The 72,089-nt window shown below is 38.9% G+C and overlaps 1 protein-coding gene and 1 pseudogene across 2 annotated transcripts; one reads left to right on the forward strand and one right to left on the reverse strand.

Moving 5' to 3' along the window:
• Positions 1-21,591: 21,591 nt before the first annotated feature.
• Positions 21,592-59,331, reverse strand: LOC114299247 (uncharacterized). The gene is made up of 3 exons (XM_028243944.2): positions 58,111-59,331; positions 22,677-22,849; positions 21,592-22,577 (listed from the first exon to the last, which is right to left on the reverse strand). The coding sequence occupies exons 1-3, from the start codon at positions 59,255-59,257 to the stop codon at positions 21,822-21,824; spliced, it is 2,076 nt and encodes a 691-aa protein (XP_028099745.2). The 5' UTR covers positions 59,258-59,331; the 3' UTR covers positions 21,592-21,821.
• Positions 41,537-43,786, forward strand: LOC145820727 (protein STAY-GREEN homolog, chloroplastic pseudogene; annotated as a pseudogene). Its single transcript, XR_014362815.1, has 2 exons — positions 41,537-41,544; positions 42,913-43,786. The product of XR_014362815.1 is annotated as a protein STAY-GREEN homolog, chloroplastic pseudogene (transcript).
• Positions 59,332-72,089: the final 12,758 nt, after the last annotated feature.

Genomic DNA, 72,089 nt, shown 5'->3' on the forward strand with positions numbered 1-72,089 from the left:
ATCCTTGGTTATGACAAGCAGTGGCCTTGGCACGAGTCACGGGTTTTCTAATTTTTTCAAAATATTAGGTAGCAACTCTGAGATCTAATGACACAGTCCATTTCTAACAAAGATTTTTGCAATAAAATGAATTTTCTATAAAAGTTGCCAAAACTGGGCTCTTATCTACGTTTCATATTGCACTCATGAGACTAGATCGAAGAAATCGAGGGTCCAAACTGTTCAACGCACGTGGATACCCCATGGGCTATGCGACAGTGCTTTGGCTTTTGGATGCATGCTTACACACTCCAATTCATTTGAATTACATGATTGGTTGCTTTAGCTCTTGACTTTCTTCTGTACTTGTAAATATCAATAACTAAGTGCGTTAAGTTGCCTCTATTTGTGTTTAGGTTTGGCCCATGGAGTTAGTTTTACTTTAGGTACATTTCAACAAGTTGAACAAGTTATCATGCTTCATTGCATAATGATGCACCACTCTCCATACTATTCATTTCATGAGGCATATGATGTACCACTCTTCATACTATTCATCTCATAAGTTGTATCCCATATCCCTCCACATACTGCATATCTCACATCATTCATCATACACTATTTTCCATGCCATTGTCTTAAGAAATGCATCATGCACCCTTTTGCCTTATAGTGTTGTTCAAATAAAGTGCGTCCCCTTACACCACCTTTTGCATTTAAATAAGCACCTTTTTGAATTCAAATAAGATATGTCCCCTCCTACTACTCTTTATGTATTCAAATAAGGCGTCCCTTCGTACCACCTTTGTTTTTCCTCATAAGGTACCTCCCATAAGTACCTCTTCCCAAGATGTTTTTTCATAAAACATCACTTCCTGGAATAGGATGGCCTCATACACCGAATTTCAAATACTTTGAGGTACTTTCCCATAAGCACCGCTTCCCAAGATATTTTTCATAAAACATTGCTTTTCGAAATGAGGCAACCCTATACATCGAATTCCAAACAAACATTGAAGTGTTTCCCTCATAAGCACTACTTCTCGAGATGTCTTTTTTATAAAACCTTCGGAACAAAATGGCTCCATACATTAAGTTCCAAAACTTTTTTAGGATTTGATGTTCCGAAGAACATCACCCATTTCACAAAATAAGAACATCACCCATTTCACAGAATAAGACAGCACTGCTTGCCATTTCCAAATTTTGAGATTCTTTCCAAAGTATCGCTTCTTGAGATATTTGAAGAATGTCACCTCCCGAAGACATAACTTGTACGCCTATCTTTAAAACATGTGAGATGCTTTTCGAAGTAACGCTTCCTAAGATGTTTAAAGAGCATTGCTTCAATAAGGATGAGACGGCCCCATACGTCAATATTCCAAACTCTCAAAGAGCTATCCATAGCACTTCATCCCAAGATACTTGAAAAGCGTTAGCGGTCCCACACGCTGAATTCCAAACTTGTGAGGTGTATCTATTGCACTGCTTGTTGCATCTATCGCATTGCATGCTACACTTTCTCTTGTTGCATTCACCCTCTTCGCGTGAAATGCATTTAGGTTTGTTGTCACTTAGTTACAACTTCACCATTTTGCATGAAATGCATTTTGGCTTTCATTCACCCTTCAACCGTTAAATGCGTTTAGGCTTGTTATCACTTGGCTTGCATTCACCTTTTTCACATGAAATGTATTTAGGCTTGCATTCACCCTTTTTTGAATGAAATGCGTTTAGGCTTGTTGGTAACAACATCTTCCTTCATTCGCATGAAACGTGTTTGGATTGCACCATAGGGGTCGCCTTTGTTTACTGGTAGGTCAGAATTGGAGTTCTCTATTGTTGTGACTGCCAGTGGCATGTAAGTTTCCGATTATGTACTTCCCCTCCCTTATATCACTCGTGTGGTAGCACGTTTGAACAACTTCTTCGCCATGCACATGAAATGTGTTTGGCCTGTACCCTTGGGTTTGACTTTGTTGACTAGTAGGTCAAGTATAGAGTTCCCTATTACTGTGATTGCATCGCATGCCAGTTTTTGGAGGTTTTTCCACCAATCATCTTGAGATGTAAAAAGCACTAATATATCCCTATTTCTTTTTCATTTGTGTGAAACATGTTCGTATTTGATGCACCTTTCTTTTTCATTCATGTGAAACACGTTTGTATGCAATGCACATTCTTGATCATTTTGTTTGGTATTTGTTTACCCCCTTGATGTGTGGAAACATGGAAAGGTTGTATTCTCCATGCCCGTATCCTTTAGCATGGTTCATATCATTTGAACGAGGCTTACCTCGCATATTGTCATCTTCACATCATCATTCCATTGCATTGCATTGCATAAATATCAATTTTCAAACTGTTTTCAAAACCTTTTAGGCAGTGTGGTACACAGAAGCCCAACTTTCAAATAATAGGCTTTGTGAAGGTGTCAGTCTATTTTCAACTGTGTTTTGATCATATCATTTGCATCATGCCCCTGAACTACGCTAATTTGATTCATTGCAAAGAGATACATAAACAACCCTCAGGCCTACCAACTGTATTTGCATCATGTTTGTTTGCCCAGGTCTTATGTTCATGTCAAAAGGGTTGTCTTCAGGCTTTGACATTCACTCACGTCATGAAATGATGAACCGATCTTTGTCAAAGAGAGGCAACTGTGGACACCTCTTTTTGACCGGCCCTAAGACTTGGGCACCCTTTTCCAAACACTTAATAATGAAAATCTGGAACGTGTGCTACCTTTGAACTCAAGTCTGAAAGCGGATTTTAACCTTTCGCCCATTTTGGCCAAATGTTTTTAGATCTTTAAAAAAACCCTTTTTTAAAATAATTTTTGTCGTGCATAAATCCGATCATTTCCACGATGTTCAAGCTCATCTTTTCAATCAAAATGTTGTGATTTTCACTAAACTAAGCAAAGGCAAAGTGGAAATGCATGGAAATGAGGAGAATCCTCTTGAAAAGCCTTGTTCTCCCTATAATTTATCTCAGCCATATAAAATATAGTCCAATCGTACAACTTTTATGCTTGGCTGGCCATATTCTAGCTAGTCAGCCATAAAAGAGATGGCCGGACATATTTTGGTTGTCGTACAAATTTGTTGAGAAACAAAGCAGTTTTGGGGAGATAGTCCCCCCATGCATGAGAGGTTACCACCTCCGTAAATTTTTGCATGAATTACAGACCAAGCAACCTCCAGCCTATAAATTCACCTCTCTTTCACCTGTTGAAAGGGGAGGGAGGTTTACCAAGGCATAGAGACATTCCTCTTTGATCTCAAAGCCCTTTGGGACCTTCAAAATTTTCTCTCTATACTTACACCTATAGATGCACCATTGGAGCTTGAAGCTTTAAGCTATCTTCTGCTGAGAATTCAAGTCTGATCCTAGAAGCTTGAGCCTGCTTGGAGGAGGGTTTGCTAACCAAGAAGTCTCTCTTTTCTTTTTTTTTATCACTTGAAGTAAGTTCTTCAATTTCCTTTGCACTTTTTCTTCCATTCTCTATTCTTTTCTCTCTTGCCAAAAACTCTGAAATTTTGAATTTAATTGTTATGTGATTATGCCTTGTGGATATTCGAAGGGATTAGCCACCCTTCCAAACATTCCATATTCCATATTATGATTTTCTCATCTCCCAAACATTCCATATTCTGATTTTCTTTAGTAATTTAGATTAGATTTGGACTTGTACAAAGGGTTCTAGTCCTACCCTATGTTTTGTTTTCATAATTCTCTTATTTTCTTTCTTTTTCTTTCATTTTCATCACTTTCTCATCAATTTTCTCATCATCCAAACAAGTTTAATTCTCATGATTCAATCCATGTTCACATTTTAATAAGCATTCAGTTTCTTTCACTTTCTCTTACTTTGTCTCATGTTCTCTCTACTTTCTTGGAAACCAAACATGGCTTCCACTTAGAAATAATTTGTAATCTACTCTCTACATCTACTTTTACCATAAATTTGGGTATCTATTTACTCTTTTCCATGAGAGATGATGTAGATTCATATTCACTTCTTTTATTTGATTCTTATTTAGTTTCTATTTCACGTTTGTTTCTTCTATGATCGTCATTGATTTTCTATATCTTTGATGATCAAAAAAGTCTATCACCTCATCCCTTCTTCTATAAAGAGTATGGTAGTTCTCATTTGGGTTCCTCTCATTGCTTTGCTTCCATGATCATCATGTGATTTTTCCATATCATTGATCATTAAGGAAGACCATCATTTCATCTCTTCCATGATGAGAATGACAGATTTAGTTTATTTTCATTATTTATTTGATTAGGATCATCATTTAGTATCTTGTGTTACTTGATAACTTCTCTTGTGTTTTCATTTGACAGCTTTGTTAGTATAGTTTGATTAGCTTTTATTTTGGTTAGTAGTTACTTTTAGTATTTTTGGTTGAGTAGTTTCTTTTGTTTATAGCTTAGATGTATATCTGTCTTATCTTTTCTTATCTATTCCTTTTATTTAGAGTTTTCCCTATATTGGCATCGTGTGTTTTTTTTTTAAAAAAAATTTCATTATTCTTCCATGTTTTGCATCCATTTTTTATGCATAAGGCTTGACTCATTTTATCTCTCATTTGTTTATTTCTTATGTGATTATGTGCGCTTCCCCATGTCTTGAGATGGTTCGTATATCATATGATTAGTAGCCAAGTATTTAGTTGCATTTTTTGTGTGTGTTGCATTAGTTTCTTTACATCTAGAATCATACATATTTTTCTAACCCTTTTTGCTTGGCTTGGTGCGGACAAGTATTAGGTGAACTTCTTTCATCTTTAGATTCCGATTGTGTATGTTTTTCTTACTATGTCTAACATTCTTATTATGCGGCTACTTGCTTACTTGATATATCTCTTCCGATACCAGCAAATGGAGGTTAGTTTGCTTAAGTTGGGATGATATTAATTTCCATGCATATAGACTCATCTTTTCTTTAAGTTGTACCTTTTCAAATTCTTTTTCAAAACGCATGAAATCAAACATTCCAAAATAAATGATTTAGTCTATACTTGTTTGCTTTACATAGTAATTTTAGCATTAATAATCAGAACATGAGCATATATTGGTAATGAATCTCATATCTAGATTTAGTATAGGCCGATCTTTGATCAAGTGAGTAGGGTACTCAATTCATGACTTTCCTCCCTCATACCTAAATTCCTGAGCCGAGACATTTTGGTTACGATGGATAGTGGGCCGTTGGCATGAGTCATGGATTTTTTAATTTTCCCAGAAGATACTCTAAGTCTAGTGATGTAGTCCATTTTTAGCATTTCTTGTGATTAGTGGATTTTTTATGAATTTATCAAATTTAGACTCTCATTCTATTTCACATTGCACTAGTGGAATCAGACTAAAGATTCTAACTGTCGGGCCAATTCAGACCTCATCCAAGTGTTAGCAATGGTTCGAAAATCTGGGTAAAACTAGAATCTTTTGCTAAGTTTGGTCTAATTTTTAGGTGGGACCCAAGCGTCGATTTTCGCGGGTCAAAGTGGTAACGCGTTCTATGCCGCGTTGTGATTCACATGGTATATTTGGTTGCTCAAAACCATTATCAAGTGAATGGAAATTTGAAGCCAAAGTGTGCTCCATGGAAATGGAGTTTGGTGAAAAATACTTAAAGGTTGAAAAGTGGCTTGTCCCACATTCATTTGGTGGGAAGTTTTGGATGGGTTTATAAAGCTTAGGATTGGTACTTGGGGTGTGCCCCAAGAGGTACCCAAGTTTGTAGAAGGGAGAGGTTATAGGCAAAATGGGCTAGACTCATTGGACCCAAAAATCACCACACGCGCGCCGTCGTCCGTCCGGTCGGTCGGGCGGGCTGGGCTTCGGCGCGGGTGTGAGGTTGGGTTGGGCTTGTCCAGCCCAATACCTATCTTTTTGGGCCAAAATATTTGAATTTAATTTTATTTTTTGGTAAAACAAAATCCAGAATTCAAATTAATCCGAAAATAAACTAGTCCGGTTTTACTATACACCCAAACAGGTCCCTTTCATTTTTATCTATTTGAATTTTGAACCCAACAGATTTAATCTGTTTAATTCAAAACCAAACAGGTTTCATACCTGTTTAATTCAAAACTAACAGCCACAATTTTGTCTATAAATAGACTAGCCCCTCATTTGGATTCTGTCATGACCCGAACCCGCCCCCGTGGGTTAAGGACATAACCGGCCAGTAATCATGAGATTACCTACGGCCTCGAACCAAGACAAATGTATTTTAACAAAGTTAATGGGGGCCAAACGGAAGCAGTTCAGAAACTTTGTCCATAGAGCTGTGCTTACATGGCACATCAATACAACCAAACACATATACATTCATAACTCACAACAGAAATGCAGTAGCATAAGTTCTGTATAAACAGGATCATCCAAAAACTAAGTCAACCCATGAAAACTATATACAACATATACAAAGACTTCGCCAATATAACAACATAAAACAAAATGACAAAAGGCGAAAGCGAGTCTCATGCGTGAGACACATAGGCTGACTTTCCAAAACTCGGTTGTTCCGCACAGACTTCACTGGGGTTGGGTCTGGACCTCTCTTGGCTCACCTACAAACACATGAATGAGCATAAGCGATAGCCCAATGAATAATATCAAATAAGAAGACACAAACGATATATAGAACAACTTACTCCGAACGGCCTTAGGCCCAATTCACATTTTTATTTAACATTTATTCTTCATTCCTATCAAAACGGCCTCTGGCCCACTCATTTATGTCAAAACGGCCTCTGGCCCATCCATCCATGTCAAAATGGCCTTTGGCCCATTCATTCATGTCAAAAAGGCCTTTGGCCCATTCATTCATGTCAAAACGGCCTTCGGCCCAATCATTCATGTCAAAACGGCCCTCGGCCCAATCATTTATGTCAAAACGGCCTTCGGCTCAATCATTTATGTCAAAACGGCCTTCGGCCCATTCATTCATTCATATCAAACATTTGTCCATAATTCAAACTGGCAAACTCACAAGGCTTATAAGGAAATAAGCAATTGGACAACTGATAAGTTTCAAATATCGATATTACTCACAGTGATCGGTTGGTTGGTTTGCGCTGGAGCTCGACCCTACACAGTCCATGAACACAAAAGGGTCAACAACCATTCAATCCGTTCCCAAATTCACATTTTCCTCTTTAGGCTTTATTCTTATCTCTTTAACTCAATTACAATGCTCAATGCATGCCTAAGAGTACTAAGAAGTGAAAGAGAACAGAAAACAAAACACAGAATGCATTTTCAAAATTTCAGAAAACAGGGTCTCCGCTCGAGCGTGGACTTCCCCGCTCGAGCGGACCCTTGAGGCTTGCAAAAGTACTGGATAGGTGAAAATTACGCTCGAGCGTTCATTCTGGCGCTCGAGTGGAAGGCCTCTCTACATGGCTTCCTGCTCGAGCGTGAACTTCCCCACTCGAGCGGACACTATGTCTGCAAAAAGTACTGGATGTATCATTTTTACGCTCGAGCGTGAACTTGGACGCTCAAGCGGAAGTTCATTCCACCTAGCTCCCCGCTCGAGCGGACATCATGGTCTACAAAAAATACTAGGAGCACGAAATTCACGCTCGAGCGGCGGTTTCCCCGCTCGAGCGGACATCAAATTTTTGGGTTTTCCCAAATTGTGTTATTGAGCTCAAATTCGACATTTCAACCACATTTCTTGCATATTATGGCTCCAATTTCACATATACTTGTACTAACATGATATAAACACCAAAACACATCATCATGGAGCTCAATTTCTTGCATTACCTACATGCATGTCTCAAATTAATCCAAATTCATCACCAATACATCAAATTCAAACATGTAATGCTTACACTTCCATGATCTATTCTTGCATGTGAGAAATACACATTATTCACAACTTATTTGGTGAAGAAATGGTCATACACATGGATTTCAATCAAACTTCAACATAGATTACTCAAATTAAGCTCAAACATGGAAATCCGTGACAACTCTCTACATGCATGTGTTTTATGACTTCAAATTCAATAAAATCAACTCAATTTCCTTATAATCAAACTAATTCATGTTCTTGGCCATTAATCAAACTTGAATTTACAAATTCCAAACAAAACCCATGAGATACTCACCTAGGAGCCTTAATCTTCACAATCTATGGCAAATTCTTGAGTTATCTTCAAGACTTTCAAAGTTCAAGAGCAAAACTTGCACAATTCTTCTCTCTCTCTCTCTCTATAGCCGGCCTTCACACCCTCTCCATGCCTATCTCAGATTTTTGAGTTCAAAAAGGAGCAAAGAGAGTGTATATGGCCATATAAAAAGTCTCACTAGTGCTTATTTAATAATATTAAATAGTTTGGCACTAATTCACCAATTTAATCAATTTAATTTGATCCAGATCAATTTTTCAATTAAACTTCACCGTAGGCTCTAAAAATTATGTCAATCACAATGGCGTAATCAATTTTGGTTTCGGTGGCCGTTAAGGCCTTCAATTTAATTTCCGAAGCGGAAAAAAAAAATCAAACAGATATTCCTACAGTGAACAGATAGAAATTCAAAACCACATATTTTCGCATAATGGCACACAAAATCATATTAAACACATAATCATACTTGGATTAAGGACCGATTAACATATTACGGAACAGGTGTATCACAAATTTATTCATTAATTTTCGTCCATAAAATTCTGTATTCATACTCTTCATTTTGCTGCATTATTTTCTTGTGAGAGAGAGTATAAAAACACTTAGTGTGTTCGTTGTACAAATATATTGTAGTGCTGCATATATTTGTTGTTGATCATTTCATCCTGGGAGATAGACGTCCATATTCTGAAAGTATCGAGGAGAGGACGAATTTGTTTTAAGGACACAGTATCAAACACTAGACTTGATCAGAATAATTTTCAAGATATTAATCAAGTAAGTTATTTATTTATTTTCTGTTTTATTATTATTTATTTAAATCAGATTTTAATTTAGTTTTGGTAACAAAATAAAATCTGTTTTTATTTATTTAATTCTGTTTCTAGTTTGATTTTTGTAATCAAACATTTTTCTCTCCTTTCCTTTATTTCTTTTGTATTCTGTTTGTTGTTAAGTACACAAACAGAATTAATTAATTTAATTACAGTGAAGATTGTCCAACACCAAGTGATCCCATATTGGGCCTTTTTCATTTTTCTAATAAATTAAATTATTTTTTTTTTTAAATAAAAAAATTAAAAACAAATTGAAACCAAACGAAATGGAATTGTTTCTCAAGACTCCATCTCCCCAACTTACAGATGTACATTATGGAATAGGCTTAAATTTGGTGCTCTAACAAGGGCTCTAATGAGATGGTAAGGTAAAAAAAAAAGCACCAAAATACCAAATTAATGGGTTGGTCCTACCCATTAGAGTCCTTAATTTAAAGCTCTCAAATATTTCTATACCGTAATAAAGTGAAATATTAAAAAAATAATTATTTGTTAAACTCATTATAGAATAACCATTCACGTATAATGATAAACATGACAATGAACCAAATGCAATAGCACCTATTATAAATATATATATATATTAAAAAAAAATGATCTCTCTTTCCACTTTCATTTCAACAGTCCAGGCCCTAAATAGCACATCACCACATAACAAAAAGTGGACACTGTAAAGTTTTAAAAAAAAATTAAAGGATCGTTTTGATACAAATATACGTGATGTTTCGCTAGATTTTTATAAATTTAAACGGTTAAACTTGTCAAACTTGTACTATTTTTTAAGAGTGTTGTTATTAGTATTTTATCAATTATTTTAGACTTATTATTTTTTTGGATTCTCATTTATAAATTTTTAAACTCTTAAAAAAAATTCTCTCTCAAATAATATCAAAATTATCCTTATAAAAATATTTTACCCATTCAATTGAATACACACTCTGCATCCCAAAAAACCTCTCTTTCAAAAACTCTAACAAAACCCATGAAGGTGATTACTATTTCATTTCCACATACATAGTCATGACTTGAGAAAATAAATATAAGATTTTTTTGTTGTTGATTCAAAATTCTTCTTTTGTGGGTTATGCGATCTCCACAAGTTTGAATTTATGATCTCTTAAGTGAGTTTCTTTGAATTCTTTGATAGTTTCAATTCTTATTCCTTATCTTACCTGGGTTTTATAATTTTAAAATTTGAAAAAAATTCATTAATAACGCTTTGCTATATGTTTTCGAATAAATAAAAAATATTCGATTACCTATTCCAAAATAAAAAAAATAATGTTCAGACCTGTATTCTCGAATTTTTGTCATATGTTCAGGAGTTCAGTTCCAAAAAAATGACGAACAATTTTTATTTTTTTAAATTTTTTTCAATAAATTTACCCTTACAATGTCAATTTTCTCTGAGTTAAGAACACCGTCAAAGTTATGAACCTCCTTTGAACTTTTATTGTTGTACTTCTCTCATCTCATAGAGTTGTAGTTGTCGAAAAAATTCCACTCATTGTCATTGCCGAAAAAAGTATAGATAATCAAATAGTTGCCACCGTCACTGCCGGAATATTACTGCCAAAGGATTTTCAAGGTTTTGAAGGTGGGTAGGTTTTGAATGTGAGATTTGGAGAAGATAGATGGGTGGTGATGGAGATGTCTCATAAATCCTAACTCATTATGTAATGAGTGTGTAGGCTTAATTGTGAGATGGAGTGTCTCAAAATTATTGATATCATTTTTGTTAATTTCATTTGATGTTATTATTGTAATAAAAAAAATTAAAAATAGAGAGTCTAAAATAATTGATGAGGTACTAATAGCAATATCCCCTTTTAAAGATAACTAGACAAATATAATAACATTAATGATGTAAATTATTATTTCAATGATCTAAATAAGTATACTTTTTTATTTGTTATGAAAAATATGTAAAAAAATAAAAAAAAATGATATGACCCAAAAAATAAAATAAAATATGTGTAATTATTAGGTTACCTCATGTTGGAACAATCTTCTGTGTAAATTAATAAAATTAAATAAATTCAAACAAAATAAATAATTAACATACCGGATTTATTTATCGAACCGAATTAAAATTAAGACCAAGTCGAGTGTGTGACACTCTATCCTTAAGACAGATTCACCCCGCTACGGTGCTTACGGTTGAATGGCGTCTATCTCCCAGGATACAATGATCTTCACAAATTTACAGAAGCACTTCAAATAAATTTGTTCGGCGAACCAAACCTGTGATCTATACTCTCTTTAATTTATTCTAAAACTAAATATGAAGAATAAATGCACTTTGAGAAAAATTGGACAGCAATGAGACCACTTCACTGAATTTTTCGGATTTGAAAATTCGATCCCAAACCTGCTAGAATTGATGGTATTTATAGGCAGCAAACAGTTCCGAACAGGTATCAATTTTAAGAAGTGAAAAGGTGCATTATTTCAATTCAAATAAAGTTGACCGTTTGATCTCAAATTCAAACATTTGAAAAAGTGTTCCGTTAGAGAATGTTCCAAAACTGTAGGTAATTTATTATTTAAACTATTTCAAATATATATATATATATATTAAACTTAATTAAATATATATATATATATATATATATATATAAATATAAAACTATTGAAATAGTTAAATAAATAAATAAATGAAGAGGTACAAACTTTAGGAAACTTAATATTTGAATTTAGAATTAAATTAAATTCTCACAATTACAAATTTTAGGAAACCACTTAGGAACCCAAAATTTGAATTTAGAATTAAATTAAATTCCTACAATGATTTTTATTGAAAAAATTCAAATGAATTTTTTATCTAAAAAATTAATGTTAGACCCGAAAACGACGTCAACTTCCCATTCACTCATAAATGGTTTTTGACGTTCCGTCTTCACCGTGTGACTTGCCACGCGGCAAGGAACACGTCACCTCTCCGGACCCACGTGTGACTTGCCACGCGGCAAGGAACACATCACCTCTTCGGACCCATCCCAAATAACGTTTGGGGCCCACTCAATTTTGAGCTAAAAAATATGCCTATATTGAACCATTTTTCCAACAATCCCCCACATGAAAGGAATTTGACGGAGAGAAAATGCAACAACATGATCTAATTACAGAGAGTACAGAAATTGGAAATATTCTGCAAATGATAGGTAGTTTTTGGCTTTGAACCTTCCCTTGTGAGACACTATCGGATTTACTAGCTAACCAGTGAACATGATGTCTTGAACTGTTCAGCCGTTTGTGTAAACCAAGACAATAGAACTCACACAGTATATTCCCAGACACAATTTAGTTCTCACTATTGTGTTCATTTTGCCCTAAACAACCTGGTCTTCCATGAGTGCTCTAAGGACTTGTAGTCCTTCACAAATCTTATAGAACCGGCCCAGTTCACACTCACATAGGTGATTCTCATGAAGAGTATCCTGCCATACTCCACTAGGTTTACCTAGATATAAAAATCATTAAAATTTTACTTAACCTCAAACGCTCCAGACATCACTATTTCATCAAAGAAATGGGTAGGAGTTAGACTCCCCAGTGATCCTTCTGAGTCAATCACAACTCGGTTGTCCCTTTGAACCTAGATCTTAGGATCTCCAGTCAACTAGGTTGGGTTGCCATTGTGGTAACTCTTATTTAATAGGCTTAAGTCCCATTCCCCTCGATGAATTCTCAACTAACTCTCTTGCTAACCCTTTGGTTAGTGGATCCGCTATGTTATCTTTAGACTTAACATATTCTATGGAAATAATTCCATTAGAGAGTAGTTGTCTCACGATGTTATGACGACGACGAATATGTCGTGACTTACCGTTATACATATGACTCTGTGCTCTACCTATAGCTGATTGACTATCGCAATGTATGCATATAGCAGGCACCGGTTTTGGCCATATTGGAATATCTTCAAGGAAGTGGTGAAGTCATTCTGCCTCTTCCCCTGCTTTGTCTAAAGCTATGAATTCAGATTCCATAGTAGACCTAGCAATACAAGTCTATTTGGAAGATTTCCAAGATACAGCCGCCCCACCAAGAGTAAAGACATACCCACTAGTGGACTTCGAGTCTCTAGTATCCGATATCCAATTTGCATCACAGTATCCTTCAAGTACTGCTGGATATCTAGTATAATGAAATCCAATGTTACGAGTAAATTGGAGATATCTTAGAACCCTTATAATTGATTTCCAGTGTTCTACTCCCGGATTACTCGTATATCTACTTAATTTACTTATTGCATAAGCTATATCTGGGCGAGTGCAGTTCATCAAGTACATTAAGCTTCCAATAATTTGGGCATACTCTAATTGAGAAATACTTTCCTGTACATTCTTAGAAAGATACAAATTAACATCTACAGAAGTTCTAGCAAGATGATCATCATCTTTGCTGAATTTGTCAAGTATTTTCTCAATGTAATGAGATTGTGACAAAGCATATCCTTCTGATGTTTTGGTAATTTTCATACCAAGTATTACATCAGCAATGCCCATGTCCTTCATGTCAAAATGTTTATTCAACATTTTCTTGGTAGTTTTAATCATGTCATTATTACTACCAATGATGAGCATATCATTTACATAAAGACATACAATCACATAACCTTTATCTGTGTTTTTCATATAAACACATTTGTCACACTCATTAATTTTAAATCCATTTGACATCATTGCCTTGTCAAATTTCTCATGCTATTGCTTTGGCGCTTGTTTTAAACCATATAATGATTTAACCAATTTACACACTTTCTTTTCTTTCCCTGGAACAGAAAACCCTTCTGGTTGTTCCATGTAAATCTCTTCATTTAACTCACCATTTAAGAAAGCGGTTTTAACATCCATTTGATGAATTTCTAGATTATATAGAGATGCAATGGCAATTAGCATTCTAACGGATGTTATTCTAGTAACCGATGAGTATGTGTCAAAGTAATCTAGACCTTCTTTTTGTCTAAAACCTTTGACTACAAGTCTTGCCTTGTATTTGTCTATTGATCCATCCGCTTTCAATTTTCTTTTGAAAATCCACTTGTACCCAAGAGGTTTACAACCTGGTGGCAAGTCCACTAATTCTCAAGTGTGATTTTGCAAGATGGATTCAACTTCACTGTTGACAGCTTCTTTCCATAAATGAGCTTCAGGACAGGACATAGCATCTTTAAAAGTTAAAGGCTCATTTTCTAACAAATATGTTAGAAAATCTGGACCAAAAGATTTTGAGGTTCTAGCACGTTTACTACGCCTAAGTTCCTCTTCCTCATTTTGATCTAACTCTTGTTCTTGATCATGTTCTTGATCCTGACTAGTAATAGCATCAAAAGATCTTTTATTAGTAGTAGTCTCTTGTCCAGTCTTCTTTGGAAATACATGTTCAAAGAATGACGTATTCTGAGACTCAATAATAGTATTTACATGCATTTCGGTATGTTCTGATTTATGAATCAAAAACCGATATGCACTACTATTCTTGGCATAACCAATGAAAAGGCAATCAATTGTCTTAGGACTTATCTTAGTCTTTTTAGGACTAGGAATAGCCACTTTAGCCAAACACCCCCACACTTTTAAGTATTTGTAGGATGATACTCTTTCATGCCACAATTCATAAGGTGTTTGATTCACTTTCTTTCGGGGTACTTTATTAAGTATATAATTAGCAAAAAGTATCGCTTCCCCCCACAAGTTTTGAGGTAATCCAGAACTTATTAACATGGCATTCATCATTTCTTTTAAAGTCCTATTTTTCCTTTCAGCAATTCCATTTTGCTGAGGTGAGTAAGGAGCAGTGGTTTGATGAATTATTCCATGTTCTTTACAAAATTCACCAAAAGGTGATTCATATTCACCACCTCTATCACTTATAAGTTTCTTGATTTTCTTACCAAGTTGATTCTCAACTTCATTCTTATATTGAATGAAAGTTTCCAAAGCTTCATCCTTGGTTCGAATTAAATAAACATAACTATATCTAGTATAGTCATCTATAAAAGTGATAAAATACTTTTTCCCACCTCTAGTTTGAATTGATTTAAAATCACAAATGTCACTATGAATTAATTCAAGTGGTTCCGTACTTCTTTCAATTGAATGAAAAGGAGTTTTAGATAATTTTGCCTCAACGCAAATTTCACATTTATGATTTGAATCAATGTTAAATTTAGGTAAACATTCCATATTAATTAATCTACGCAAAGATCCATAATTAACATATCCTAGTCTACCATGCCATAAATTTGAAGACTCAAGCAAGTAATAAGAAGATGTATTTTTATTAATGACTAAGGGTACAACGGTCATTACATTTATCTTGAAAAGGCCATCAGACATGTAACATTTTCCTACATACATCCCGTTTTTAGTAAGTACAAACTTGTCACTTCCAAAAACTAGCCTAAACCCATTTATACTCAACAATGATCCGAAAACTAAATTCTTGCGAATTTCCGGTACATGCAGCACATTGTTGAGAGTGAGTTTCTTTCCTGATGTCATTTTCAGAATAATCTTTCCTTATCCTTCAACTTTAGAAGTTGAGGAGTTGCCCATAAAAAGTTGTTCACCATTGTCCACTGTAGAATAAGATGTGAACATCTTTTTGTCGGCACAAATATGGCGAGTAGCACCAGTGTCCACCCACCATTCTTTAGGATTTTCGACAAGATTAGCCTCGGAAACAATTGCAGAAAGATTGATGTCATCGACACCATTGGAAATATTGTCCATTTCAATCATATGGGCTTGAGCAAGCTTCTTGCTTGTTCTTCTTTTGCTTTTGCCTTTGTTACGGCAATTTTTGGCCCGATATCCCTCTTTGTCACAGATGTAACATTTGCCATTAAACTTGTACTTTTTATTATCCCCCCCTTTAGAGCCTTGTGATGAACTTTTTCCAGAAGACTTTCGTTTCTTAGTTTTTGAAGCATGTTCCACCACATTTGCCTTAGACTCCATAGGATGCTTACCAGCCCGCTTTTCAGAATTGCGGTTGTTCTCCTCAATCCTTAAACGCGCAATTAATTCGTCCATAGAAATTTCTTTGCGCTTGTGTTTGAGATAGTTCTTGAATTCCTCCAGTCTTTTGGTAATTTTTCAATTAAGGCTGCAACTTGGAAGGATTCACTGAGAGACATGCCTTCTGCGTAAATGTCATGCAGAATGAGTTGAAAATCTTGAGCTTGGCTGATCACAGTTTTTGAATCAACCATTACAAAATCCAAGAATCTGCCAACCACAAATTTCTTTGAGCCGGCATCTTCCGTTTTGTACTTTTTCTCCAACTATTCCCAAAGTTCCTTTGCTGTCTTGATTGGACTGTAGACGTTGTATAATGTGTTGTTAAGTCCGTTCAAGACGTAATTCCGGCAAAGGAAATCGGCATGTTTCCAAGCATCAACCGCAGCAACCACTTGCCGGTCAGTTTCATCCTCTTTCAGGATAGGAAAATCTTCACGGAAGAAATGAGCGAAGTTCAGAGTTGTAAGATAGAACAACATTTTCTGTTGCCATCTTTTAAAGTCAGTTCCTAAGAACTTCTCTGGCTTTTCTCCATGATTTATTGGCACTGTCGCCACAGGAGAGGGGGTTGGTGTCATTGCAGCCACCACAGTAGTACTTGTTTGGGCATGAGTTTCAATAGCCATCAATTCTAATATATAAAACAAAATTATAATTAGAATTTACACTACACAGAAAATTAAACCAAATTCACAGAATTAAATTCTGTAAAAATAAAAGAAACAAGAATGTAACTTTTATTTTCCAATTAATTTGAAAATAAAATAAAATTTTATTTAAACAAATTAATTCTACACAAAAAATTAAATTCTGTAAAATAAAAGAAATAAAACTATAACTTTTATTTTTCAATTAATTTGGAAATAAAATAAAATTTTATTTAACCAAAATAATTCCACACAAGAAATTAAATTCTGTAAAATAAAAGAAATAAGAAAATAACTTTTATTTTTCAATTAATTTGAAAATAAAATAAAATTTTATTTAACCAATTTAATTCCACACAGAAAATTAATTTCAGCAACACTTCAATAATTAAAATACTGAAAATAGAATTTTAATTAATGAAAACTCAGAAAATAATTTCTAAAACCCAAAATTAATTTCTGAAAAAAATTCCACAAAAATATATTCTGAAATTGTTAATGACACCAGTATCGTACTACTAGTTGTTGTCAAAGAAAAGAGACAATATATTACTACTATCTGTCAAATAGCATATAATCACTATTTGTTTTTCCAACCAGAATATTATTTTGTAAATTCACAGAAAATAATTTTCTTCTGAAATTATTTACAAAGAATGAAAAAGGGAAACAAACCAAAAATTCTATAAACAGAATAATTCGAACTCTGTCTTAAGGTTGTTGGAACAATCTTCTGTGTAAATTAATAAAATTAAATAAATTCAAACAAAATAAATAAATAACATACCGGATTTATTTATCGAACCGAATTAAAATTAAGACCAAGTCGAGTGTGTGACACTCTGTCCTTAAGACAGATTCGCCCCGCTACGGTGCTTACGGTTGAATGCGTCTATCTCCCAGGATACAATGATCTTCACAAATTTATAGAAGCACTTCAAATAAATTTGTTCGGCGAACCAAACATGTGATCTATACTCTCTTTAATTTATTCTAAAACTAAATATGAAGAATAAATGCACTTTGAGAAAAATTGGACAGCAATGAGACCACTTCACTGAATTTTTCGGATTTGAAAATTCGATCCCAAACCTGCTAGAATTGATGGTATTTATAGGCAGCAAACAGTTCCGAACAGGTATCAATTTAAAGAAGTGAAAAGGTACATTATTTCAATTCAAATAAAGTTGACCGTTTGATCTCAAATTCAAACATTTGAAAAAGTGTTCCGTTAGAGAATGTTCCAAAACTGTAGGTAATTTATTATTTAAACTATTTCAAATATATATATATATATATATATTAAACTTAATTAAATATATATATATATATAAAAATATAAAACAATTGAAATAATTAAATAAATAAATATATGAAGAGGTACAAATTTTAGGAAACTTAATATTTGAATTTAGAATTAAATTAAATTCTCACAATTACAAATTTTAGGAAATTACTGAGGAACCCAAAATTTGAATTTAGAATTAAATTAAATTCCTACAATAATTTTTATTGAAAAAATTCAAATGAATTTTTTATCTAAAAAATTAATGTTAGACTTGAAAACGACGTCAACTTCCCATTCACTCATAAATGGTTTTTGACGTTCCGTCTTCACCGTGTGACTTGCCACGCGGCAAGAAACACGTCACCTCTCCAGACCCACGTATGACTTGCCACGCGGTAAGGAACACATCACCTCTTCGGACCCATCCCAAATAACATTTGGGACCCACTCAATTTTAAGCTAAAAAATATACTTATATTAAATCATTTTTCCAACACCTCAAACAACATAATTTCTCAGAAAACTTTCCACTTAAAATCATTACATTAGAGAACAGAATAGAGAACAACCTAGAGTACAGAAGACAGACCACATGATCCATCCAACAAATAATTGCTGATCCAACGCAGAGTACGGAAGACAGACCAATCCATCCAACAATTAATTGCTGATCCACAGCTCAACAGTGGTGGCCGTAAGAAATGAGTGAGGATCCTCTCCTTGCAGTTTCGGTGCTTGCGTCCGTCTTTGCAGGCTTTTGGGTCTACTTTTAGGCCTAATTTTGATAATCCGAACCGTTCATATTTTATAATTTATTCAGTATATCATACCTGTAAAAAATCAAGTTGATCGGATATCAGAAAGCATATGTTCGGAAAACTGTTTATTAAATTCTTTAAAAAATAGTGTTTAGTTCAATTTTTCAAACACATACTTTCTGATATCCGATCAACTTGATTTTTTACAGGTATGATATACTGAATAAATCATAAAATATAAACGGTTCGGATTATCAAAATTGAGCCTAAAAATAGACCCGAAGGCCTGCAAGGACGGACGCAAACACAAGTTTGCAAGGAGAGACTCCTGACTCGTAAGAAATTGGCATACAATTATAACAACAATGGTCATTCTTTGTCCAAATAATCTTGAAAAATATTGAAACATTGTAGTGTGGATGATTCAGGTGCACCAAAGCTTCGAGGAAGGTGGATTGAATTGAAAACAAAGGCGAACCACCACGGGGTTAACTTAGTTCCCAAAACCTTTTTTAAGGTTTGTACTGGTGTGCTTGCTTAAACAAATATAAGGTATACAAAAACATTAAGGCTCCATTTATTTTGACCTAAAATATTTTATATAAAAATTAATTTTTTTATAAATTAATTTTATGTAGAAAAAATATTTTTATTTTTGTTTTTTGGTATTTAGTTGACACCTGAAACAAAAATATTTTATTACTTAAAAGAGAAATTTTGATTTAATAAAGTGTTATTTATGACTTTTTAGTGAGTTAAAACATTTATTTAAAAAGTTTAAATGTATTGGAAAAGTAGTGAGTTTACGAAATTTTTAAAAGTAAGTCATTTTTTGAAAAATGATGTAATAATATTATCCTTAAAAAATATTTTACTTACTTTTTGTTCAACAAAACAATAATAAATGAATAAACTATTTTTAACAAAAATATTTTACATCAAAACAAACAGAGTTTAAAAAAATAAATAAATAAAAAATAAAAAACACAATTTAAGCAAACAATCCAAGCCATCTATTAGCCATATGTCACAAGAAAGGGGAAGAGAAAACAACATATATACCTGTGGACTAGATTTAGCATTTAACGACTTAAAATTTGAGTCTAATGTATTTTTATAATAATTTTGATCGAATATTATGTTTGGATAGTAAGAATGAACGAGAATCTTATTAGCAGAAATCAAAATGTTAACAATGGGATTCCTGTTTCAATATGATCCAAGCATTTGAATTATTAAATTAGGCTTTGTTTGGCATGTGCTAAAATAATGTGTTATTTTAGCAAATTATTTTATTTGGATTACATCACCTCTTATGTAGGTCGTACCATCTCTTTACCACATAACTTCAACCACAATACACATTTTACATTTTTTTTATAAGAAGTCAAAATATATTAATCTAGCAATTCCCAAACAACCCGGTAATGTTTTATGGATAAATATTGTGAGACCATCATTTACCATGATTTTTTCAGTCAAATAGTTAAACATTCCTCCAAAAATTTGAAATTCTCATTAAGGGTGTGGAAATTAGTTTCCGACTTAGATGTGATAATCTGAATTAAACTTGGGAAGAATTATCAGAACTAATAGGCTCGGCAATGGATTCAATCCCCATTAGGAATGAGCAAGTCCAGAATTTAAGGAGGATTAGTAGCCCAACCCAGTCTAGCCCAGCCCATTAGGGCACAGCCATGGATTCAACCCCATTACAAATGAACAAGTCCATAATTTCATGAGGCTTGCAGCCCAGCCCATTAAGGTGGTGAATTTCCGGAGGTTAAGGATTCAAAAGCTTTAAGACCATATTTATCTAGACTGACTGGATAAAGAGATATTATATTCTAAACTATTAATTGTGTAATATATAATCCTAAATTATTTCTATTAATTTTGTAATATATAATCCTAAATTATTTAATTAAAAATGACGTGTATTCTATATTTATTTTATCATGAAATTAAATGTTTAGAAATAATTATTGTATTGAATATAATATATGGTTGAAATATTATGAAAAAAAATAAATGCTTAATATACTATTTTACTATTTTCAATTGTTTACTAAGTAATAACAATACTAAATTTGTCTTTAATATTTTAATTGTTTTTAGGTAGATTAAATAAAAAATTATTTTATTTTATTTTTTAAAAATTAAATAAATTTATTTTTTTAATTAACTAAATTAAATAAATAAAACATCAATAAAAAAATTGTTATTTTTAAAATAAAAATTAAATAAGTTATTTTCAAAAATATTAAATATCAAGTAATGAAATTAAATAAAAAAATCAATAAAAATTAAATAATGAAAAGAAAAGAAAATATCAACAAAAACTTGAAATAAAACATCAATAAAAAAAATCAATAATAATTTATTTTAAAAATTAAGTAAATAAACATCAATAAAAATTAAAAAAATTATTTTATTTTATTTTTTAGTTGAGATTTTTATATTTTATTTTATTTTACTAAATACAATATATAATGAAATCAAATACTATGTATCGTTTATGTATCATTTTACAACGTAATCTCATGAGATTCAAATCCCTCCATTTCTATCTCACGTCCCCTTCAGGACACAATAGTCTCCAAAATATATGAGATTCATAATCCGATGGGACTCCTAATCCGGCCTACAAATTCTCAACCAAACAATATACTCTATAGTAGATTGGACATGAAGTCTAATCTCCCTCCAATCCTTCCAAACAAACACTCCTATAGTTAGTTTAACTGGGATTGGTCTAGTGAGAGCAATTTGGAACCTAAGAGGGTGTGCTCCTTCCAGCTCTCAAATTCAATTCTCACTAAGTGTTATCAATTTCTTGAGACCACGCCCACAGACAGAATCCAAAATTAGTTGAGGTGTACGTAAATTGACCAGACACCCAATCATAAATAATATATATATATATATATATATATAATACAGTTAGTTTGTCACCCATCAGAACACAAACCAGGACTAGGAAGCTTCACACACATAAAAACCACGAGCGCCAAAAAAACTAGTGTTTTATGGACAAAGCTAAATTCTATACCATGAACTAACGAACTATGAAAATTGTCTGTCATACCGGAAGTAAACTTACTGAAGGGATAACTTTCAAGGGAAGAAGGTTGAACGGAATGGATCATACTGATCAAAACGAACTGGACCATCATAGAAACAATGATCCCTCGGCACATCCCTCGGGCTATGGCTACCAAAAGTCTGTGTTCTGTCATAGAAACTAGTACCCCTGAATGTGTCTGCGGGCCAATGAAATGATACTGGCTCATCATAATAACAGGGTTCTCTTGGGGCATCCCGGGCAAAGAAATGGATTGATCTATCAGGGTATAAGCCCATATGCCGGTCAACACTATGGAAACCTCCCAAATCATAGCGTCCCCGTGACGGGACAAAGTATGATGTACCTCGATCGGCATACTGGCCTAATTGATATCGATGAGGTGAATGTATCGAGTGAACAGTTGAATCAGCAGCAATAGAAGCATTTGGAGTGTCTTCTGATACAGCTAAACAAGGACGTTTATTGCCCCTCTGTTGCTCCTGATCCTTTGGGGCAGACACAGGAGTGTCTTCTGATACAACTAAACGAGGACGTTTATTGCCCCCCAGTTGCTCCTGATCCTTTGGGGCAGACACAGCCGGAGACCCACAATTCTTCTCACTGCTCTGCTGCTGTGGTTGAGACTTGGGGTTTGCTGGTGAAGTATATCTAGTGTTTGCCTTTTCAGTCAGCACATTTATGCATTTTTCAAGGTTCCTCAGCGAATAATCAATTTCAAGCTTGTGATCTTCGACGCATTTGATCACAGCCCTCAAAGCAGCTATACTTTTCCTTGCAATAATAGTCTGTAAGCAAGTTAAAGTAAACCATAACCAAGCTAAGGATTGGATCTTACACTACAAATTAAAGATGCACTAAAATGGCAAAACAAGAGACAAAGATACCTCTCCTCTAGTTAAGTTCTCTCTCTTGCAAGTTTCGTCAGCAATCTTTTTCCAGTACTTGAAGTAGTCTTCCAAGATCGGAACTGGTGGGAATTTGTCAACCAACTCAAATGCATGTATAAATCTAACAGCTGCAAGATTCTGCCTCTTTTTGATAAGGCCTTGAACAAAATCTGTAAAAAAGACAATGACCTAGTCGATAGTTGAGAAAAATATCTAATGTTAAACAAGAAATCGCACGGACAAATAAGAACATAATTACATAAAAGTTTAGTGAATCCAAACTAAGCCAAAAGTATTCTTTTTAATGAAGTGCACGAAGGAAACGGCATTATAAGACATTGAGGCTTTCAGTCTCAGAAGTTTGAATTGAAATTCCATTGTGAAGCACTTTCAAATTGTTTTTACTTCTTTTGAAATGTTTTTGTTTCAGTGCTCACCAAAACAACATACCGTAACAAAATTTTGATCCTTGACGATGCCCCCTTTCTCCATTATGCTCAAGAAAAAATGTCACTCCCTCCTTTTCCATCCTTCCCCATCAAGTAGGCAACCTCCCCTTCATCTTTTTCCTTCCTTGTCTTGATTAACCAAAGATCCCACAACATTACCTACAGACACCTCCAAACTACTGCTCATTCTATGCTTCCAAAAATAAATGGAAGAAGAGCCTTGAGGGAAGGAGGCAAGACGAAACTTGCTCAAAATCGCCCTACCGTTCCCAAGGACCCCATCCCTGCTTCCTTTTAGGGTAAGAGATATCGCTGCTGCCAATAGCACGCCATGTATTCAACTATGCCCTAAATCACTCTTCCACCTTCTAACCCATTGAAATATCCTCCTCTATTATACTTCAAAGGTGATGCAGTCCCCTCAACCTTGTGATGAGTTTATCCTTCTATCTTCTTCACCATCACAAAACCTACCTCCAACTCACCATTTTAACCTTAGCCAGAGATGAGAGAACCTCAAATGATTGTGGGGTTTGCACTTAAGTTCGTGAAGCTAAGCTACACAAAAAACACTAAGGAGTTGTGTCTGTATCGAATTTGTCAAACAACAAAACTCATTAAACACTCCTGAATTGATCTGAATATTTTGTCCATTGTTTAGATACATATGAAACACATTGCAAGTTTAAAGAAAATAACTTAGGATCGAATGATAAAATAACAATAATGTGGGTTTATATATTAATCCCTCTTCCTTTAGTTTTTTTAATTTTAGGAATTCTAAACCTGAAAACTTAGAATTTGTTTATGAATATAGCTTTCTAAAATAGATATTATAACTTTTTATTCACACTTTTTTTCTAATATGTGGAATGTAGAAAATAATTCTTATCATTTTGATATAATAAGATATATTCATAATGTAAACAAGGAAGAAATAGTTAATGTTTTCATGTACATATATATATATTTGTTGTCATGTCATCGTAGCCATGTTGTGTCGTATTTGTCTCCCGTGTCTGTATTTGTGCTTCTTAATATTGAAGTGTATGCAATAATAAAGATGCATTGTGGACGAAGAGAAGCAAAGGACTCCAAGTGAGTAAAAAGAACCATTTATTCTGATGTAGTCACTCTGCCTTTCACCATGGTAAGATGACAAACTCATCCATGCAAACCTAATTGGTCAATAATGCCGCATCTTTCTCCATGGATAAAAGAACCGTGTTTATAGCCAAGGATGTATCACCAACAATTCTCAATTTATTAAAAATGTTCTTAAAATTTTTTGTTTATTTTTATTATTATGATAAACATAAATAATTTTACAAGAATTTAATAAGAAAAATTAGTAAAAATATATCAGAAGTTTTTTCTAGTCAATAAAGTCCCTTACTATCACAAATTATTAAATCATCACATAATTAGTTTTGTTGTTTATCAGTTGACCTCCTCCCATATAAAATAATCAACCTATCATCAGAGCAAACAAGTCCAACACCATGAAGCATAATAATGCTTAACCTTTAACAAACCAAGATAACAGATTTTAATAAAATAAATAGAACATATAGAATCGGGTAGAAATTTCAAGTCAACAAACACCATATAATGTAAGGCAACATTGAGGTGGAAATGGAATTGTGACATCAGCAACTAAATTCTTAGACAAATAAGAAAGAATTACAAGTAAAATGTGTCAAGGGACTACCACCTGGTTACAACAGTGAGGGGGAAAAAAAAAAAAAAAAAAAAAAAAAAAAGCCTTTCAGGAAGCTCAACAAAGATCAAGCCTACACATTGGCCAAAAAAAGGGCAGCCTAGAGCACAAGGATCCAGCCACTGTGGGGTCTGGGAAGAATGACCATAGTTTCCATCCCTTCATCCCTTGGACCCCTTATTTTTCCCATTGAGAGCAGGATATAAAAGGGACCTCCAGGCTGCCCTGTTTGGTTCCTGAATAAGAGAGCCCAAATTCCAACTCCCTCCCAAAGACACGTGTAAATATATGGAATGACATGTGTCTTAAACGTCGGTATATAGAGGTACATGTGTTACCTTATAAAGACACATGTCTGGTCTGCATGTTCAGTCACGCTGGCACGCTAGATGCCTCAGTCCTAAACTCCATCATTACGAAGCTTGCTTATTTGACATCCCACAAGAGTCCAGAGTTATAAGCCATCTCATGATTGCAGTGTTCTTACCACATATCTGATCACCATGGTGTTCTTACCATGCGACCCTTTATTGCAGTTGTCAAACCGCATATCTCCTAGCGGTCCCATGGTGGTCAAACTGCATGCCTCATTACCACAGGTGTTGTAACGCGCCACTCATTACCTAGGCCAAGAGGCAAGGTCTAAGTACGATGAAGTCTTCGGCATGCACCATGGGACATTGGGGTTGTGGCTTGGTAGCTAGAGATGAAAGTTCTGCCGTGGCACAATGAGCTACCTTTGGCCAGTCCACCAAGAAAGAGACTGCATCACTAGCTCATGTACAGAGTCTCGAGGACCAAGGCGAATCCTAATAGAATGGTTACTCTGGAATATTCTCTAGCATATTCTAGTAGAATTTCAGTATATCTGAAAAGTTTGTTAAAAGTACTCCTACATTAGACTTGATCAAACTTGGAATACTCATTCTCTTTTAAAGGTAATCACAAGGCTCTTCATTGCTTCTCCATTGAGTGTTTTGCCACTCTAGCAAACTCCTGATCCCAGTTGTCAATACCTTTCTACAATTCAAACCCTTTGAAGTTCGGTTTTCCACCTTTCCTAATCCAGGGAAACCCCTTATTACCGAATCCACAATCTCTTTGTGAGAGGCTCATGCACCTCCATCATTCCACCATCTATTTTTGATGTCGACAACCCTCCGAACACCAAAACTATCCTAGTACGCTATTCATCAAGGAGATCGCAAAATCTATTCCCATGTTGAGCCCTGCCAAAATCTTATTCTCCTACTTCATAAATAACTTTTCCCATGCAGAACACTTCCAACCACCAGACTCTCTAACCCATTGTGCCACCACTCTCAAACTCCCTACCCTAACCATACAATGATGTAAAAACTCCTTCCAACAACCACCACCACACACTCATAAAAAACAACCCAACCCCCTTCCCATTTGAGTATATTGACCTCCATCCATCTCAAAGGACAACTTATTAACAGAAGAGATCATGATGAGCCAACGAGAAACCACGACTGCCCATTAGCTCATCGAGCATCAAACGATAAATGAAACAACCACAGTAAACATTACTATTGAAGAAATAGAAACAATTACAAGTCTCAAATGTGCTAGAAGTATTAGTAATATAAAGATTACTGTGGGAGCCAAATATAGGTAGATGCAGAATAGCCGAATATCATCACTTAGAAAATCAGGATATATATATTATATTCGGGTTCGTCCTGTATGATCCCCGAAGCCGAATAGACTAATCGGCGATAGAAGAAGTTGAACAAAAAGCCGAATGTGAATTGGCATACGACAGAAGCGGCCGAACGAACAATCACGCGATGGATCGAGAGTGGGCCCGACCTTGGGGCCCAAAAGCGAATATAAATAGAGAAATATCAACCAAAGAGAGGTACGTGAGAACAAACTCAAGAAACTTAAAACTCAAGCAAACAAGAGACCTATACTAACTTGTCCGTCGGAGTACTAATTCCGGCACTCCGACCGGAGTGTTAATCCCTTTTTCAGGTGGCGATCAAAGGATCAGGGATGACGTTCAGGACCCCAGAGTATTTCCAAACCTACACTTCCACAGTTTGCGCCGTCTGTGGGAATATTCAAGCTTATTGATGGCGAGCGTCATAGAAGATCCTCCGATAGTCGTTGACGAAACTACACCAAGAGACGACCTCACTCCAAGAAACATGCTGGAAGCATGCTGGGACCGAAGAATATCGTCTCGTGCCGTGCTTTGAACTTTGATTCAGTAGCTCAGACCTCACCCTCAACTTCAATGCATGAGACAATGCAGACGATTATGGATCAGGCAAGGCAAAACGAACAGCTGCTGGAGAACATGATGGCTGAGAATGAGCACCTCTACCAGGATTTGGCCTTAGAGGTGGCGAAATCCCAACAAGCCGCATGCCAGGACCGGGTTCGACCTTCGGGAAAGAAGGATGGTCACCCACGTCGACTTCAGAAACGCAATAATGATAGTGATTCAGACTCACCATCCCTGGAGCCCAGAAAGAAAGGACACGTTGATGTATCCAGCTCATTTGAAGGAAGCCCATATGTGCGGCATAGACAAGGAAGAAGCGATGATTCGGATAAGGAAGATAAATATGACCCATTCGTGCAACGAATTGCCAGGGCTGTGCTACCCAAAAAGTTCAAGGCACCGTCGTTCACCCTCTACGATGGAAAATCATATCACACTGATCATATTCGTCATTACAAGCAAGCAATGACGCTCCATGTTGACGACGAAGCCCTTATGTGTCGAATATTTCCAAGTAATCTGGGACCACTGGCCGTGAGGTGGTACTTTAAACTGGAGCCGGCATCTATTAAGAGCTTGCACCAACTCCAAAAGTCATTCAAAGCGAGATTCATCACTAATGAGGTCTAGCCGAAGCAAGCCGATTCCCTCTGGGCCATGCAAATTAAACCGGAAGAAACTCTTCGTGAATACTTTGCCCGCTACTGGGAGTGCTTTAATCTGGTAGATGATGCTTGCAATGATTCCATGGCCATCACCGCCTTTAAGATGGGATTGCATCCTGATAGCCCCCTTTGCAGTTCATTAACCAGGCGTCCCCTCAAAACCGTCTGGGCATTAATGAAGAAGGTCGAAGAATACTGCAAAGTGGAAGACGATGCCCTTCGAGTCAAAGCCGGACGTAAAGCCGTTGAGACGGCCACGTTGGGAACCGTTCAACCGATTAGAGCCGTGCCATCAAGAAGCCCCGAGCGGCATAATCGGCCTAAACAAGACAAAAGGCGTGACTCGCACCGATCAAACGACTAATGTTCACATCGAGCTAATGAACAGTATCAAGTGGATAGCAGGCCCACAAGGCGTTCGGGCAAGAAATACACGGAGCTGACAGAGCCAATCAATAAGATTCTATCAAAAGTACAACACCTTTCGTTCTTCAAGTGGCCTCCCAAGATGACGGGACCTCCCGATGCGAGGAGACAGGATAAACGATGTGAGTATCCTAAAGATCATGGTCACGACACCGATAATTGTTATGCATTGAAAGATCACCTTGAAGAATTGGTGCAAGACGGCCGTCTCACGCAACATGTCCGAAAGAACAATTCAACAAACACAGTAGCTCTACGGCCGGAGTCACCTCCTCTTGGTGTAATTCATATGATATACAACATGCCGGCATCACCCGAGGTGCATACAGTCCAGTTGCCATCTGGCTTCCATAGCCCAATGACGCCAGTGAAACGGCCCCACGACACTGGAAAGATCAGTTTCAATGACAGTGATCTAATTGGAGTAACGCACCCCCACATTGATCCCCTCGTCATCGAGCTACGCGTAAACAGATTCACCATCGAGCGTGTTCTCATTGACCAGGGTAGCACTTCAAAAATAATGTATTACAAAACTTTCGTCAAACTTGGTTTTACCGACTCAGAGCTATCTCTGACTGATTACCCGTTATTCGGCTTCAATGCTAACCCGGAGTATCCTTTGGGCAAAATTACATTACCAATATAGGCCAGCACTAGATCAGTAGACGTAGAATTTCTGGTTGTCAACCTTCCTTCACCGTATAATCTCATCATGGGCGGAACTTGGTTACATACGATACAAGCCGTGCCAAGCACCTACCACCAACTACTTCGTTTTCCGACTGAATACGGTATCGAAGAAATTCGCGGCTCTTAGAAATCGGCGCAAGCATGGTACCTTCTAGCTGCAAAGAGACCAAGAGAACTGCAAGTACATTCAATTGAGGTACCGGATAGGGAGAGCCTCGAAGACATTGGGAGGATCCCAAGTGAAAAGGCAACCGAAGCCCTGCATCGGGTCGAAATTGATGGAAGTCCTGACAAGTTCTTCATGATCGGCGCTTCCTTGGATAAAGTTGAACGGCAAGAGTTGGTATCCTTCTTACTCGGCAATATTGATGTGTTTGCACGGTCCCCATACAAGATGCCAGGAGTGGATCCATCAGTGACCCAACACTGCTTAAACGTTGATCCGAAATGTAAGCCAATTATTCAGAGAAGTCGGCGGTCAGCCGTGGAGCATACTTTGGCCATTGTCGAAGAAGTAGATCGGTTACTTGACACCGGAGTGGTTCGCGAAGTAACCTATCCTACATGATTGTCTAATATTGTGGTCGTAAAGAAGAAGAATGGCTCTTGGCGAGTCTGTGTGGATTTCATGGACTTGAACAAAGCCTATCCCAAGGACTGTTTTCCCCTGTCCAGAATAGACCAACTCGTAGATACAACGGCACATCATCAACGCATGAGCTTCTTGGATGCCTACAGGGGCTACCATCAAATTGCCATGCATCTGGAGGATCAAGAAAAAACCGCATTCCTCACTCCAAGAGGAACCTATTGCTATAAGGTCATGCCTTTTGGATTGAAGAATGCGGAGGCAACTTATCAAAGATTAGTGACTGCCATGTTCAAGGAACAACTCAGCCGTACCATAGAAGTATACATCGACGATATAGTGGTCAAATCCAAGGAAAAGCACTCCTATCTAGCCGATTTGTCAGAAACATTCGGCATCCTTCGAGAGTACAAGATGAAATTGAACGCTTCTAAGTGTGCATTCGGCATCGGTTCCGGCAAATTCCTTGGCTACATCGTTAACCACCGCGGAATCGAAGCCAATTCGAGGCAAATCATGGCAATTCTAGAGCTTGAATCCCCTCGGTCAATCAAAGAGGTTCAGAAGCTGATGGGAATGGCCGCCGCGCTCAACAGGTTTATCAGTCGTTCCACAGATCGTTGCCGACAATTCTTTCACACACTTCGGCAAGGCAGAGCATTTGATTGGACCCCCGAGTGCCAGGCCGCTTTGGACGGCCTGAAGTCTTATCTCCGATCAGTACCACTCTTGGCAACACCTGTGGCCGGCGATCCACTCATTTTGTATCTGGCAGTATCCGACCGGGCAGTCAGCGTCGTACAGTTAAGGAAAGAACTTGGGGAGCAGCGACCAGTTTACTATGTGAGCAAAGCTATGGCCGACGCCGAAACACGTTACCTTCCATTAGAAAAGCCTATCCTTGCTCTCGTCATGGCTGCAAGGAAACTAATGCACTACTTTCAGGAGCATACCATTGGAGTACTAATAGAATATCCCCTCTGGTCAGCGCTCTGCAGCGCGGAAGCATCGGGACGCGTCTCAAAATGCGCTCTTTAACTCGGCCAATATGATATCCAGTCTCTACCCAGAACTTCCATCAAAGGGCAAGTGCTTGCCGACTTTGTAACCGAATTCACAGGATCCCTCGCCGACTTTAGGTGTGATCAAGTGCAAACTGAGCCCAACTGGAGAATGTATGTCGGCGACGTTTGGCAGATGTACTGCGACGGGTTATCCAACCAGCGTGGCAGTGGGGCTGGCGTAGTAATCATGACCCTCGAGGGGGCAATAATCGAACAGGCCGTCAAATTGGGATTCGACGCATCGAACAATGAGGCCGAATACGAAGCACTGCTAACCGACCTGCGAAATGCACTTCACCTCGGTGCGCGACGTCTTTTTGTTTTCTGTGACTCAAAGCTAGTAATCAACCAGTTGAAAGGGGAATATGTAGCAAAAAATGACCGCATGCCAGCTTATATGAAAACAACAAATTCTTTGCTCGCGAAATTTGAGCACCACGAACTGAATCAAATAACCCAGGATCAGAACACGCATGCAGACACCCTAGCTTGCTTAGCCTCTGCTATCAACTCAGAAATTAAGCGGACAATCGAAGTAGGGTTCATCCCTGAGCCGAGCATTGCCTCTTCAGAATCAGTTCAGGTCAACGTTATCGAGCCGGGTCCAAGTTAGATGGACCCTATCGCCGCATTCTTATCTTCAGAGCAACTCCCGATGGATAAGAAAGAAGCACACAAACTGTGAAACAAAGCCAGAGGATACCACTTGAATCCGCAGGGGAAGCTCTACAAAAAATCTCTCTCCGGGCCGTACTTAAAGTGTGTTCACTCGGATAAGTCGAGGAACTTTTGTCTGAAATACATGAAGGCAGTTGTGGTGCCCATTCAGGTGGACGTTCTCTAGCTCATCGCGCTGTATTTCAGGGGTATTATTGGCCGACCATGCGAATCGATGCCGAGTGTTATGTCAAGAAATGTGGTCAATGCCAGAAGTTTTCCCCCTTAACTCATCTGCCAACCGAGGAGCTAAATTCTATCACTAGTCCTTGGCCGTTCGCTCAATAGGGGCTTGATATTGTTGGACCGTTACCACAGGCCTCAGGCAACAAGCGATTCCTAATTGTTGCGACGGATTATTTCACAAAATAGGTCGAAGCAAAGGCACTAACACATATTCGAGATTCCAACATTAAGCGTTTTGTATGGAAAAACATCATAACAAGGTTCAGCATACCACAAGCATTTGTTTCTAACAACGGCACCCAGTTTGATTATGGCGTGTATCGAGAATTGTGCAACACTTATGGTATCCGACCCTACTTTTCCTCGCCGGCTTACCCCTAAAACAATGGTCAAACAGAGGCCACCAACAAGGTTATTTTGGACGGCATCAAGAAAAGGCTGGAGAAAGCTAAAGACAGATGGGTCGAAGAGTTGCGTAGTGTGCTGTGGGCTCATCGCACTACTCTGAGGCGATCGACTGGGGAAACGCCATTTGCTCTATGCTTCGGAACCCAGGCAATCATCCCCCTGGAGATCGGCCTCCCAACCTTGAAATCAAAGGTTTTTGACATAGGCCGAAATGACATGATGTTGGCCTTGGACTTGACTCTGATTGAAGAACGCCGAGACCGTGCCCTTGCTTCCATAGCACGGTACCAGCAATAGCTCGCTAAGTCGTATAATCAATGTGTTCAGCTACGCCGTTATACACCAGGAGAATTAGTCCTCAAGAAAGTGTTTCCCGCTGCTAAGCATCCGGCTGACGAAAAATTGGGTCCTAACTGGGATGGCCCCTATCAGATTGACTCAATCGCTGGGACAGGGGCATATCGGCTCAAAGACATGGATGGAAGAAGCTTGCCGCACCCGTGGAATTCCACACACTTGCGTAAATTTTATCATTAAGTTAACTTGTATGGCACGACAGCTTGTTTTGATTTTACGCCGTGTATATCTTTCTTTTTTCAATACAATGTTCTCTCTTACCTAATGAGTTCTGGTTGTGTGAGCGAGCCCCCGAATTCGGAGCGCCCTTCGTGGAAGTCATGATTGGCCAACATAAAAAGCCTCCGAATTCAGAGCGCCCTTCATGAATGACACGTTTGGGCCGAATAAGCCTCTGAATTCGGAGCACCCTTCGCGGAAGTCACGATTGGCCAACACAAAAAGTCTCCGAATTCGGAGCGCCCTTCGTGAATGACACGTTTGGGCCGAATAAGCCTCCGAATTCGAAACGCCCTTTTTGGAAGTCACGATTGGCCAACATTAAAAGCCTCCGAATTCGGAGCACCCTTCGTGAATGACACATTTGAGCCGAATAAGCCTCCGAATTCGGAACGCCCTTCGTGGAAGTCACAATTAGCCAACACAAAAAGCCTCCGAATTCGGAGCGCCCTTCGTGAATGACACGTTTGGGCCGAATAAGCCTCTGAATTCGAAGCGCCCTTCGTGGAAGTCACAATTGGCCAACACAAAAAGCCTCCGAATTCAGAGCATCCTTCGTGAATGACACGTTTGGGCCGAATAAGCCTCCGAATTCGGAGCGCCCTTCGTGGAAATCACGATTGGCCAACACAAAAAGCCTCCAGATTTAGAGCGCCCTTCGTGAATGGCACGTTTGGGCCAAATAACCTCTGAATTCGGAGCGCCCTTCGTGGAAGTCACGATTGGCCAACATTAAAAGCTTCTGAATTCGGAGCGCCCTTCATGAATGACACGTTTGGGCCGAATAAGCCTCCGAATTCGAAGCGCCCTTCGTGAAAGTCACGATTGGCCAACACAAAAAGCCTCCAAATTCAAAGAGCCCTTCGTGAATGACACGTTTGGGCCGAATAAGCCTCCGAATTCGAAGCGCCCTTTGTGTAACTCACGATTGGCCAACGCAAAAAGCCTCCGGATTTGGAGCGCCCTTCATGAATGACACGTTTGGGCCGAATAAGTCTCCGAATTCGGAGTGCCCTTCGTGGCAATCACGATTGGCTAAACATAAAAAGCCTCCGAATTCGGAGCGCCCTTCGTGAATAACACGTTTAGGCCGAATGATTCTCCGAATTCAGAGCTCCTTTCGTGGATATTGTGATTAACGTAAAGTAGTAGACATAACTTAATCTACAAGCGTTGACCGAAATAACATATAGACATTCAGAATAATATGTTTTATTCAATAGATCATAAGTACATGCTTTACATAAAAATATATATATATAATACATCAAAAATTATTCGACTCTGCCCTTATCATCAGTCTTCTCGGCTTCGAAAGTCTCGAACGGAAAAGTATAACTCTGATATAAGGGTGACGCCGGATCAACGCTCGTGGCCTGAAGAGCCTTGATCCATCCATGCTTAAATTCGCAATTTTCGCATCGGCAGACTTCCTCAGCTAGTTTTTCCTTCGTCTTCTCTATTCCAATTTTTCAGCCGTCATGAAAGCCTTTTTCTTAGGACCTAGCCTTCACAAATTCTATTGCGAACATAATGGCCGTATCTCGGTCGGCAATCGCGTGATCCAGAATCCGGCGATTTACTCGCTCAGCGACAATGGGATTCACTTGACTCACCGAATGAGTCTCAGAGGTGTTAGCTTTCTTCAGCTCATTTTTGACCTTTTCCGCGCGTGCTTGCAAGCTCTAAATGCGAGCATCCCTTTGCTCTATCTCTCTTCGTGCAGCACGTAGACGCATGCCGATTTCATAGGAGGTATACAAACCCTTCATTGCTCCATGAAAGCCCTCCCGAAAAACTTCATAATCAACCCGGCCGACCATGGACTGCTAAACTTCTAGCGGAAAAATTTGTCGAGCGAACTCGACTACTACATTTGGGTTGCGGATGATTGAATCCGCTTCCGTCATCGGTTTGTTCCCAACAAAAACCGAAAAACTCAACGTCTACGGTGTCACACTGGTTTCACCTTTCGAGCGAGGGGAGTTACCTCGTTGTTGTTTTTTCTTCCAAGGTGACCTGCTTCGGTGACATGGGAAATGGCGCTTTTCACGCTCCCTCGACGTCCTACTCCCAGTGCGCGTAGGCTCGCCACCTCGATTCATCTTTGAGTCCAGTTCCGCCAGTGTCCTACCTTCCTCTCTGCTGTTAAAGAATAGTCTTCTTGCCATCCACAGTTGTCCACACTGTTTTTTTCCTCTCCCAATTTGTTGGATTTGAACGCAACAATGGCACCTCTGCGCACGCAGCCCCCACCCCATTTATTGATTACGGGGACAGCACTCCCGAGGCGATCTCATCAATGCTCGCGTTCAAGGCCTTGCGCCGATAAGTTCATGTGCCCCAGCCATTCCATGAACCACCGATATTCGGCATTCCGGTTCATTCCTTAACTGGGGCAAGAGCAAATTCGTTAATCTAATCAGCTAAATTTCAAAGCGTTGCGCCAATAAGTTCATGTGCCCCAGTCATTCCATGAACCACCGATATTCGGCGTTCCGGTTCATTCCTTAACTAGGGCAAGGGCAGATGCGTTAACCTTAGCAAATGCGTTAACCTTAGCAGCTAAGGATTCGTCAACCTAATCGGCCAAATTTCAAGGACTTGCGCCGATAATTTCATATGCCTCAGCCAATTCATGAACCACCGACATTCGGCATTCCAGTTCATTAGCTGGGGCAAGGGCATATTTATTAATTTATTCGTTAATCTAATCGGCCAAATTTCAATGCGTTGCGTCGATAAATTCATGTGCCCCCGCCATTCCATGAACCACCGATATTCGGCGTTCCAGTTCATTCCTTAACTAGGCCAAGGGTAGATGCGTTAACCTTAACGACCAAGGATTCGTCAACCTAATCGGCCAAATTTCAAGGACTTGCGCCGATAATTTCATATGCCTCAGCCAATTCATGAACCATCGCTATTCGACGTTCCAGTTCAATAGCTGGGGCAAGGGCATATTCATTAATTTATTTGGCTAAATTGAAAAGATACGCAGCAGTCTAATCAGCATCGATTTAATCGGATGTTTAATTTACTCATGATCTTACATCCTACTGGATTGTTAATTACCACATGCAACAAACAGAAAAGCAAAGGAAATTTTCATTAATAAATTGAGTACAGAGTAGTCATTTTACACATGAAAATTACCCTACATTTAACTTCTAACTGAAGTAAATAAACAAAAATCTACTAACCAAAAATCTACAAAAACTATGCATGGAAGATACCTAACAAAAATCAAAATGTCACCCTAGTCAATCTTCAGGGTCAGACTCCAGCGGCTCAACGTCCACCTGCTCATATGGAATCGGCTGCACCAATGTCACATTAGCGGCAGTGAGGGCTTTGAACCAGCCGTGTTTGAAGCCCCAATTATCGAACCTCCACATAGTTCTCCAAGGCGACGTCCTTCCAACTTGGAACGCTTTGGAACTCTCGGAGTCCAGCTATTTCCTTCACCTTCTTTGACTCTTCCAAATCGGCTTCCAGTTTGGCAATCACCTCCTTGGCTAACTTGAGCGCGTCTTCGCTTGCGTTAGCCCTCTCTTCAACGGCCAACCTGAGCTAGTCAAAACTCTTTGCTTTTTCTGCCTCGACGTCGGCTCTTGCACGCTCCTCCGCCGCTCTCGCCGCCTCGGACTCGGCCCTTTGAGACGCCTTCACGGCCTTGCTTTTCTCATTTTCAACTTCGTTTTTCAAAAAGCCGATCTGTTCAATAACATCGTGTTGACGGCGGCCGATCTCGGCTATCCTATCCGCCGTCTGCAAAACAAGGAATTACAGTTTAAAAAAATAATAATAATAATAAAATATATATAGGCGGAAGACTGCAGATAATGCTTAAGTCACGTACCAATAGGAATGGCAACGGGCCGGGGCTGGGCCGGGGACCACACTCCCCGTCTCCGATCCCCGAAGGTTAAAAAATCCCTGTCCCTGTCCCTGTCCCTGTCCCTGTCCCTGTCCCTGTCCCCGTCCCCGATCCCTGGCGGGGAAACCCATCACCCCCCCGTCACCGTCCCCTAACGGGGATCGGGTTTCCCCGACCACGAATAATCCCCGATTTTTTTTTTTTTTTTTAATTTTGTTCAAGAATAACAAATTAACATAACATATCTAAGTACCAACAATCATCATCAACAAATCTAAATTAAAAAATAATAATAATCTGAAAAAAAATATATATATATACATATGTTTTCATCATCATCAACAGATATAAATTTAAAAAAAAATAATTTGAAAAAAAAAATATATATATATATATATATATGTTTTCATCATCACTAACAAGATCAGATCACAGAGAGAGAGAGAGAGGGATAACAAATTTGAGTACAGATCTAACAGATCTAATCGACGGTGGCTATGGCGAGATCGACGGTGGCTGTGGCGGTGGGTTCAGTGGTGGTGGTGAGAGAGAGACGGACCTTCTGCGAGTGATAGTGGTTGGTGGCTGTGGCGGTGGGTTCGGTGGTGGTGAGAGAGAGACGAACCTTCTGCAAGTGAGAGTGAGAGACCAACAAGATCAAATCACAGGAAAAGAGAGAGAGAGGGGGGGTCGAGGCCAGCGGTGGTAGTGGGACAAGGCGACTGTGAGAGTGAAAGTGAGACTGAGAATTGAGAGAGAGAAGAACGAGAGTTGACAGAGAGTAAGAGAGAACGCGAGACTGAGAGTGAGAGAGTGAGAGACCAGTGACTGAGAGTGAGAGTGAGAGACCAGTGTGTGAGGTAGGGTTTGGTTTGGTTTGGTTTGGTTTATTTTATATATATATATAAGGGGTATAAAAGTAATTTTACTTCGGAGAAGTTCGAGGATGGGGCCGAGGTCAGGGACGAGGCCGAGGACGGGACGGGACCGGGCCAGCGCGGGGCTTGAACACTAATCACCATCCCCGGCCCGAAACAGATCGAGGATTAATTTTCAAATATCGTCTTCTCCCCGTCGAGGGTATTTTTCGGGAAAAAATCGCTCAAATCAAGACCGGGATCGGGGATCCCCGTCGGATCGATTTCAAATTGCCATCCCTACGTACCAATATGGCCGATTAAGCAGCTAATGCTATTGACATCAAATCTGGCTCTGCCCGAAAAGTCGCTCTGTCAACCGGCAGCGAAATTGAGGAAGCCATGCTCAAGGCCACAGCCGGATCTCTCAGAGCCGACGCATCGGACGCAATCGGTACATTCTTTATCCTTGGTTGGACAATGAACGGCACAACCGAGTCCGATTCCTCCAAGCGCGGCCGTTTATCAGTAAGTATTTCCTTAGGGTCGACTTCGCGCTCGGCGGGACGCTTTTCCCCCCTCTACTCGGCCTCCTGATCCAACTGTTCGCTTATCTGATCCGTCTCGGCCGTTTCAACCTGCTCCATCTCGGTATCCGGCGGAGAAGACTCAGCCACGGCAACAGGGGGAGGTTCAGATCGATTGGTCTCGACCCTCTTCCGGGCGGCCATCCGTTCGGCATTTTTCCTCCTGGCCAGCTGCGTGAGTGACTCCCCAGCCATGTTTTCAGGGTACGTGCCAGGAAGGTCTCCTAAGTCAGTAAAAATATCTTCAAAGGCGACGTCACATCGGCCTGAAGTGGATGAGGGGTTGGATTGATTAAGGCCGGCTTCTTCGAAAGCCAAGTTCAGAGCCTCGTCAACTTCTTCGGCTTCCAAAGTAGACTGATTCGGCTGTTCGGCAACTTCTTCGGCTACTTGTTCTTCCGCCTGCTCCGAATCAAAAGCTTCAAAACCAATCTGCCTAAGGTTTTTGAAGTTAGGGAAGATAAGAGCCGTGAGCTGCTGTTCGCCCCTCGGAATCGGAATGTTGTCTGCAGCCGAAAAGGTTGTGTAAGTCGGCTTGTATCTGAGAAGTATATGGGCCGCCCGCCCTTGCTTCTGGAGGTTTGGACGGCCAAAGAACTGGAGTGCGATTTTGATTTCCGCAAGCATAGCGTCGTCGGCCGAAATCAGAACTTTCTTCAAATCGTTGCCAGCATAAATAAAACGATAAGTGCATGGAAGGGAAGCTGAGTAAATATATAGCAAATACATGTAAGAAACTATACGGCCACCTGGTTTGCCTTTGCGTCTAGGCACAAGATCTAGGCGATCTTCGCCCTCGCCGAATTCCCAGTTGCCTCAGACAACGACCATGACATCGCCAACTCGCTTGTCAGAGCTGGCAAGTATAGTCACCAAATGATGGTCGGTGTCCTTAGCCTTGAGAAAGTAATGCCCCTACAAGCCAAAAGATTTGGCCAAGGCATAGCAATGCCGAATGGCAAGCATACCAAAATTGATCCTAAGGCGTCGGTTCAACTCTACAATTCCCATTATGATTCAGTAAAAATTAACATTAGATTGGGAAGGGATTAGACCCAAATGGTGAAGGACGGCCCTAAAAATGGATGAAGGGGAAAACGGACTCCGCCCTTAGCAATTGATAGGAAAGGAAAAATGATTGTACTCTCATCAGTCCTCTCCATATCAAGTGTGCTCTCTACCACAAGTGACAAGCGGACATCGTTAGGAATGGCAAAATGGCGTCGAAAACCAGAAACTCAATCCACAGAAAGAAAGGCTTTCAAATGTTTGGCATCCTAGCCTGTTTAGGGAGTATGCTAAACCAAAAACAAACAAGGAAATGGGATTTGAAATGGAGGAGAAGAGAACTTACAGGAAGCGGAGAAGTCAATGAGAAACAGGAGGAAGTTGCAGAGGTCGCGAAATGTAGGTGTTATACTAAAAGGCGAACCATAAACTTTGAGTATTCGAAAAACATACATTCGAAAAGACAGTTTTAAATCGCAATAAATGAAGGAAGCGTACAAAGGGGCGGGAAATTGTAATGATGACCAAAAAGCATATGCGTTCTGACACTTACGTTGGAATGAGGTTAACCGTCGAATTTTTGTTTTGACTTTTCAAGTTCGAAACCAAACACGCCGACTAACTGGTGTTAGTAGGATGTTTGGGGGGCAATTGTGGGAGCCGAATATAGGTAGATGCAGAATAGCCGAATATCATCACTTAGAAAATCAGGATATATATATTATATTCGGCTCCGTCCTGTATGATCCCAAAGCCGAATAGACTAATCGGCGATAGAAGCAGTTGAACAAAAAGCCGAACGTGAATTGGCATACGACAGAAGGGGCCGAACAAACAATCACGCGATGGATTGAGAGTGGGCCCGACCCTGAGGCCCAAAAGCGAATATAAATAGAGGAATATCAACCAAAGAGAGGTACGTGAGAACAAACTCAAGAAACTTAAAACTTAAGCAAAAAAGAGACCTATACTAACTTGTCCGTCGGAGTGCTAATTCCGACACCCCTGACCGAAGTGTTAATCCCTTTTTCAAGTGGCGATCAAAGGATCAGGGATGACGTTCAGGACCCAGAGTATTTCCAAACCTACACTTCCACAATTACTAAGCTAGTGAAACAACATGAAGGATAAAGGCGCTGGGTCAAAGCTAAACTAAAAATGAGAAGTCTAGTTTTCTTGATTGTAGTGTTGGACCCTTTATGACACCTTCAATTCACACTTATACAGCGGCTGGGGCAACAGTTTCAAATCTGGACAAATTTAAGCACTGTACTTTGTAAAGCGACATGTGTTCCATGTTTACACACCACTTCCAGACCGATGACCTGCATTTTTTGGTGGTATGTATGCCTCTATGAACAACCACCCACTCGCTTAAAATTCTACCCATTTTCATGAAAAGCCTTTGAATGTGCTTACAATTTCCAATCCTAAATATGTGCCTATCTTCTGAACAAGATGAGGCCATGTGTCCCACGCTTTCCTTGCCACTAGTAGCCCCATTTCCCACGTTCTCTCATGGTTTTCCTCTATGAACAATCACACACAACCTGCGACAACTGCCCTAAAATCCTCACAATGTGTCTCTCCCCAAGCTTTTAAGAGCTATCCCCATTAACATAGAAAGTGGTACAATTTGAAATAACTAAATAAAATCAGCAGGGGTGCCTTAGATCTTGCCAAGTGTCTTGTATTCAAGCTAAAAGCCATCCCTACTGAACTTCTTAAAAGTTAAGGAGAAAATAAGGGATGGGGTGTTGAGTTTGACACAACAAATATACATTTTTATTAATAAATCCAGTGTTTTCAAAGGTGTTCTTGAGGCGCACATCAAGGCGAATTGTGCCAAAAACGCACCAAGGTGTGATTTTTTGTGCAAAACACTTACTAAGCGTAAGCCTCACTGGCTGAAGCATTCGCCTCAGATGCCCATCATGCGCTTTTCATGCATATACGCATTTTGTGATTTGGAAATAGGGGCAAAAAAAAAAGTACCAAAGTGGTAGAGACAGAGACGATCGAGCTTCTCTTCTCCAAACGACTTCGACATAGACGATCGATCTTCTTCCCTTTGCCTTCGACTGAAATTGAGACAACTGTGAGCAACATAGGCTCCAACATTGACTTCCATTGAAAGATGTTCAACCTTCATGTTAGTTCTCTCTCTCTCTCTCTCTCTAACCCTCTTTATTGTTGTCTCTCTCTTTCTTTGGGACTCTTTTTGTTGGGACTCTCGTTCTTTTTCTTTGGGACTCTTTTTGTTGGAACTCTCTCTAAGTCTCTTTGTTTGGCCAGAAGAGAAAGCCTTCATTTATTAAAAAACTAATGGGCATTTGTTATTATTTTTAGTTGAAGTTAATGACCTCCTTTATTAATTTATAAAATGGTCTGTGTGTGTTTTAAAGTTTTAATGGTATCACTTTTTTAAGATTTTTTCTTTACAGGTTATTGTATCGTTGGCTTATTTTTTTCTTCTTTTTTTTTTTTCTTTTATCTGTACAGAATTTATTAATTCAATTTTTTTTTATGCCTATAATGGTTTTTATAAATTTTATTTTCCAATCCTTTTATATATATATATATATATTGATGGTATATTTAATTAATTTAACATTTTATAAAAACAAAAAATTCAAAACTTAAAAGGCTTACACACGCCTCACCTTATCCAAACTAAAATGCTTCGCCTTGCACTTTCGCCTTTAAAAGCTTTGAATAAACCCACCAATACACAAGACACTAGTTGAATTTTGTAATAAGACATTAAGGTTAAATATGGAGAGGTAATAGAGACAGAAGAGAGAAAAGAAAGAACACAAAGGTTTAACGTGGTTCAACCAATATTGTCCTACATCCACACAGGAAAAGCCTTATGGACTACATCTTTCATTCACTCAACTTAATACTCTTGTTTACATGATACACCATATATATAGAGTAGGAGATACAATCAAATCCCTTCAGTTAAGGAATTAAAATAAATTAGATACAAAAAATCATAATAAGAACAAATCATGGGATCTCCTTATATTTTGATATTTTCTATATCTTCTAATATCTTTGACAACATAAAATTATCTCCAACACTGCCCCTCAAGTTGGAACACGGAACAGTTAAAGTGAAGTGTCCAACTTGAACTCAAAAATAAGATGATCATTGCAAACAACTATAATGAAGTTGTCGAAAGACAACAACAATTGTAATCACTCCCTTCAATGACAACTTCAAAGAACATAAGTAAGGAATCAACATCTTGCAACAAAGAAACGTGCATAGAATTAATTACGATGGCAGCAAGAGAAACCAACAGAGAGAGAGAAAGCAACAAGGAAGAAGTAATGGCAAATCACCACAAACAAAAAGGCTAAAAAAACGGTGTCCCACAAAGAATGCTACCAAGGCCAAAAATAATAATAAAAAAAAAAGAACAAAATATGTGCTTACCATATCAGCGCGGGGACCCTAAAAGGCTAGAGAAGAAGCCAGTAAACTCGGCGTATCACAGAACAATGCTACTGAATACACTGGTAGCCCCGAAACAAGTAAAAATCACAAAGTTTGCTTACCACATTAGCAAACTGGTGGTCAACTCAAGGAAGAGAGAAAAACACCTTGATAACAAAAAAATGTGGAGTAAGAAAACAATCTACAAAGAAACAAGCCTAGGGTTTGGTAGGCTCTAATACCAAATTGAATTTGTAATAAGGCATTAAGGTTGAATATGGAGAAATAATAGAGACAGGAAAGAGAAAAGAAAGAACACAAAGGTTTAACGTGGTTCAGCCAATAGTTGCCTACATCCACACACACAAAGTCCTATAGGCTATATTTTTTATTTACTCAACTCAATACTCTTGTTTACATATGTAGAGAAGTTGTTAAAACCTATCAAACCTATCACCTACTTCACCCACTAAACCTAACCCACTACACCACTACCACCTCACCTATTCCACTAAACCTAACCCACTACACCACTACCACCTCCACTTTACCTACTCCATCTACCACCTACTACCACCTACTCTTCTATATATAGGAATCATTGTAACATTCAAAATATAAATCAATAATACAATCAATATCTATACAATTCTCTATTTCTCTTTACATTATATTTCTACATGGTATCAGAGCTATAAGATTTAAGCCTGTATTTCTTTGTCACCGGCGGGCAGCCGGCCGGCAACTTTGCCTTTGCTGCCCGCTGGAATTTTCTATCTGAGCTAAAGCCTTCCTCACTCTCTCAACTTCACCAAAACAGCTCTCTTTTCATCCACGGAAGAAGATCACCCAAGAAGCACCAATCTATTGTCCCTGTTGCAAGGTTGTTTGGGCCCGCAATCTTTGAAGCTTCAAAGCTGCAGGTTCTGTTCCTAGGAGTTGATGAAAAGAAGCATCCAGGGAAGCTTCCAAGAACTTATACACTCACACAAAGTGATATAACCTCTAAGCTCACTTTGGCCATCTCTCAATCAATAAACAACTCTCAGTTACAGGGGTGGTACAATAAGTTTCAGAGAGATGAAGTTGTAGCAGAGTGGAAGAAAGTCCAGGAGAAAATGTCTCTCCATGTTCACTGTCACATAAGTGGTGGCCACTTTCTATTAGATCTCTGTGCTAGGCTCAGATTCTTCATCTTCTCCAAGGAACTCCCTGTGGTTTTGAAGGCCTTTGTACATGGAGATGGGAATTTGTTCAACAACTATCCAGAATTAGAGGAAGCTCTGGTTTGGGTATATTTTCACTCCAACATTCCAGAATACAACAAGGTGGAGTGTTGGGGGCCACTCAAGGATGCTGCAGCACCTTCTAAGGTTAGTAGTTGTGGGTCCTACAAAGACAAAGGAGATGAAACCCCATCAGTAAGCAGCTGGAACACGCCGAACCTTCCATCATCTCTGCCACATTCAACACGATCCCCGAAGACATCATGTTGTTCCCACTTTCTTTATTTTATATATATACATATATATATATCTTTTTATTATATTATATTAAAAAATTAAAAAAAAAATAAAAAATCATCATCTCTCCTCCGTTTGATTTCGAACTCTATTATTTTTATTTATTTTCTCCAAACCACTTTCCTTATTTCCCCCATCTTTCATTTTTGATTTCAAATATATTTTTATTATTTCTTTCTTTATTTTTCTTTCACATTATTTTTAATCTTTTTCCAATTCCATTCATACCATATAGCTTTGCACACCAAACCATATTTTATTCATCTCAGGGATCAACCCCGATCACAATTTTACAAAAAAAAAAAAAAAAAAAAAAAAAAAAAAAAAACCAACAACAACACCACCAAAAGCTTTGTTTTCTTTTCTGCAGCCGGCCACCCACCGACCTCACTTCTTCGCCTATTCCGCCGGTCTCTTCTTCTTGCCTCCGTCCTGGACGGCCCTTGCCGGTGTTGCCTCCGTGTTTCCCACTCCACTGGGCATAATCACTACTCCCTGCTCCTCCACTGCAGCATATGGCGGCCCTCCAAATCGGAACATCACGGTGGCCTTCCGCTTCAGCTCCTTGTTTTCCGTCTTCAGCACACTTATCTCTGCTCGCGCATCCTTATACATGCGTTGGAGCAGAGCCAGTTGGGCGTTTAACTGCTGCACCTCATTTGTCCTACTCTGCAGCCGGTTCGACAAATTTGTAACCGCAGTCATGGTTTCCACACATGACTTCAAGGTATACTGATTGGCCTCCACATCCGACTGCACTGCCATTCTTTGCTCCACCGACCGCATCGGAAAGTTCAACGGAGCAAAACCAGAGGTGTTTGGTTGAGGTTCACGGGCCACCGCACCTGTTATCTCTCCTGTTGACTCGTTGAGGTCGGGAAAGAGAGTGAGTAGACCTCGAGAAGATGAGGCCATATTCTGGGTAGCTGAACGGGAAGAAGAGGCCATTGTTCAGATGTTTCAGAATGCAAATATTCAGATGTTTCAGAATGAAAATTTTCAGAGGTTTCAGACTGGTTTGTTATGCTTCCCAGCCTCCGCCTCCGCTTCGGTTTATAAAGACCATGACGAAGAGGCCGACACGCGCACTGTCGATCACGTGCATCGCCGCGTGTCTGGCGCGCCTTTTGATGGCTCGACGCTTTCTGTCGGGCACGTCTTTTGATGAAGTGGCGCGATTTTTGAGGGCTCGATATATATATATCTACATGTATCTCTTTTGGGCAGCCTATATACACACTCATATAGTGTCTTCTACAACGGTCCGGCATGACCTCGTAAACTGTCCTACTACATCTGTCCGGCACACCTTTTTATGGATTGGGCACGCCTTTTGATGACACGCTTTTTGAAAGATTGGGCACACCTTTTGAGGGTGCGACTTTTTAGGGGTCCGACAAGACTCTGTAAACTGTCCCGACATTGATTCCGGTTAGCTCCTTCATGGGTCCGACAAGACTCTGTAAACTGTCCCGACATTGATTCCGGTTAGTTTCTACAAGGGTCCAGCAAGACCCCGTAAACTGTCTTCTACAACGGTCCGACATGACCCCATAAACTGTCTGCTACATCGGTCTGACACGACCACACAGTGTCTGCTACGACGGTCCGACATGACCCCGTAAACTGTCTGCTACAACGGTCCGACACGACCATATCGTGTCTTCTACAACGGTCTGACACGACCATACAGTGTCTCCTATCCTCTTTTATTTTTATGTATTTTCTTGTTTTGTTACTCTCTCCAAACTCAAGTTGGTTAGTTCCTATCCCCCTTGAGTTTGCGGGGGGCTGTTAAAACCTATCAAACCTATCACCTACTTCACCCACTAAACCTAACCCACTACACCACTACCACCTCACCTACTCCACTAAACCTAACCCACTACACCACTACCACCTCCACTTTACCTACTCCATCTACCACCTACTACCACCTACTCTTCTATATATAGGAATCATTGTAACATTCAAAATATAAATCAATAATACAATCAATATCTATACAATTCTCTATTTCTCTTTACATTATATTTCTACAGAAGTGGTTTGGAAATACTCTTCAGATCCTGGGAGACGCTAGTGATCCTCAGCTAGTCACCTGAAAAGATACAAACACTCCGGTCGGGGGTGCCGGAATTAGCACTCCGACGGACAAGTCAGTTCAGACGCTCGGGATAGCTTCTTTACTAAGTTAAGTGAAGTGATTCTTACATACCTTTCTCAATCCATTGTTCTTATATTTATACCTGTTCCTTTTGATCATCAGGGCCAGGGCCTACTTTTTAATCATTGTCCTTTCTCTTATCCGGCTCTAAGGATCTACACTTATTCGGCACATATATTATATTCGGCTTCCCATTCCTGTAAGATACAGCCGATTAATATCAGTCTTCTAAGGTATGCACCTTCTAATTCTGCTATTATTCGGCTCCCACAATTGCCCCCCGAACTCCTCATTGACGATAGTTAATCGGCGTGTTTGGTCTTGAATTGGAAAAGTCAAAATATGTCAGACGGCTTCGCATACCCCAATACAGATGTCAAAACGCGCACACCTTTTCGATCATCATTACACTTTCCCGCCTCATTCGTGCGTCTCGCATTTATTGCGATTTGAAATTTCAGTCCTTTCAAGTGCACATTTCGTCGAGTATTCGAGACTCTTGGACCGCCAGCGGGTATCCCTTCTCTAACTCGCATTTTCTGCAATTCTTCTCCGTCTATCCTTGCCCCGTTTACTCCTCGTAAGTCTTCTTCTCTCTCCTTTGCAATCCTATTTTCTGTTTGTCATTTTGATTTTGGCGGAACCTTGAATCCCCGCGAAAATGGCTAAACACTTGAAAGACCTCCTCTCTGAGGGTCGTATTTCCGAATTCCGACAACACTTTTCCATTCCCGACGATGTTCACTTATCTCTTGTAACGAACAGTACTCTTGATATGGAGAAGGAGGATCAAAATACGATCGTCTTCCCTCTCTTATCCATAGCGGAGGGCGAAGTCCGTTTTCCCCTACATCCATTGCTTAGGGCCGTCCTTCGCTATTGGAGTCTGATTCCTTCTCAACCCAACGTAAATTTCTTTCGAATCATCATGGGGGTGATAGAGTTGAACCGACGCCTTAGGATCAACCTTGGCATTCCGACGATTCGGCACTGCTACGCTTTGGCCAAATCTTCCGGTTGACTGGGGCGATATTTTCTCAGGACCAAGGACACTGACCATCACTTGATAACCATGCTTGCCAGTACTGGTAAGAGAGTTGACGACGTAATGGTCAATGTCCGAGGTAATTGGGAGTTCGGTGAAGGCGAAGACCGCCTAGACCCTATTCCCAGACGGAAGGGTGATCCAGGTTGCCACGTAACGCCTCGTGTTTGTTGATCTGCCTTTTATTCGGCATTTTTCCTTTAATCACCCCTTGTTCTTTGCAGGTAACAGATTGAAGAAGATTCTTCCCTCAACCGACGACGCAGTCCTTAAGGAAATTAAATCTGCACTCAGATACTTTGGCCGTCCAAACGTACAAAAGCAAGGGAGAGCTGCTCACATACTCCTTCGATACGAACCTACTTATACTACATTTTCGGCCGCGGACGACATTCCAATTCCATCCGGCGATCAACACCTTTCGGCTCTTCTCTTTTCCAGCTTCAAGAGCCGTAGGCAAATTGGCCTCAAAGATTCGGATTCGGGGGAAGACACGGAGCCGGTGGTAGAGATAATTGCCGAACCAACCAGAGAGGTCGCTGAGGAGGCCAAAGAGGTCGACGAGGCGATACGCTCGGCGTTCGAGGCTGCCGGACTTAACCAGCCTTCACCGTCCACTTCGAGTCGGGCAGAGTTTTCTGCTGGAGATATTTTTGCGAATTTGGGAGACCTACTCGGCGATTTTTCCGAAGGTATAGCTGGGGAAAGCCTTACGCAGATGGCGCGAAAGAAAAATGCCGAGCGAATGGCTGCTCGAAAAAAGGCCAAGACCGCCCATTCTGAGCCCACCTTGATTAAAACTTTCGTACTTGTTATTGAAGAGACGGCTCAGGTTGCTGCGGCCGAAGCGGGGAAAGAGGTTGAACAACAGGTCATTGACGAACGGCTGATTCCGGAGGAGCGGGGCAAAAAACGTAGTGCCGAGAGAGAGGCTGGGTCAGAGATAAGCCCTGCTTCCAAACGACCTCGTTTAGAAAAGTCGGACGTAGTTGCTCCTTTTATTGTTCGGCCAAAGATCAAAGATACGCCGATCTCTTATGGCGCTTCAGCCATTGAGGATCCAGCCGTGGCGTTGAGCCTGGCGACTTCAATTTCCTTGCCGGCTGACAACGCAGCCTTTCGCGCCGTGCCGGATGTTATGGCCATAGCCCTATCTGCGTAGTCGGCGCTCCTGGTAAGTGACCATCTCAAATTCTTTTGAATTTGTTTTCATTAAGGTATTTTACGATCCCAACTTGTTTTGCAGACGGTTGGCAGGATTGCGAACCTAGGCCGCCGCCTGCATGATGCCCTTGGAAGGATTGATCGTTTGCAAACGGAGGCGGACGGTCAAAAGAGTAGGGCCGAGTTTGAAGTGATGAGAGCCGCAATGGAGAGTGCGCGAGCTGAAGTAGAGGAGGAGAGGGCTCGCTCAGCTGAACAGCTCCGCTCTGACGCTGAGAGTAGGGCAGATGCGAGCGAAGAATCGCTCAAGTTAGCCAAGGAGGCGCTTGCCGAGGCGGAGGTTCGGTTAGAGGAGCTCAAGGCGGCCAAGGAAAAAGCCGATTCTGAGGCTTGTGCGGCATTTGAGGCAGGAAAAAGCGCCGCCTACACGGAATATGTAGATGAAGTCCCCAAATTCGAGAATCGGGGGTTCAAACATGGGTGGCTCAAAGCCCTTGCTGCCGCTGGAGTTACATTGGCCTTGCCAATTCCCTACGAGCAAGTGGATGTTGAGCCACTTGAATCTGACCCCGATGATTGATCTGGGAGACATTTCAATTTTATTAAGTATTTTTAATTTTGATGTAAGTTTTTGTTCGGTAGACTTTTGTTGGTTCAGGGTAGTTTTCATGTATAAATTGGTTACTATTTGCGCTCAATTTATTAATGAAAATTTCGTTGTTATTTCACCACCACTTGTACACAGTTTGTGAAGTTATGTTAATGAAGAATGTTTTGCCTTTAATTACTTTGGATAAAATTATTGCTGTGTTTGAGCTTTCAGAGATTGAATATCTTATGACAATATTGATTTATCACTCATATGCCGAGTATTGTGGGCATTCAAGCCGAAAAGGTTGGTGAAATTGCCTTGGCCCCAAGTGGTTCATGATCGTTGGGATGCCAGATGAGACGACCTTAAGAATTTTGAAGAATCGATTCGTAAGCCATCTGGGGCACATGAGCCGAATAGATTGATGAATCTGCCCTTGCCCCAGGCGGTGCATGACCATTCGAGAGCCGGATGAGACGACCTTAAGAATTTTGAAGAGTCGATTCATGAACCGTCTGGGGCACTTGAGCCGAATAGATTGATGAATCTGCCCTTGCCCCAGGCGATGCATGATCATTCGGGAGCCGGATGAGACGACCTTAAGAATTTTGAAGAGTCGATTCATGAGCCGTCTGGGGCACTTGAGCCGAATAGATTGATGAATATGCCCTTGCCCCATGCGGTGCATGATCATTCGGGAGCCGGATGAGACGACCTTAAGAATTTTGAAGAGTCAATTCATGAATAAATTGATGAATCTGCCCTTGCGCCAGGCGGTGCATGACCATTCGGGAGCCGGATGAGACGACCTTAAGAATTTTGAAGAGTCGATTCATGAGCCGTCTGGGGCACTTAAGCCGAATAGATTGATGAATTTGCCCTTGCCCCAGGCGGTGCATGATCATTCGGGAGCCGGATAAGACGACCTTAAGAATTTTGAAGAGTCGATTCATGAGCCGTCTGGGGCACTTGAGCCGAATAAATTGATGAATCTGCCCTTGTCCCAGGCGGTGCATGATCATTCGGGCGCTGGACGATTGAGGTTTTCTCAATTAATGAGATTGCCTCGAGGGCACTGCCTCTATAAAGGATAAATGAACAAAGGTACAACCTTTATGCGCTTAGTAAACAGCTGACTCCAACTCTTGGAGGAAGATTTATCGTGTGAATGTCGAACAGACTCTTCTTTAACAGCAGAGGGGAAGCGAGGACGCTAGCTGAGCTGGGCGGAGACATGAATCGAGGTGGTGAACCTTCGCGCACAGGAAGTAGGAGTTCTAGGGATCGAGAGAGGCGTCAGTCTCCTCGACGTCGAAGCAGGTCACCCAGGCGGGACAAGCAGTCACAGGGCAGATCTCCGCAACTCCGAGTCGAGAGGGGATCTGACGCGAATCCGTGCCCATTAAGCTTTGCGGTATTTGTGGGGAATAGACCCATGACAGAGGTGGACTCGATCGCTCAAGACCCAAATGTAGCGGTCGAGTTTGCTCGACAAATTTTTCCTCCTAAGGTTCAGCAGTCAATGGTAGGTCACCAGGACTATGATGTATTTCGCGAAGGCATTCACGGGCGGTGAAGGGGCTTTACACTGCCTATGAAATTGGCATGCGGCTGCGCGCTGCCCGTCGAGAAATGGAGAAGGAGGAACGTATTCGAAGTTTGGAGGCTCGCGCGGAGGCGGCTGAGCGTGAGTTAAGGAAGACCAGGGCGGCTCAGGCACAACCCGTCGGGCAGGAAAACCTAATTGTGGAATAAAGGGTTACCAGTCGACTCATCAGTACCGCGCTCGCCGATCGTGAGACGGCGAGTATGTTTGCAATGGAGTCTGCAAAGGAGAGGGCCTATGAAAAAGGTTTTCATGAAGGCCGAAAAGTTGGAATCGAAAAGACCAAGAAGAAGCTTGCCGAAGAGGTTTGCCGACGTGAGAATCATGGATATAAGCACTGTTGGATCAAGGCATCTCAAGCCACAGAAGCTCTTCGAGCGTCGGGCATTGATTCGACATCGCCACTCTACCACAGTAAACATTTTCTGTTTTTCGCTTTTGAAGTCGAGAAAAGTGAGGATGAGGGTGACGCCATATAAGAATACGCATTGTAAGGTTGAATCGCAATAAAAACTATGTAATTTATTGTTGGATTGAATAGAAACATTCTATTATAAATATTCCGTCGTAGTTCGTATTCGGTATATACGTGTTTCGTTTTATTACATGGATGTTTGAATGAATGTACAAACATTGATCGTATAGTTGATACGCCGGCTTATAGGCGGGGTCGGCCCAATCGTGATGGCCGTTTATTCTTGAATGTGGCCACTGTAATTTCAAGAGGCCAAAAGCCAGTACGTGGAGTGGCTGTGGCAAATTCCAGTCGGCGCGGGATCTAAATGCTTGGCCAGTTGGATTGATAGCACTACCCCTGTCCCAGTCAGTGCATGTGTTCCAAAAAGCCATTCGGGTACCTAGGCCGTGGTGAATGTCAACCGACGTTCGTCTCTTGGGGTTTTGGCGTTAATGAAATTGCCTCGGGGTCACTGCCAGCATTTAAAAATAAATGGAATGGACTCTTCGTGCCAGTGACCTCATTAATATAACGCCATTTGTTGTGTGGGGTTATATAATATTGTGGATGTAAAACAGAGTTTCTTTAATCAGCCAAACTCGAACTTTGGCCGAGCTTGATATCGCAATAGATCGTAGCGGAGAATTCTCCAGTGTGGGAGGTAGGTCGTTAAAAAAGAAACGGGAGGCGCGTCAGCCTCCAAGTCGTCGAAGCAGATCGCCCCGAAAGAAGACACAACGATCGTTGCCCTTAACCTTCCTTGTCTTGGATCTTGGCCTTGACATTGTCGATGGTGTCAGAGGGAGGTCCAGAGATACGCTAATTCGGGCACGGTTGGATCAAGGCATTTTGAGCCGCGGAGGCCTTCCAAACGACGTGCATTGATTCGGGGCCTCCGCTATATCAATGTGATTAATTCCCCTTTTCGCCTTAGAAGTTAAAGATAGATATTGTAATGTTCGAATGCGGATTGCGTCTATGTAACAACTGTTTGATCAAATAAAAGTTTTATTTCGAACATTTGCGCCTTACTTTGGATTTTTTATATGCTTAGCTAAGCACCTTATTTCGAATGTTGGCATGTTTTGTTCGTGTCGAAGGGTGCTCCGAATTCGGAGGTATGATCTGCCCTAGGGTGTTACGTGTCAGAGGCGATGCGAATTCGGAGTCTTAATCGGCCCAAAGACATCTTGCGCCGATGGGGCTCCGTAACCGGCGTTTCGATGCGGAGACTTTAATCGGCCCTAAGGTGTCATGCACCAAAAGGGGGCTCCGAATTCGAAGACTTAATTTGGCCAATCGTGATATCCACGAAGGGCGCTCCGAATCCAGAGACTTAGTTTGGCCAATCGTGATATCCACGAAGGGCGCTCCGAATCCGGAGTCTTATTCAGCCCTAAGGTGTCATGCACCAAAGGGGGCTCCGAATTCGGAGACTTTAATCGGCCCTAAGGTGTCATGCACCAAAGGGGGCTCCGAATCCGGGGACTTAGTTTGGCCAATCGTGATATCCACGAAGGGCGCTCCGAATCCGGAGTCTTAGTCGGCCCTAAAGTGTCATGCACCAAAGGAGGGCTTTGAGAAATGAATTGAGCGACGAAGAAAAATGGTTTGCATTGCAGAAGTGATATATATACAAGTATCAAAGCCCACAGGTCGGGTCAGTGATAGGGTTTTTATAAAATCTCTGCTTGTGCCGATTGCGGGGAGCCACGGATTTCTTCAATGCTATGGGCTGTCGAGAAGCGCACAAGCTGATGATAAGTGCTTGGAACAGCCTTCATAATATGTAACCAGATTCGCCCCATGATGACATTATACGGCGAAAGGAGCTTTACGACCAGAAATTCTACTTCGACCGTTCTGGAGCCCGCTCGAACAGGTAGCATGATCTTCCCTAACGGGTACTCAGGATTCGTATTGAAGCCGAACAATGGGTGAGGCGCCGGAGATAGATCTGACTCGTTGAAGCCGAGTTTGATGAAAGTTTTATAATACATTACCTCTGAAGTACTCCCTGGGTCTAAGAGAATGCGTTCAATGGTGAACCGATTTACGCGTAATTTGATGACCAACAGATCGATGTGGGAGGCTATTGTGCCGCTAAGATCGGAGTCATTGAAAGTAATTGTCGGAGCTTCTCTGGGCCATTCGGTCAGAATACGTTACTTTTGGGGGATTAGATGCGATTGAATTGTGTGCACGATTGGGGATGCAGGCAGGCTGTAGATTATATGGATCACGCCAAGTGGAGGTGAGTCCTGCCTCAAGGCTAATGCCTTGATTGGCTTTTCCTCTCACGTACTGTTGCAGTCGGCCGTCTTGCACCAATTCTTCCAGGTGATCCTTTAATGCGTAACAGCTCTCGGTTTCGTGGCCGTGATCTTTGTGATACTCACACCGCCTATCCCTTCTTCGCGTGTCAGGTGGCCCCACCATCTTTGACGGCCATTTGAAGAATGGAAGGTGTTGGACTTTGGTCATTATTGCAGTGATTGGTTCTGACAACTCTGTGTACTTCTTGTCGGCACGCCTCGAGCGCCTGCTGTCGACTTGCAGTTGTTCATTCGTCCGGTGGGAGCATTGATCGCTTGATCGGTGAGAGTCCCGCCTTTTGTCTCGTTTAGCGCATTGTCCTGGCTTAAGGCTCGGAGGTGGCACGGAACTTATTGGTTGAGCAATTTCAAGGGGGGCCATTTTGTTGGACATTTGTCCGACTTTTATTCTCAAGGCATCATCTTCCACTTTGCAATACTCTTCAACTTTTTTCATCAACGCCCAGACTGTTTTGGGGGGTCTTCTGGTCAAGGAACTGCGAAGAGCACTGTCGGGATGTAGTCCCATTTTGAAGGCGATGATGGCCATGGAGTTGTTGCAAGCGTCGTCGACGAGGTTGAAGCACTCCCAATAGCGCGCCGAATATGCTCTGAGCGTTTCTCCTGACTGGATCTGCATAGCCCAGAGAGAGTCGGCCTATTTCGGTTGTACCTCATTGGTGATGAACCTGGCCCTGAAGGATTTCTGTAATTGATGGAAGCTTTTAATCGAAGCCGGCTCCAGCTTGTAATACCACCTGACAGCTAATGGCCCCAGGCTGCTGGGGAATATTCGGCACATGAGGGCTTCGTTGTCTGCATGCAATGTCATGGCCTGCTTGTAGTGACGGATATGATCAGTGGGGTCTGATTTTCCGTCGTAAAGAGTGAATGACGGAACTTTGAACTTCTTGGGCAAGGCCGCCCTTGCAATCCGTCGGACAAAAGGATCGTGCTGGTCCTCTTCATCTGAACTACTTCTTCTGCGCTTGTTCCTTGTATGTAGACTCTTTTCGGAGGAGCTGGAAGTTTCAGATCGTCCCTTCTTGTTGAGCTCCGTGGGTAATGAGTTGGAGTCGCTATCGGTATCCTTTGGTCGGGCTCGAGGTTGTTGTCCACCTACCCTCGGAGGTCGTTCGGGATCTTGGCGCACGGCTTCTCTGGATTTTGCTACTTCCAGGGCCAAATCTTGACGGAGACGTTCATTTTCAGCGATCATGTTCTCCAGCCTTTGTTCATTCTGCTTTGCTTGTTCCATGATCGCTTGCATTGTCCCTTGCGCTGAAGTCGTTGGTGAGTCGAAGTTCAAGGAGCGTCTTGCAGTGATGGTTTCCTTTCCGAGCATATTTGCTGGAGTGAGGTCATCTCCCTGTGCAGTCTCGTCAGTGGCTATCGGAGGATCTTCAGTCACGCCTGCCATGGATGTATTTGAGTATTTCCATAGACGGCGCCAGTTGTGGAGAAGTGGTTTGGAAATACTCTTCAGATCCTGGGAGACGCTAGTGATCCTCAGCTAGTCACCTGAAAAGATACAAACACTCCGGTCGGGGGTGCCGGAATTAGCACTCCGACAGACAAGTCAGTTCAGACGCTCAGGATAGCTTCTTTACTAAGTTAAGTGAAGTGATTCTTACATACCTTTCTCAATCCATTGTTCCTGTATTTATACTTGTTCCTTTTGATCCTCGGGGCCAGGGCCTACTTTTTAATCATTGTCCTTTCTCTTATCCGGCTCTAAGGATCTACACTTATTCGGCACATATATTATATTCAGCTTCCCATTCCCATAGGATACAGCCGATTAATATCAGTCTTCTAAGGTACGCACCTTCTGATTTTGCCATTATTCGGCTCCTACAACATAATACACCACACATATGGAGTGAGAGATACAATCAAATCCCTTCAGTTAAGGAATTGAAATAAATCAAAGATACAAAAAATCATAATAAAAACAAATCATGGGATCTCCATATATTCTTATATTTTTTATATCTTCTAATATCTTTGACAATATAATATTATCTCCAACAAAAACTTGTGCACACTTGTACACAAGATCACTTTACTACTAAGACAAAAGCATAAACCACCGGACACAGTATTTATCTCACACTACTCACTTAAACACTCGAGTCACACACAAGCAGACCCACTTTACAAGCACTCACATCACACTCAATACTTAGAATCTAGGTTGAGTACACATCTGACACCAGCACTTGACAATTCACTCATACATTGTGCCTTCACTATCACACATGACACTGATGTCACACCCTTCCTGCGCCAAGTACTCAATGCTTCTTTTACACCACTCAAGACAATACTCACTCACACTTATATTTACCTCACACACTTAACTTTGGTCTTTATTCTTACACACAAGGAAGACCCATGTAGCCTTTTTATACTTGCTACGGCCGCCATAAGGAAGTCAGTTCTCACCGACTTGATGAACCCAAAACAATCTACAGATTATGGTGGCCCTATCTTCAACAAAAATTAGACGGAAAATTCTAGAGAGGAAAGGGAGTCAGTGATGACTCTCAACCTAGGGTTATAACTATCTCCCCTATTTTTGGGCCTGGATAGGGTTAGCTGGATTTACTTCATTGAATAAAAAATTTCTAGCATCCAGCTTCAATGAATGGGTCCTCCATCCACCATCTTTGTTGGCCAACAATGCCACGTGGCCTACTCTCATTGGTGGTGCCATATTGGGTACAAACAGTTATATAATTGGTTATGGTCTAATGAGATGGAAAAAGCATACAAGTTTATGCGCTGCCATTTAGGTCATTAAAATGTTTTCCCCCAACACAAGGTTAGTTTAGTGATGTTACACTATTTGAGGCATCATGTGCAAGTCACATTATAATTTTCCATCCATTCATGTAACATATTGTTAACAAAAGGTCTATGGATTAACATGATGAAGTGTAACATGTTTTGCTTCGAGGAGGTACAATGATATTGTCATAATTCAAGAGAATGTGTATGAGGTCCGAAAATGTAGGGTTATCTATGATGCATAGACACGAACACGTGAACATGCAAATTTTCAAAACATGAGGGACACGACACGCTAAGGACACGCTCAATATATATAATTTTATTTAATTATTATATGTAAAATTGAAAATATATATTATTTATTATTTTATTTTCATTCACAAATTATTTTTTCTATAAATAAAAATAAAATATTTCAGATTAATCCAAAATATCCAAAAAAAAATACATAAAAGAAAAACAGGGGAAAAAAAAAATGAAGAGAGAGAGATAAGAGGGTGTGACAGAAAGTCAGAGAGATGAACAACGAACATCAGCCAAACAGTGAGAGAGAGAGAGAGAGAGAGAGAGAGAATCAAACACAAAGAAAGCGAGAGAGAGAGAGAGAACACACAGACATACAGAGAGACAGAGAAGGACAGAAGAATCAACAAAAGAAGAAGAAAAACGCAGAAGAAAAGAAGAACAAAGAAGAAAAATGAAGAAAAGAAGAACATACCTCAAATCTAGGGCTTCAACAGGTACTTCACCCTTTCTCTTTCTTTGACTCTCTGTTTCTCTCTCTCTCTGGCTATGGGTTAGGGTTTCTCTCTTGGTCTCCAACGTGTCCATAGCGTGTCCAAGAGTGTCCTAAGCGTGTCCGACTAGAGAAATTCAAAAAAAAAAAAAAAAGAGAGAGAGAGAGAGAGAGAGAGGGAACACGCCAGGTACAGTGTGCAACACGTGTCCACCACATGTCCAACACATGTCAGACACCTCTCTGACACCCATACGTTGCCTCCAGAGAGGTGTCTATGCTTCTTAGGTTTGTATCCCCAGAGAGGCATGTGAATAGTAAAACTAGAAAGAGCAGAGGATTAGTTACTAGGTGAGAGTAGTGCAAGTGAATCAGAAAAGGTAATGGCAACATCCAAAGAGCCCCCTTTTCCTAAGAATCACTCCCTCTTATCATATCAAGTTGTGGGAAATATATCCTATTTTTAAGTGTTTCCTTGGCTCGCAGGTGGCCAAGTCGTCAATAAGGTGATGCCACATGTCTTAGGGATCATGCACGAAACTGCCAGGCCTCGGGGTGTGTGCTTCCCTTGGTCTTTCCATTTCAAGACCTCATAAGTCCCTCGATATGACCTTCAAGAAACATAGCCTCCTATCAACTAAACTCGCAACCACTTCAGCAAACCACTATACGTAGCCACCAAGCCACAAGACCCCAGGATCTTGATAATGGTTCATAGCGTAGCCTTGTATTAGCTAGACTATATATCACAAACCAAGCCTTGGGGACTTCCTAGATCCTACCAAGAGATTTGCCCAGGGAAATTTTATCTATGGGGAGGAGGAGATCCTTTGCTTTCACATCTCACCCCTATCTTTGCAGGGATCATGCTCTTGACACTTCCACAGTATTTATGATAACCCAAAGCCTGCAATCAACTCTAAGGGGACCTCATCCTCAGGGACACTTCAGGGATTTCGTTTACCTCAAAGACTTGACTCACCTCGGTTGATTTAACCTCAGCTGGTTCACCTCATCTTTTGGGGGGTATCTTTGTGAACTCGTTTTGCTAAGGGACTTGGCCTGCCTCTCAGTCTTTTGGGCTCATCTTCGGTAGTTCTGGGGACTCATCTTGCCTCAACTAGCTCGCCGAAGATCTTGCAATTCTTGTGGTGGATCTCATATGAGGTTGGTCCACAAACTCTTTGCGGTTTACTTTTGACCCATTTCTATTAGGATTTTGCCCGCCTTCCTTTTTCCAAAAGTGTACTTCCCACCAAGGCGAGTCTCACCATATAATCAAATTTTGAATCTGACATCTCTTACAAAGTGTAATTTATCCTAATTTCTATATGATGAAACTACCCAATACAAACCATCTGATATACAATAAGCATATAGATAGAGAAAGAGTGCACTCCATTCGTATTTAATCGAGCATTCAAAAATAAGATATCAGGCACACATACAGAGATAGGTCTAGAGAAAAATAGCATTAAAAAGCTCAATCTTCAGAAAGCTTACCAGGGACCTTATCTGCAAAGCCAAGAACCCGGCATAATTTAGGGGCCTCTCGGTGCTGGGCGACCGTCTCGAAAAGTTTGAAAACCTCATCTGAATCAAAATCAGGTAACAATCTGTAAGTCCCTAAAAGCTGCAAAAAACCCAAGACCTCCAAAGAATTTTCACACTCCACTTTCAGTTTTGCTTTCCAATTAACCGCGACTTTCGCAGCTTCTTCTTTCACACAAGGTCTAATCTGTGGTGACACTCTCATCAACTGAGCTAACAAGAGAGTGCAACTCCTCCTAATAACACTAGGTTCAAATTCCTTATCCCCTTTCTTCAAATAGGGAGGGTAAAACCCTTGCATTGCATCCAACACAAGCTTTGCAGGGTCTGATGATAATTGAAGAGCTCTATAAACTTCATCACTCATTGACGAATGATCGTCCAGATGTTCATTCAAGAACATCTGCAAGTGTTTTCCATCCATGGTGACCGAAAATTGAAGACTCGCAGCCAATGAATGATTTTCCACTGGCAATTGTTCTTGCAGCTCGACCTTCACTTTCGAATGAGCAACTTTACCGCATTGTGCTTCTCTCAATTCGAGCTGTTTCAAGCGTTCTTCGTACTTCTTCTCTCTCAATTCGAGCTCTTTCAAGCGTTCTTCGTACTTCTTCTCTCTCAATTCGAGCTCCTTACCCCGTTCCTCGAACAATTTCTGAATCGATTGAAATTTCTTCTCTTTCGATTCGAATTCTTTGCATCGTTTTTTGAATTGCTTCTCTTTCGCTTCGAACTCTCTGGCACGCCATTCAATCGATTGTTTCACGGAATCCAATTCCTTCCCTTTCGATTGAAGTTCCGTGAAACTCTCATCGATCATTTTCTGGACAGAATCGAGCTTCCTTGATTGTTCGTCAAGAGACAATCGGGACAAACCCAACTCTTTCCCTCTCGATTCGAGCTCTTCGAGTTCATTCTCTCGGGATTGGAGTTGTTGAAACTGTTGTTGGATAGAGTTGAGGGTAGAATCGAAGTATTCTTGAAGGTCATTCCACTGAAGAGTAAGCAAGAGAAGAGAGTGATCGAAGGCTTTGCGAAGACCATCTTTCTTCGAATCGGCGAGCTCGAGGTCGGCAGAGATCTTCTCCATTGAAGCCATTGCAATGCATGAGGTGGAGACCTAGTACAGCAGCTACGAAATGTTTTCCTGTAATTATATTTGAAATACTTTTTCGAGCCTTTTTTTTTTGGGGGTTGTTTTTTTTTTTTAATAATATTATATATATCAATTAATTTACACACTAAAATATAACAGATGATATGACATTATTTATATGATTTTAAATATTTATAATTTGTATAATAAATATGATCAATAATAATATTATAACACTTGAATAAAAAATAATATTATAACACTAATCGATATATTAATATATACATTAATTAATGGGGTATTTTTTTTAAGGTCCCTGATATTATGATTTTATAGTATAAAGGACATCAAATATTTTCATGATGTCTAAGGTCCCTTAACAGGATCCAGAGAAATTTCAGTCCCAGAGAAATTCTCTCCAGAAAAAATTGAAATCTAGAGAAATTTCAGTTCCAAAGAAATTCTCTCCAGAGAAAATTGAAATTTCTCTGAGTACCAAATAAATCCAGAGAAAATTGTGGAAAGGAAATTTGTATGGCTATCCAGGAAATTTCTTTGACTTGGCAAATTTCTCTGGCTCTATTAACTACAATTAAACCCATGTCTAACAAACCCACAAACCCACAAATTTCTCTGGTTCAAAACCAGAGAAATTCTCTTCAAACCAGACAAACTAGAGAAATTCTCTCTATTTACAGTAAAGTTGTATTTTTATAAACAGAACTTGGTGATTGAGTTCAAAAACCAGAGAATTTCTCTGGTTTCAACCCAGAGAAAATTCAGTTAAAAAATCAAAGAATTTCTCTAGTTTCAACCAGAAGATCGTTTTTCTCATTAATCTACACTTGGCTTCAATTTCTATTTTTGTGAACTTAAGAATATAGGATTCAGATCCTCCAGTACAACAGCACACCAACATTTCAATAGTCAATGTATTGTTTTTTGTCAAAACATAATTGGAAATGCTAAAAGAGAACAAATACACATCCAGAGAAATTTCAGTTCCAAGGAAATTCTCTCCAGAGAAATTTTCTCTGAGTACCAAATAAATCCAGAGAAAATTGTGGAAAGGAAACTTGTATGGCTATCCAGGAAATTTCTTTGACTTCGCAAATTTCTCTGGCTCTATTAACTACAATTAAACCCATGTCTAACAAACCCACAAACCCACAAATTTCTCTGGTTCAAAACCAGAGAAATTCTCTTCAAACCAGACAAACCAGAGAAATTCTCTCTATTTACAGTAAAGTTGTATTTTTATGAACAGAACTTGGTGATTGAGTTCAAAAACCAGATAATTTCTCTGGTTTCAACCCAGAGCAAATTCAGTTAAAAAATCAAAGAATTTCTCTAGTTTCAACCAGAAGATCACTTTTCTCATTAATCTACACTTGGCTTCAATTTCTATTTTTGTGAACTTAAGAATATAGGATTCAGATCCTCCAGTACAACAGCACACCAACATTTCAATAGTCAATGTATTGCTTTTTGTCAAAACATAATTGGAAATGCTAAAAGAGAACAAATACACAGAACTGTACGTGTAACTTGGAACAAAGTAGAACCACACCAAGTACTTGACTCCATACGGGTATCCATCTTTATTGGAAGTTCATCAAACAAAATAATTACTGTGTTAGATATAAACTGTAATCTTCAACAAAGACGACTTCACCTAGAAGAATCTTTAGAAGTGAACTTAAGTGAAATACTATTGACGCAACCAGTACCGATCAAAAATATCATAGAGTATAACCCAGCGCCGTCGGAAGCGAACCTGGATCAACGCTGCACCAAAACACATGTCTGGAGCCGACAAAGTAGCTCGATGTCGCGGATCTTCAGTCCGGCGTAAGAGATGAAGATGAGCGCCTGGATCACGAGGGCTTCGGAGACGAAGATGTATGCGATTGCGATAAGAGGAAAGGAGAGAAGGAGAACGAGGCCGGGAATCTCCACTGGGTAAAGCTTTGGGAAGTATTGGAAGATGAGGAGGACTGAGAGTCGGGTTGTTGGGGATGGCAGTGGGTCAGATGATGAAGATAATATAAAGGACTGAAATTTCTCTATTGTATGTTTAGGAATCTTAGACATCAAAAAATAATTTTGTGGATCTCTTCCATTATGAAAAGTGGGAGACGGACCTTAGACCAATTTTCCCTTAATTAATACGCGTAATATTATAACTTTTTTGTATTTACCTTGGTTTTGACATTCGGGGTCTTTTGACAATAAACTAAAAGAGTTATTTTTTTTAATTTTTTTACAAAAAAAGGCCAACTTTTTAACCAAAAAAACTAATTTTTTGCCAAAAAAAAATCTACTAAAAAATTTTATAAAAAACACTACAAAAATTAACTTTTTATCAGCTTGTAAAAACACTCATCACTGGCTTAATGCGTTCCCACTGACAGGTGTAACGCCTTATCCCTGCTCAATTATGAGGTGAAAAGAGACAACTTCTTTTGGATTCGCTCCCTTTATATTTTGGGATACGCCTTGTCTCTGCTTATTTCTTTACATTTATGTTATAGATTTTAATTTTATTTTGAATCTGTATTATAATTTAAAGGAAAAGGTTATGTATCCTAAATATATCATCAAATCTTTTATATAAAGTGGGACTTACATAAATTTACATGTATATGCGTCTTACATTTATATAAGAGGTTTGATAAAATACCCTAACATAACTCTAATCATCTATCTCGTAAATTGTATAATAAAAGTTGTTCATGCAAAAAATAAATTTCATTGAAAAATTATAAATTTAAAAAAAAAATTACATTTTATTTGATAAAATAAATAACAAATATGATTGTAAACTTAAACCATCAATTTTATAAAATATGTTTTTCGTTCCTGTGTTTATAATTTTCCGATAAAACTCATTTTTTGCATGAATGATCTTTATTACAAAACTTATAAAATAGATGATTTGGATTATCAATGTAGATCTGAATTGAGGCCTCCAAGAGGGTATGGAGAGATGAACGTATGGACGGAAGACTATCCCACTTATTTTTAGGCTTTTTTATGAAAAATTTATAAAGCAGTCTTCGGACAAATCTGAACGGTATCTTGTGATTTTCATTGATTAAAATTGTAAATTTTAATATCGTTTGTTAGTATCTTAAGTAACGTTACATCTATCGAATTTGAGCACATCCAAATTGTCTGAATTTATGCATGTCAATTGACACACCAGTATTCGGAAGGTCAACCGGCCAGTCATCTAGTAATATACCGATCATCCGAGCAGTTGTCGATTGACATGTCGGTTGACAAGGATGACAGTTGCGATTGACAAGAGTGACGACGGTCATCCAAACATTCGTCTGAGAGGTCGTCCGACTTACGTAATTCAGACAATTCAATGGATCAATCATTTTTTAAGTATTTTAGGAAATAACTTAACAAGTGTCAGGTGATAAATTATATAAAGTGATAACACTATCAAATAGTCGAAGTGAAAAAGTTAATATATGAGAATAATTTTTTAAGTTAAATGGATAGGCGGAAAAAAAAAATTAAAAAGAATAATGATTCATCCCCCCTTTTCCCCCACCCCCTTTGACCCCCTCTCTCTCTTATTGGTTACCTTTTCTTTTTCTTTTTCTTTTTTTCCTGCTCCACCAATCACCTCCTGCCACGTGGCAAAGGGGTGAGGGGTGACCCCCAAAAGGGGGTCCCAAACATTATTCAATTAAAAAATGATGATTAATGTGTACAAAGTGACTCGTTATTAATGGAGTTAATTTTTTGAATTTTTTTAACACTTTTTTATAGCTTTTTAGTTGGGGAATGTACAAGGTAAATCAAAGAGGAAGTAGATTCGATATTATAGGTATCAGAATTTTGATTAGGATCATAACACCTTAGATTTCTATAATCCTAAGGGGTAGGACAAATCACATTCAGAGATGGCGAGATGGGTTTGCAATGTCTGGCCTTGTTCCGTCCCTAGCGTAGGGGTAGGATAAATCGAAGAGGTAGTGAACTCAGTATTATGATTATCATAATTTCGATAAAGACCATAAAATTTTATGGATAATTTATAATTTTAATTGGTCAAATGATTCAGATTACATTAACATCTTAAATTTTACAAAATTTTAATGAATTACGATTTTAATTATAAAATTGTGTAAAATTATATTATGATTCTTATTTTACTAAGATACTGATCATATCCAAAAAAAATTATTATTAATTTTATATATTTGCAATTCCCTGAATAAAATAGTTTGAATTATTGATAAGTTGAAATCTGTTAATGTGAATAGTTAGTCCTAAAAAAAAGTAGCGTGAATTGTTGTAAGTATAAACAAAATAGAGTGAGTCGTTATACGTGTGAAAGTTATAAATGTGGATGTCTATTAAACATTTTATTAAAAAATGTACGGTACAAAGAAAATCAATAATTACGATAAAGTCACATCATTAAAAGTAACCTGCTAAATAGGTCATTTTTTATAGTCATGAGCCAAAATCATATTTCTTTATAACTATAATCAAATTGATCATAACTTAGTCATAATCACATCTCATAACCAACACCATTTTGTTCATAACTAATATCACATATTTCATAACCACATCTCATAACCAACACCATTTTGTTTATAACTAATATCACATATTTTATAACTATAATCACATATCTTATAACTATAATCACATATCACATAACCACATCTCATAACTAACCCCTTTGAGTCATAACCAATATCACATATCTCATAACCACTAGTCATATATCTCATAACCAACACTTTTTTTTTCATAACCAACGTCACATATCTCATAATCACTAGTCACATATCTCACAACTAACACCTTTTTGCTCATAACCAATATCACATGTCTCATAACTATTACCTACATGAATCATAACCACATCTCATAACCAACCTCTTTGAGTCATAACTAATATCACATATCTCGTAACCACTAGTCACATATCTCATAACTAATAACCCTTTTGCTCATAACCACACCATTTTGATCATAACCAATATCTCATATCTCATAACCACTAACACATATAGCATAACCAAACACCCTTTGACACCACTTTGCTCATAACCAAAATAACATATCTTATAATCATTAATCAAATATCTCATAACTATTACCTACATATCTCATAACCATATCACTTTGATCATAACCAACATTACATATCTCATTACCACTCATCACATATCTCATAACTAAACACCCTTTGACTTATAACTACACTACTCTACTCATAACCAAAATCACATATCTAATAATCACTAATCATATATCTCATAGCCTTTATCAACTTATGTAATAACATGTCATAACCAACACCATTTGCCTCATAACCACTAATCACATATCTCATAACCACTACCTACATATAGGGGTGTAAATTTGGTCCACGAGCTTGCGGCACACCCCAAGTCCAATCGCACCGTGGGTGAGCCCAACTAGGCCTGAGCCTAAGCCCAACCTAAGACACTGGGCTATGTGTTCTGGAGCTCGACTCGACTCGACTCTGGTGTGTCATGGAGTGTGACCCATCTCGTGAGCTGGACCCGAAATTTTTTTCCCCATCTGGCCTAACCCAACCCCAATGGCTCCCTGCCCCTTGTTAGTGCAACGGTCAAAAATTTAATTTTTTTTTTTGAAACAATTATATAACCGTTAATTCCATCAACAGTTAATTTTAATTTTTTTTATTTTTCTATGTATAAATTAACCCCTCCCTCCCAAGCCTTATAAATACCACCCCTCTCTCATTTTATTTCTGACAAACAAATCTGTCTCTTAAACTCTCATTATCTCTCAATTAATTTTGAAGCATCACCCCTAAGTGACAATTACAAATGATCACCTATCTCTATTTTAGATTTATTTTTAGTCATAGTATCTTCATTAAATATAATAGAAATAGTAATACACAAACGATATACTTTTTAAAATATATATATACACTTATAGACATATATATATATATATATAATTTAACTAAATTTTAATAAAAAAATATGTTGAAACAAATTATCTATGACGTGATTTTATTTTATTCTACTAAATAAATTTTATCCTAAATTACTTTCCCCAACTTTTCTTCGTTTTTTTCTCTACTCTATTTTCTTTTCCTTGATTTGTCCTAGTTGTGCCTAAGCTCTTTCTATTTCTTACTCAGACTTCTCTATTTTGCTCAAATTATCGAACGACCATTGTTTATAGTTCTTCTTCACTGGATTCTTCCTCTCTCTACTCTTGTGTCTCTGCAATAGATTCTTGAACTCGTTGCTACTTTTTTTTGTCTATTTCAATGCTATTCATTCTGGTGATATTTCGGTATCTAGTAAATGCATCTATCTCGAAACTCTAGCTCTTTTACATTAATATGTCATACATACACAAACCTTTAGCCGTAGTTATGATTTGAAAGGTTTTGTTATCATCAATTTGTACATGTGTTATAGAACTGTTGAAAATGAATATTACGCATTTTGTTTTACTGTTCTGCTATCTCAGTCCTCTTCATCTCTCAAGCATCTTTCTCATTCTTTACTGTCATTGTAGATATCTCCGATGTTCGTTATCGGAAACGACAGCACCTTTGACGTCATTTTCACAGACGATAAGCCCGTTCAGTCTCTCTTTCTCATATTCTCTTTCCTCTCGCTTTACTAGCTAATCTTTCTCTAACTCTCATTTTCTGTTCCATGGCTTTAAGTCGTTGATTAAATTATTTAATGATTGTCATTACATTTTGCTTTCTCTGTATTACAAGAGATCTCGATTGGTGATTCTAAGATTTTTAATAATTTGTCTAGTCATTTTATGATAATTGTTATGAAACTTTATTGCTTTATTACAATATTTGTGGTTTATAAAAAAAATTGGATATTTTTGCTACATCAATTAGCTGTGTTGTTACGCATTTTGTGATTGATGTTATGAAATTTTTTGGGTTGGTTATGACATTTGTGATTTGTAAATTTTTTGATTATTTTTATTATGACAATTAGTGGTGCAGTTACGCTTTTTGTAGTTGATGTTATTAAATTTTGTAAGTTGGTTATGACATTTGTGGTTTTTAAAATTTTTAAATGTTTTTGATACACCAATTAGTGGATTGTTACATAATTTTTGGTTAATGTTACGAAATTTTGAGAATTAGTTACGACATTTGTGATTTTCTATAATTTTAAACAATTTTGTTACGCCAATTAGTGATGACGTTATGTATTTTATATTTTATATTACAAAACTTTTTGACTTGATTATAATATTTGTGATTTCTAAAATTTTAAATTTTTTTATTACGCCAATTAATGGTGTGATTATACATTTTGTAATTAATGAGTAAAATAATCTTTTTTATTAATTTTACTTAATAAAAATGGATGAAAGATTTATATTTAAAAAAAATTAAGTATAAATTGACAAATTATAAATTAATAATTTATTTTATTATAAGACTCTATTCATAAATGTTTTAATTTTGTTTTTTATAATGATTATTACATAATTCCGGTCCCATTTTCTCCAAAAATTTGGAACATTTTGTCAAAATCAAAATTCCCTCATTAATTGTTTTTGACAAATCCCTAGACTCTTGCTTTAGCCCAAACGCGAGAGAGAGAGTAATTTCTGGACTTGGGGTGTGCCGCGAGCTTGTGGGCCAAATTTACATCATTATATGTGAGTAATGGTTATGAGATATGTGATTAGAGGTTATGATATATGTGATGTTGGTTATGAGGCAAATGGTATTAGTTATGAGATGTGGTTATGACATAAGTGGGTAAATGTTATGAGATATATGATTAGTGATTATTAGATATGTGATTTTGGTTATGAGCAGAATGATGTAGTTATAAGTCAAAGGGTGTTTGGTTATGAGATATGTGATTAATGGTTATGAGATATGTAATGTTGGTTATAAGATATGTGATTAGTAGTTATAATATATGCGATGTTGGTTGTGAGATATGTAGGTAATAGTTATGAGATATTTGATTAGTGATTATAAAATATGCTATTTTAGTTATGAGCAAAGTGGTGTCAAAGAGTGTTTAGTTATACTGTATGCGTTAGTGGTTATGAGATATGAGATATTGGTTATAATCAAGTGGTGTAGTTATGAGCAAAATGGTTGTTAGTTATAAGATATATGACCAATGGTTATGAGATATGTGATATTGATTATGACTCAAAGGAGTTAGTTATGAGATGTGGTTATGATTCATGTGGGTAGCAGTTATGAGATATGTGATCAATGGTTATGAGATATGTGATATTGGTTATGAACAAAGTGGTGTGGTTATGAGCAAAATGATATTAGTTATGAGATATATGACTAGTGGTTATGAGATATGTAATGTTGGTTATGAAAAAAAAAAGATATTGATTATGAGATACATGACTAGTGGTTATAAGATATGTAATGTTGGTTATGAGATATGTGACTAGTGGTTATGGGATATGTGATGTTGGGACTCCTGGACTCCTCTGATTTCCTTTGCCCTCTTTTTGGTAATCAGTTACATCGGTTGTCAATTCAAAATTAAATTATTAAAATAATTTAGTTATGGGGTAGTTATAAGATAATATGGTATGTATGAATAACTAAATATAACTAAGTTATGAGTTAATATGATAATGGTTATGATCTATGATATTAGTTATAATATGAAATCACATATTCTCATAACTGATGTATGGTACATCCAAATGTACCATAGCATCACCCTCTCATAAATGTGAATGTGCACGCTTTAAATAGTAAAATAATGTGAATTAATGAGTGTAAATTTCTTATAAGTGTGAAAAACGTTTACACTTTAAATGGTTAAACTTTACACTTTCAATCAAAAATATAAAGTAAATTGTGTGAACTTACTTAGAACATCATGGCATCTTTAAAATTTAATAAAATATGTGAATATTTACACTGTTTTATTGAAATTACAAAAATTATTCAATTAATTGTGTGCGAATATTTATATTGAAATTATATATATATAGGAGAGAAATTACAACCAACAAAAAATTTAAAATTTGATCCTTATAACAAAATAAATCATGAGTTTTAATTTTGTTAATTTAAACTCTATTATTTTTTATTTGTTTTCAATATAAACGATCTGTCTATTTTTGTTAAGTAAAATTGACCCAAAAAAAATGTATTTTAATCACTAAATTCAACGAAAAAAAGTATTTTAAACATTCCATGTGTACCTATATTGAATTTAATGACAAAAGTATTCTTTTTTGTCAATTTTACTTAACAAAAATAAGTAGATGGTTTAAATTGAAAATAAATCAAAATATTAAGATTCAAATTGATAAAATTAAAAACTCAAGATTTATTTTGTTATAAGGTTCAAACTCTAGAATTTTATTTGTAATTTTTCCTAAAAGAAACATCTGACAAAAAATTGTGAATAAAAATACTTTATATTTTATATAATTTTATATTCAATTGAGATGTTATTTGATAGGATTTATCGATCAAGTTCCAAAAATACAAATTTTAACAAACAGTTTGGATTGCAGACTGCAACTCACCTGCGTGATGTCGAAATCACTAGTAATCGTTGGTCAACCATACAACAGTGAATTCATTTGTGAGTGTAGACATCCCATTTTTGGCAGCCCGCAAGACTTGGGCGCTTTGTCCTAGGCACTCAATGATGAAGTTGCGTTGTGTGTGATTTGAAGTCTCATCGAAGGAACGTAAGCTCGCGCTCCAAAACTGATCCCAAACCCTTTATATTCATCCTATTCTTACCTTAGAGATTCATTTTTGAACATTGTGCTACCCTACATTGAGCTTAAAACAGGGGAATAGGGGAACACATTGGGAGCTGGCCGTACCACATTGGGAGCCGACCCGCTCTCGATAGCGAGAAACACTGTCCTAGGCGAGAATGGGCCAGCTATCCATTTTTGAAGATATTTATGACCTATTTTTGCTCAAATTCTATAAATACGAGTATATATCTCAGTGTTAGAGGTTGGAAAAATTTCAAAGAAGCATAACAATCCTTGAGAGCTCATTCTTCTTGTCCAAGCCAACTTTGAGATATTTGATCATCCTTATACTATATCTATATACCATACACAACCTTGGAGCCATAGCTTAGAACCTTGGTTGAGCTTTGTGAGTCACAATTCAAGCTTGAGAGTGTGCTTTGATCAAGTTTGGTTCACAAACAAGAGCTTACCTTCTTCAAGAGGTATAAGCTTACCACCTTTCCCTTGCTTTCATTTCTGTCTTTCTCTATCTCTTTCTAGTGTTTTTGTATTGTTTTGATCCTATTTTAAACTTGGGTTTGAATAGCTACCAAAGAGTAGAGAGGGTTAACACCATTTCTTGCTCTCTACTTCATAGCTCACACCCTTGTTTTTACACTCTCTTCTTTGCCTTCTAAAGGATAAAAAAAATGGTTTGAGGTCTGGAGAGGTTAGCCACCTCTCCTATGCTTTTGTTCACTAGCCTTGCATGTCCTTGTTCTTTCTTACCTTTTTATGCTCTTAACATGACTTTTAGCCACTGTTTTTAGCATATTAGGGGTTGTTTTAGGGCTATTGTAATTTATTTAATTAGTGTATGCTTTGAATATCTAGCTTGTTGTGTTGTAAGTCTTCATGCCAAGTTTGTTGCGTTGTGTCGCACAAGCTTTGATATCTTTTCTTTGTTTAATCTTCATGTTGAAGAGTCTCATTCTAATAATTGATCCCGCAGTCATTTTTGCAACCTCCCTCTTTTCTTCCCTTCTTTTGTTTGAGAGTCACTTCAATCGATCGACGGTTATTCAAAGCATGAGAAAGAAACCCATGCTCAATAGCTTAATCTCTACGGATGTTTATCGCCAGAGGCATAGACTCTCTTTCATGCTTAGAATCACTTCTTGTTTAATGTTTCTTTTCATTTAGTGGACTTAACCATCACTTTGGACAAATTGATTAAAGAATGGAAAGGACTAATAAAATTGGCTTAAAATGAAGTAAACCGACATAAAGAAAATGTTTAGAGTTGGTTGGATTCGGCCGAACGTTATGTCGAGTCCATCATTCTGCTAATTATCACATATCAATCCATGATACGTTGATAAGACTTAAAGCGTGTCTACTTCCTTTTTTGAGCCTTCATGATAAGAGGGAATGGTGGTATTCCATTACATTTATTCAATTTTGTCCAAACGTGTTCAAAATCATCAAGCCATCCAATTGTGCTTATTGGTGGTTTTGGATTCGAACTCACTCTTTTCTTCAATTCCCCATGACAGAGAGGGGCAGAAAGGACAAATAGGGCCTAGAAAGGCTCTATCTGCACTTTTCTCACCTCAGAGTACAAAACAATTTTTGGCATAAAATTTATTGCCAACCAACCCTTTTTTGGCCCGGCCGGATCTCATTTGGAGTCAGTCAGCTCCCAATGTTTGGTAAAACAGAGACTGTTAGAAGAAATCGAGGGCAGTGGCTGAAGGCGAGACAGAGCAGTCTCGGCAGACAGAGCAGCTTCTGGGCACTGTGCATACAATCATTGTGTCTCATGGTTCCCTAGATTGCTATTCTCATTAATATTGTTGTAATTGTTGTAAATAATTCTTATTATTGTAATATCCTTGCTACAATTATTATTGATATAATGCCTTTGTTGTAATAAATTAGGTAGTCAGCTTAGTGTCCCTTAGAGGTCAATTAGCTTAGCTAATTAGTTGTTTAATTCATTTATTCGAATTTGTAAAAGTTAGTTTAATTCGAACATTTGGACACTGTAGACCGCCCCGGAACTCCGCTCTGTGCGCGAGGGCGCAAATCATCGTTCTTAGCTACTACAGTTCGGACTCGTGTCACGGTTCTGAATTTAATCTCACAAAGTGAAATGTAAGACTGATAAATCACCAAAGAATCCAAATCCGGCAAATCGTTTTTGAAAATCGATTTTAATCAAAAACTGCCAAACATGGACTACTTTGCCAGATTTCAAAGTCGCCACCTAAATATTTTGTTTTGGAAAATTTAGGAAACCCTGGCTCGTGCCTAAGGCCACGTGTCCGTCATCACCAAAGTTGCCTCGGCTCGGGAACTTGGGTACGAGGGAGGAAGGTCATGAAATGAGCACCCCCGTTCGCCCGATCAAAGGATCGGCCTCTACTAATCATGATATGTTATTTTGAAAACACATGTGTTCTTATTCCGATTATTAGCTAGCTTACTATGTGATGCGCGCAGCATACAAGTATAGACTCAATCACGCGGATTGGAACAAAACAACTCATGTTTGTTTTTGAAAGTGGTTTGAAAGTGCTACTCGCAAGTAGGCTAAGACGCGAATTTGTCACCCTCAAGTGGGCTTAGAAAAACATGATTTTGCCACTTTAAGTAGGCCTAAAACTCACAGTCATCGAGTTGTTCCAATCCAGGCAATCAAGCCTTCACCCACAGGCATTCATGCAATTAAACACTTAAGCAAATAGCCTCATGGCAGTCACTTACACACATGCAAGGATGCTAAAGCATAAACACTCACAGTGTACTCCGAGCCAAAACAGAAGCTAGTTAGTAATCATGCATAATCCTAGCTATGTTAAGATGCCTTATGCAACACATGCAAAATGCAACTAGAATAGGCTCGGCTAGCTAAGATGGCATATGAATGTAACAATTGATATATGTATTCAAATAGGAATTGAAATACAATGTGGTTTGTATGATGCGCCGAGCCCGGTGCATGCAAGACAAATGAATGATGCACGCATGGAAGCATAAGGATGCTAATTGAGATATGCCCTAAAACTAACCACTGAAAGCAGATAAGTAAAAGGGAGAAAGA

The sequence above is a fragment of the Camellia sinensis genome, chromosome 2, assembly GCF_055761805.1.
Source record: "Camellia sinensis isolate YWXY chromosome 2, ASM5576180v1, whole genome shotgun sequence".
NCBI lineage: Eukaryota > Viridiplantae > Streptophyta > Magnoliopsida > Ericales > Theaceae > Camellia > Camellia sinensis.

Excerpts from the sequence above, each read along its gene's own strand:
- LOC114299247 (XM_028243944.2), bottom strand. The coding sequence starts at position 59,257 with ATGGCTTCAATGGAGAAGATCTCTGCCGACCTCGAGCTCGCCGATTCG. Across the intron at positions 22,850-58,110 it reads CTTTGCAGATAAGGTCCCTG|ATTTTGTTCAAGGCCTTATC; the intron begins GTAAGCTTTCTG and ends TCTTTTTTACAG. Across the intron at positions 22,578-22,676 it reads AGAACTTAACTAGAGGAGAG|ACTATTATTGCAAGGAAAAG; the intron begins GTATCTTTGTCT and ends ACTTGCTTACAG.